Raw genomic sequence first — 72,089 nt, 5'->3', positions numbered from 1 at the left:
TGAGGATTTGATGCCATTCATTGACAAAAGCATTAGTATAGCCAGGATGTTGGATGATAACCAACATCACCACCTCATTCGCAACTCTTTTTAAAGCATTTGAACAGAACACCACTGTTTTACAGCAGGGGTTTCCATCCTTTTGCAGCTCATGTCCCACTTAACCCTCAGCGAAACTTTCCACAGCCCCAGGAATAATTTTTATGCAATTTTAAAACCAAATACAGAAAAGCCATTAAGTTAATATTTTTTTCGGTTCCTGTGCATGTGAAGCCTAGTGCTAGGTACACACTGCTGCGTTTTCTTCATTTTGCTTTATTCCTGCTTTTCTCAGTTCTCTCAAGTGGCTGCTTCACTTGTAGATGGTCCAACTATAGGGTCTTTTGTTGTTAGACTCTAATCTACTAGCTGTCTTTGCCTGTCATGTGACTGTACTGCACCAAACCAATCAACAAGCTCGACCTAAACATTTTTAGTTTCGCAAATAAATAAAAAACACTCTTCAAGAGAACACAGATCCACTGCTCTACACATATTGCTACCAAGTTAAGTCCACTTGTTCTGGTGTTTTATTGCTTATTTCATATCACGATTATTAGATTTACAGTGCTCTCCATAATGTTTGGGACAAACGCATTGATATGCATCTCTGCTCCATAGTTTAAATCCAAAATTTGAGTCCAACCAATGAGATGTCATTAAGTACACATTTCAAACCTTGTTTCAATGATATGTGTACATCAGTTTTGCCATATTGAAATCACATCACTTTTTTACACAGTGAAGCAAATGGTCAGATATATAGATATATATTTAAAACTGCATAATCTTCAACATAGTGAGTCATGTAAAATGTTTTGTAAAAACTATGACTCTTTTTAGGTCCATAGATCCACCCAAACTCTGTAAATGAATACCAGAAAAAAACATACACGAGTAAAAAATAGGACGTGACCACCTCGATTACAAGAAAACAGAGCAAGGTGTGGGTACAAGTGAGCCGCTTTGCCTTCATACCCAATAACAACGGCTGGACTTACCAAAGAAGCCCACATGTTTGATTAATGGCTGATGAATTATTAAAACGATTCCCCTTCCTTGAGTGGAACTCAGAGTGGGGGGGGGTGAGAAAGAACTTTGTCGGAGCTCGAAAAGCCAAAACAGAGGAGGGCGACCGCGGCTTAGACTTTGTGTCCCGCTCTGACCTTGTTTTTCTCACTTTGGGTGGAGAAAAAAAACAGTGGTGGTTGTTTGCTTGAAGATGCACGATGCAGTCTCGACTGTCCACTGCTGATTTGCCATCTCTTGGCAGCGGCACTGTCTGCTCGCACTGAGTCAGTATGTATTTTTGCTGTGTGTGTGTGTGTGTGTGTGTGAGCATGCCTCTTCTTATGGCCGAAGAAAGAACAAGGCAGTGACCGGGAGAAAAGGTCACAGCCACGTTTGAGCTAAAATAGAAGAGGCATACAAAGTTCTTCTCATTTGCTTGCAACAGCGAACACATGGACATTATTTCCTATTTATAGACAGGGGACATCCATAACAGCACTGAGCAGAGTAGGCAGATGTCATATGGAGAGGACAGCAGAAGAGGCCCGGTTTGGAACCACTTAAGGTATTATTCATGCCTTTTCAGAGCAAGACGTGCGGGCCTGCATTTTTGAAGAGAGAGCACAACGGCTTAAATCAGGAGCTGCCACGTTCGCTGGACGACCAATTCAGCCGAGTGCAGTCTGGAGGGTCATTTACTAGAACCCATTAGTGACCCATTCACTATAGAATAGCCTACGTATAGAGGGACAGCATTTTTTTTTTTTGGCCATACTCACTAAAGCTCAGTCCGCATTTCTCTGAAGCTCGTCCCCACAGTGTTCCCTAGAGACAATACTATGGACTTCTGTGAAGCACAACGTCTAGATCTCAACACAAGCACACACCAGCTAGTGCTGCAGGCTTTTTACTGTAGCAGAACAGAGTATAGAAAATGAGAATTTGATGCAAAAGTAGTGAGGAACTCAATCTCATACAATAAACTGACGGAACCAAAAGCAGACTATTTCTGTCTAGTTACTTTTACTCTGAAGGATAGATACAGTTCTACGCACTGACTTGATTAGGGCTGTACTTGTCAGCTATGGCTCCTCTTCCTTGTTCTATATATCTCACTATGAAGAGAAAGAGAAACCACTAAGCACGTCCAGTCCATGGCTGAGTAATGCAAAACTGCATCACACCCATGATGGCATCTTAATTGTTGTTCAGCGTGCCATAATCGGCATTTCTGGCAGTCTGGTCTATGATGCTGTCAGCTCCAGATACAACATCTTCCATCAGGTTGTTAACTGCTCCAAATGAGTCATCAACTACGAATATTATTTGAGGACTAGGATTCTTGAAAGCCGACGAGGACTCCCGGCAAAGTCCTGTTTTCTGTAGTTGATTTAAAGAGAGAGAAGCTACACGCAAGCCTATATTATGGTCTCCATCGTAAACAGCCGTGCAACTCATTAATCACCACTAGCTGAAGGCACAGATTTAGGACTGTCAGTGGGAATATGTCACCTTCATGCAAACAGAAGGGCTATCTACGAAACTGGGAGGAAGAAAAAAAAAGTTGGGAGGCATATGGGCAGCCCTATATTTTCTTGTATAGTGCACAAAAGAGGCATATCTAGATTGCAGAATTCACACAGGTTAAAAAAAAGCTCACATTTCTTGCTGTTCACTTGTATAACCCACAGAACCCACAATAGATTTTACAGAACTGTCATTCTGAACTGTAGCCCTCATTGCTACTGTTCATCTCTCTTTCTTTTGACCCTGTGAAACCCTCTCCACCATCTCACTCTGCCCATTAAAGCAGAAAGACAGGTTATGCCACAGTCTGGGATAGAGGTTCCTGACCAATTTTCAGATGCCGGGGATCGATAGATAATTTGATGGATGGTATCATGAAAAGGAAGGTCCAGATTATTACTTGCGAGAACCGTTAGCACAGCCATAAGAAGACTTGTCTCTAAATAAGACCAAGCACTGGCTCCAACTGAGGCCATAACACAATACAATGGCAAAACTGAAAGTATACCTCAATATTTTACTTGCTACCACATCATTAAACTATCATTGGAGCATGTTTGTGCAGCACTGACACTCTAGCTGAAATTTGACCCATTACCTCATGCATTACCCTAACAACAGCTAAAGCAAATACAAATAACCCCTATTTGCTCTGAACCAAACAGCATATCTTTTTAATGAGGTAGCGGATATGCTCCGGAGAGCCAAGACCAAGGTCACAGGTTGGAAGCTAATTTAGTGGTTTAGCTTACAGAGCTTTCGAGCAAATTCTCCATTCTTAAAGTCTACCGTCTATGCACTTTCTGAACTGCTGACAAAGAATAAACTGGGTCATGCAGAGCCTAGTCCACTATCTCACACACATTAGTGTGAAAATGTCAGTTAGAAATGATACATCTTTGTAAAAAAAAAAAAAAGAAAAAAAAAGGGCAGAATCTGAGATGGTCCAGACCCCCTACTTAGCTGGAGACTTTAGTTCATTTTCACTATTAATTACGTGCCGTGGCATCATGTGTGGGAACACAATGGAGGCTGGCTTCATCTGTCGGCACTAATGAACTGAAAGCGGCGTGACAGAGGTGAGGAGCAGGGTTTTGGCGGACTTGCGAGAGGAAAAGGCAGCTGCGAAAGTCGCAATTAGCCCAAGGGAGCCAAGAACTCACACAGTGCGATCAGGACTTTCGGCCGAATGTTACGTCAACGCTGGCTGATGAGACGTGGCAGTGTGATTAATGGGGTGGCAGCCACTGGAGAGTTTACAAGACAGATTGTCCAGTTTGGAATAACTTCCAGATCAGCCAGTCACAGGGACTATTGACTTGTCAAAAATAATAAATACTAAAAAATGAACTGTATGCAGTTTAATCCGTGCTACTACTTAAATAACATGCATCCTAGGTAAAAAAAAAATCCTTGTCTACATAAGTACTATAAATACTATAATATTTTACGAAATAAGAAATAAGAAAAAAACACTTTTATCTAAAATTGTTACAAATGGAAAAAAATCTATCTATCTATCTATCTATCTATCTATCTATCTATCTATCTATCTATCTATCTATCTATCTATCTATCTATCTATCTATCTATCTATCTATCTATCTATCTATCTATCTATCTATCTATCTATCTATCTAAACAATAGATTGAGGTATTGGTGTGTTGCTTTCATGATTTGAAAGTGAAACTAATGTGGCGTGCATGGATACTGCTGAACATGTTCCAGTCTGGTTATATGCTACTGTCAGTAGAATAGGTGTGTGTTAACTTGTGGTTTCCGAGAGTGGTAACTGATTAACTTATCCTGTGTAAGAGGGGGAACTCTTGCTATTCCTTTCCTGGAGCGGTCCTGATCTATCTATCTAATATTTTACTTTTAACCTGTAATGAATTTGTTTGCAGTGAAATACAGATCAATGTACTGAAAATGGAAGAAACATTTTGTTATTTGCGTTTTTCATCCTGTTCCAAATTTCTGGTTGATGTTGGATTGTATTTGATCAATCATGACATTTCAAAGTGTTTTGGGGGATTTTATGTTTGCTATTAGGCACAAAAAAGTGCACACTTTACGTATTTCACTTATTTCGATCAATTTAACAAATCATATATTAATATTTCAAAATGTATGTGATTCCTTTTAGTTTCCTTACACTTTTTTTTGTAAGCAACCGTTTACTTCCACTGTAAAAGAATCAAAGTTTAACACAGCTAGAGCACCACAGCTTTTATTTCCCTTCACAGCACTGATAATAATTTATACATTAGGTCGAATACAATCTAAAGTTATGAGTCTTTAAATGATGATCTACTGGGGTTGCCTTTGTTCGCTGATGAATGTTGCTCTTTGTTAATGAAGGCTGGTCAACAGCAACAATTTAGCACAAACAAGAACATACATTACAGGATCCAGCCTCATTAAATGCATTCAGTTCTGTCAGGTCCTAATTGCCCTATCCATAGCCCACCCACAATGGTTCTGTTTTGTAGAAACCATTGAAATTTTTATTAATCGTGACATCAAAGCAAAATCACATTAATATGGTAGTAAATTATTTGCCGCCATTTCCAATGTTTTGATTAGCTACAATAATGCAGCCGCAAAACTGGCAAATCAAAGTAACGGCTTTAAACAAAGACAGCTAACAATTCTCATTAGGCTAATGGGAATTTTGCCAGAATTCTGTAAAGCTTGTCCAGTTGCAATTATTGCTATGAAAGAATGTATTTGTGGGTGTAGCATGAATTACTTCACAGAACTACATAGAACTTCACAGTAAAGTGTAACTCATTATTTCCAATTACATGAAAGCACACAGCCAGATCCAGTCAGGGCCTGATTTCAACATTTGTAGTCTAATTACAGACATTAAAAACATGCAACATACATTTCAAGGCAATAGTGTTAACATACTTTTGATGTACATAAATGAATAAAAATGTAATTTATATTAAAACAGAGTAACAGTCATGTTTACACACTGTACACAAACACTGAATGTTACTACTAAAGCATGAGTGGACTGATAAATCACTGCTGTTGATCAGTTATTCATTTGTACCTAAGCTCTAATAAAGCATGAGTAAACTGATAAATCAATGTGCTGATCAGGTATTTATCTCTATGTTAATAAGCTCTACAAAGCATGAGTAGACTGATAAATCACTGTGCTGATCAGTTATTTATCTCAGTGTTACTAAGCTCTACTAAAGCATGAGTAGACTGATAAATCATCATGTGTATTATTAGTTATTTGTCTCAGTGTTACTGAGTTCTACTAAAACAGGAGTAGACTGATTATTCATCATGTTTATTGTCAGTTATTTATCTCAGTGTTACTAAGCTCTTATAAAGCATGGGTATAAATCACTGTGCTGTTGATCAGGTATTTATTTCAGTGTTACCAAGCTCCAATAAAGCATGAGTAGACTGATAAATCACTGTGCTGATCAGTTGTTTATCTCAGTGTTACTAAGCTCTAATAAAGCATGAGTAGACTGATAAATCACTGTGCTGTTGATCTGTTATTTATCTCAGTGTTACTAAGCTCTAATGAAGCATGAGTAGACTGATTAATCAACATGTTTATTGTCAGTTATTTATCTCAGTGTAACTAAGCTCTAATAAAGCATGGGTATAAATCACTGTGCTGTTGATCAGTTATTTATCTCAGTGTTACCAAGCTCCAATAAAGCATGAGTAGACTGATAAATCACTGTGCTGTTGATCAGTTATTTATCTCAGTGTTACTAAGCTCTAATAAAGCATGAGTAGACTGATAAATCACTCTGCTGGAGATCAGTAGCTTATATCGAAGTCAATGAGCTCTTGTAATGTGCTGATCAGTGTTACTGAACTCTTGCTTAACCTGAACAGTCTTCTTTGTAGTACAAATGATCAAAACTAGTAAAACCCATGTACTTTGTGTAATGTTATAAGGGTTGTTTATCTGGAGTTTCGTAAAATACACACTGTATCAACAAATTTTAAAGATTAATTTGTTTAGTTTGTCTATTTCAAAGGACACAAGGTAGTCCTTCTCGGGGGATTGTGTTAGCAGCACTGGGCTGGAGCAGGTGATGAGAGATAAAAAAAAGAAATGTTGAAAACTTTATTCATCTGGCACCCAGTAAAAGGGATGAATAGATTATACTAGATACCTTATGAAGATGTATTTTAAAAAGGTATTCTGACTGTATCTTGACTATATTACTGAATACATTTAGCGCACCGTATTCAGGAGACATCCATCACCATCAAAGTATTCTGCCCAACTCATCCAGTCTTCTAAAGTTTTTGACATTATAGTTCAGCTATTCATTAGATCAAATTCAGCTTCTTCCACAAAATATCTGCATGGAGTTGACTGCAGTCACATTTCTATCCCTGCCTTACAGTAAAGAGATGTCAGACTAAGCCTAATGATTCTTCAACATCCCAGCTTGTACAGTCCAGTAAGACAGTGGCATTTCCTAACCATATTCCCACAGAAGCACGGGCTTCTTACAACAGTGTATAATTCAGGATTAAAAAGTCGTCAGGGCTGAAAAAATGAATATACAAACATGGCATCCATTCATTAACAGGAGGAAGCTCCACCGAGAGCTCGTTTTAGGAGGGAAATGAGCATTCGGGTGAGGAAGGGGCTGCATTTCACTGGAGTGCATTCATCATAGCCCCACTCTACCCTCATTTTAATTACCGACAACAAACAGCATAGATGTTTCCTAATAAGATGGAGTCAGAGAGGGTCTCATTATGCTTATGAAGATGGAGGGCTGAGAGATAGCTTTCACCAGCAGAATGTGCTTCATGAAGGAAGAGGAAAGGCTGCAGAGAGGTTTACGTGCCGATTAAGCTAGGCTTAAGCAGGCTTATTTTTCAGTTATTAATCTTTAAATATTGCTCACACTTAATAATGTGTGAATTGCTTAGTAAATACTCTCTAATTAACACACACATTTACACAAGTGTAGGTCTGAGAATGAGACCTGAGAAAAATTTAAAGGAGAACTTGTAATGTAGTAAAACATGATAAAAAAAAGTACTTACCTTTGATGAATAGCACACCTCCGCTCTCCCACAGCGTTCCAAGATCCAGAAATTGTAACAGTTTGTCCAAACACCCTTCAGACTGGGTGACAAGGGGCATAATTTGCCCCGATAAATTGCCTTTTCCACCATAATATAGCTCAAAGTAGCTCCAAGCCTCCTTGCTAGAATCCAGAGAGCCCTGATATTTAAAACGAGGCTTTAATAACTTAAAAAGTGCAGAAGAATCTTATTAAAAACCTCTGTTTACATCCTATAACGCTATCTTCAGTTCCGAGCACCGCATTCTTTGTAATGATAATGTCATACACATATATATACATAGACTCCGCATAGCCTGCCTCCTAGTGCCGGCTGCTACGCTATGCACTTTTAAAGTTATTAATGGCTCGTTTTAAATGTCAGGGCTCTCCAGATTCTAGCAAGGAGGTATGAATTGTAAATAGTTCTAAATGATTTTAGTAAGTCAGATAAATATATGGTAATGTGTTGTATGTAACAGTGTTTTATGCTTGGGTCTCAGACACCCCAAGTAAAAGATGGTCAAAATCATCACAGCAGTTCTCATACAATTACTTGTAAAAGGAAAGTCTACTAAGTATACATTTTTTAAAGTACACTTAACATGGAAAAGTACAAGTAAAAGATGGTCAAAATCATGTTTTACAGCAGTTCTTATACAATCCCTTGTAAAAGAAAAAAGTATAAGTAAAAAAAAAGTAAAAAGTAAAAGTATACTTAACATGGAAAAGTATTGCTTTTTAAAATTAAAATATGAACTTAAATACATACTAAATGTACTATTTTGGAACACCTTAATGCAACTTAAGTATATTTCAGTTGTAACTAAGCTCTATTTACACATAAAATAAAAGTATTAAATTGTACATTTACGTGCTTTCTTTGTACAACTTCAATGAATGTAAGTAGAGTGTTAGTTTTTTAAACACTTTTTAAAACACCTATTTAAATATATTGTAAATATACTACTTTGTGTATTGATGCACATATTGTGTACACCTTAATGCTACTGGGAAAAAAATGCACTAAAGTGCAATTAAAGCAGTATTTAATGCCACTATATACAGGTTTTCTATCAACACAACGTATAAATGAAAGCATATTTTTTAAAAATACATTTTATGGACATACAGAGAAAGTATATTTAAAGTGTATTTTCATAAAGTATATTAAATGTACCTAATTTGAACATACTCATTTCATGCTCCTAAATATACTTCCTTTTCACAATGGATGGCATGTTAAAAGTCTTGGGTCAGGAACTAGTATCAGATCCCATGACTTTTTCTATGTACCACTTAAACTAAAGAATGCTGCTCTAAGCAGTTGGATGTGTGCGTGTGTCTCCTGCATTAAATATGAACACGATTTCTGGCAGAATCACGTCTGTTTGCACAGACAATTCTAACCAGACTTGCCAGTAATAATCATTACCACCCACCGTGCTGCCCACTGTGGGTGGATAAGCCTTTTATGATGTATTTCTGGTACACATGTGGCCCTGTTGATCGAGGAATGTTAAATGCTTTAGAAATGGAATGTCTTATCTGGGTAACACTTTATAATACTGTTCCATAGTTAATAGGTAACTAAGCAGTAACTAAGCAGTAACTAATTATTAGTGCTGCATTAAAACCTAAATATTTTCTATTAACTACCAGGGAGTACTGAATAATTACTCAGTAGATAGTACTGAACTAATGATTATAGTAGTTCACTATTAACTCCACAATAATTACTGAGACTTACATATCTCCCAGAGAAGTACTTACTAATTATGTCTCCTTTATAATAACTATTCATTAATTACTGCTCAAATCAACATTAACTACTGAAAACCCTTACATGCCACCTGGGGAACTATAGATCTAAATCAGGCATATTTGAGTTAAATGCATATTAATTGAAGGCATATTTGAATTAAGCAAGTGACACCATTTGTAGTAGTGGTAACCTTAATTACCTTATTATCCTCAGTTCCTTCCAAATATTAGCAACATATAGTAAAATACTACAGTGTGTATTACTCTGCTTAACCATCATTTTTGGAAGAAAAAAAAACAACATTATAACGTAATATTATTGCACAGAAGACATTGATGAAAGTTCTCCAGAAGGCATCTAAGACTCTAAGAATGACTGTAAGACAGTAATAATGTAACAATCATTGCTTTAATACTAGGTATCAGCCTTATAAAAGTGCATCTTCAGCCTGTGCAGTCTCACAGATATTTATTTTTCTGCGCATTATTAGGGTAATTACGGTAATTTCACAGCGGACGCAGCTCTCCTGGTCCTTCGTGTAAATTCTCTGCTGTGCTGCTGTTGCTGGAGGAGGATTAAGAGAAACTCTGCTGCTTTCATATTTCTGTATTTGATTGAAAATAAACTAGTAATCAAGATATTGAGATCTTTTCCAGCTTATTTTACCCCCGGATCAGATGAGGACTCTTTGTGGGTTGTTAAACAGCTTTAGGATGTGTGTTAGCCAGCTAAGTTAGCTAGGTTATGTGTGTGTGTTAGTTAACTGGCTAAGTTAACTAGGTTGTGTGTGTTAGTTAGCTAGTTTAAATGTGTGTTAGTTAGCTAGTTTAAATGTGTGTTAGTTAGCTAGTTTAAATGTGTGTTAGTTAGCTAGGTTATGTGTGTTCGTTTGCTAGCTAAGTTAACTTTTATGTGTGGGTTAGTTAGCTAGGTTATATGTGTGTTAGCAAGTTAAATGCGTGTGTGTTAGTTAGCTAGGTTAAATGTGTGTTAGTTAGCAAGCTAAGTTAGCTAGGGGAAATGTGTGTGTGTTAGCTAGGTTAATTGTGTTAGCTAGTTTAAATGTGTGTGTTAGTTAGCTAGGTTATTGTGTGTTATTATTATTATTATTATTATTATTATTATCATTATTAATGTATATTTCCCTTTATAATACTGTGACATGATCTGCAGTAACTCCTAAAGAAGAACACAGTAACTCCTCAGTCATTAGTAATTAGTTAACATGTTTCTCACTTTATAATACTGTGGTGTGATTTGCAGTAACTCCTAAAGAAGAACACAGTAACTCCTCAGTAATTAGTAATTAGTTAACATGTTTCTCACTTTATAATACTGTGGTGTGATTTGCAGTAACTCCTAAAGAAGAACACAGTAACTCCTCAGTAATTAGTAATTAGTTAACATGTTTCTCACTTTATAATACTGTGGTATGATCTACAGTAACTCCTAAAGAAGAACACAGTAACTCCTCAGTAATTAGTAATGGGTTACCATGTGCTGCTGTTAACTCCCGAAAAAAGAAGACAGGGACCCCTTATTAATTATCTATGAAGAACACAGGGATGCCTAGTCCGTTATCTAACACAAATATTTATTCATTTAAACATGATTTCCCCCAGAATAAGGATGTAGGACACAGCCTAGAGTAAAGCTGTATGTGAGCCATCACTTCTACTGAGCACATCTCCAGGAGGACTGAAGAAGAGCACAGGTTTAGAATAAACACCTGTAACACACTGACAGAACATTACAAAAATGGGGGTTAAGCAGATTACTGCACATTTCAGTGTGTCTAACATTTGGAAGATATTGAGCATACTAAGGTAAGTAAGGTTAATATATGATAAGTGGTGTCACTGACTTTAATATCACCACTGATAGAATAACCTGCAGCAGCAGATAAACACACTGATAGAGGCTAGCGGTCCGGCGCTGTGGAATTACCGTAATTACCCTAATAATGCGCACGTAAAGTCTGTGAGACTGCAAGGCTAAAGATGAACGTTTATAAGGTTGGTGCTGAAAATTAAACAAGTGACCATTAAAACAAAATTGAGTACAGTCAGTCTTAGAGTCTTCTGGAGAACATAAATAATGTCTACTATGTAATAATATTACGTTATTTTTTTTATTTTAAAAATGGGGTTTATGCAGATTACGACACACTGTAGTATTTTACTATATGTTGCTAATATTTGGAAGATAATGATGATAATAAGGTAATTAAGGTTACTACTACTACAAATGGTGTCACTCAAATATGCCTTTAATATCACCACTGATAGAATAATTGTGTAGACTGATTTAGATCTATAGTTCCCCAGGTGGGATGTAAGGGTTTTCAGTAATTAATGTTGATTTGAGCAGTAATTAATGAATAGTTATTATAAAGGAGACATTATTAGTAAGTAGTTCTCCAGGAGATATGTAAGTTTCAGTAATTAATGCGGAGTTAATAGTAAACTACTATAATCATTAGTTCAGTACTATATACTGAGTAATTATTTAGTACTCCCTGGTAGTTAATAGAAAATATTTAGGTGTTAATGCAGCACTATTAATTAGTTACTGCTTAGTTACTGCTTAGTTACCTATTAACTATGGAACAGTATTATAAAGTGTTACCCTTATCTGTCCTATTTATTAGAAACTCACTATCAAGCTTCCCTCAAACTCCAATGATTCAAGTTGCAGAGTCATGAGCACAACGGCCAATGTTCACTTCACAACAAAAAAAAAAGAAAACCTCAGAGCTGACCCATGATCAGTTTTCCTACTGCTATCCTATGACTTTTTAGCATGCACCAAGCAGAGATGATATCTAAGGAGATTGCTCAACACATTATTTAAAAAGTGGAAGGATAATGTGGAAACATCATCTTCGAGAAAGGAATGTGATTGGGAAAAAACCTTTTAGTTATTTTATTTCAAATTTCCTCCCCAATTTACATGTCCAAATAGCCAACCTACTCATTAGGACTCCCCCTTTCACAAGTTATGCTCCAACACCAGGAGGGTGAAGACTAGTACATGCCTCCTCCGATATTTGTGAAGTCAGACACCACCTCTTTTCAAACTGCTGCTGATGCAGCATTACCATGTAGCATCACAGCATGTTTGGAGGAAAGTGCAGCGACCCGGTTCCGATACATCAGCTCACAGACGCCCTGTGCTGAGCGACATCACCCGTTGGAGTGATGTGAAGAGAGAGCGCCATCTACCCACCCAGAGAGAGCAAGGCCAATTGTGCTCTCTCAGGGCTCCGTTAGCCGATGGCAAGCTACATGAACAGGATTCTAACCGTCGCTCTCCTGATCATAGTGGCAGTGCTTAGAATATCACTTAAATGTTTGGTGAAACCAATTCATAGAAAAACAACTAGACACTAGAACTCAGGGATATGTTTAACAGTGAAAGTAAGAGCATTTCCATGGACAAAGTGTGAAGGGAAATCATAGGTTTGGGAGCACAAAGCTTGTATAGCCTTAAGAAAACCACTATCAGTGAGGCTCTCCAGCAAAATGGCTTCAATTTGATAGGGAACATAAAGATTGGACTCTGGAGCAGTGGAGGAAGTTCATGTGGTCTGATGAATTCAGATTTATCGTGTTCCAGAGTGATGGGAGCATCATGGTAAGAAGAGAGGCAGTTGAAGTGATGAACCCATCATGTGCCTATCATAGTGCCTACTGTACAAGCCTCTGGAGGCAGTGCTATAATCTATGTTTGCTTTAGTTCGTCAGATCTAGGATCAGCAGTGTTATGTGCCCAAAGAATGAGGTCAGCTGACACCCTGAATATACTGAATATAGACCAGGTTGTTCCATCAATGGATTTGTTCTTCCCCAGTGGCACTGGCATGTTCCAAGATACAGACAATGCCAGGATTCATCAGGCTGGAATTGTGAAAGAGTGCAGAGTTCATGCAGCATAAGATCATCATTTTCACACATGGATTGTTCACCACAGACCTAAACCCCAATGAGAATTTTTGGGAGGTTCTGAAAAGACTAAAACATTGTCTGTCATATCTTTCAAAAAGTGTGAGGGGTCTATAGGACCCCAAACATAAGAAAGCCTTCTTTTAAAGAATACAAGTAAATGTTTCAAATGTTAACATATAACCATCTTAGTATTGATGGGATTTGACAGGATTGGATTTGCAAGTATTGAGTGTCTGGTTCAAAAAGCTGTCTTAAGCTTTTTTTTCTCTTCCTTAAAGAAAATTGATTACTCAACAGCCTTCCTCCTGACACTTTTCAGTTCATGGCAACATTCCTACTTAATTGTTGTCAAATACTCAAACAATCACTGATGGCATGTTATCAATGAGTAATATAATCACAAGGTCATTCTTACATTCTTGTATTGCAGCCAGCTGTGCAGCATGGAAATGAGTTTTATTGAAAGGTTTTGTCAGGCTAATACCAGCCTCATACCAAATTACTTTTCAAGCAATTTCACCATAGCAGACAAACTTCTAATGCAACTTGAGTGTTGCTAGAGTTGCAGTGCACTCCAGTAATCTAAATTGTTTTTTGTAAGGTGGTCTGAATGACATGTCCTTTTCTCATCTTGATGTTCTGATAAAACTTTAGACCTGTCCTATGGATCTTGTAGGCTGACATAAATCAGATTCACTGAGTATCTCATTGTTTGCATCACAAATAGTCTATTTTCTGGCTACAGTCTTTTGTTTTCCTCCTTTTGTTCTAATTAGAACTCATTCAGGAAACAAACAAATTGTGAACAGCAATATTGTTAAACTATACACACACTAATATTTTGTTGGACTGCCTTTAGTTTAATTGCAGGTCACATTTGCTGTGGTATTGTTTCAATAAGCTTCTACAATGTCACAATATTTATTTAAATCCAGTGCATTAATTTTTCACCAAGATCTTCCAGCATTGGTGATGGTATAGTCTGACCACTGCACACAGTCTTCTCAAGCACATCCCAAAGATTCTCAATGAGGTTAAGGTCTGGACTCTGTGGGGAACAATCCATGTGTGAAAATGATGATCTCATGCTCCCTGAATCACTATTTCACAATAAATTCACAGCCCCATGAATCCTGACATTGTCATCTTGGAATATGGCCGTGTCATCAGGTAAGAAGAAATCCATTGATGGAACAACCTGGTCTATATTCAGTATATTCAGGCAGTCAGCTGACCTCACCTCTAAACCTGACCAACTGCAGCAAACCCACATCATTTACTTAAATCCAGGTGGCGACTTTTTTTTGGCCAGGCAGTTTTTAATACACAATACTTTTGAATTCAAACATGGTTTCAATAAAAGGATAAAAAGTGTAATTTGAAACCCCAAGGGTATCCAAACTCTAAAGACTGTTAGAAATCCCATGATGTCAGCAGGTCTAGAAATACTCAAACCAGCCCCTTTAAATCTGATCTTTATCCAACTCAATGGGATTGACAAATAGAACATGCCTAAAAAATAACACACCAAAAAATATCTTCATATTAACCATGAAACTCCAAAAAGTTCACAGACCTTTTCTTGCCTTTGAGTAAAACAAGGGTTGCAAATGGATAAATAGTTACAAAATATATCACAGGTTCACACTGTCTGCAATGAAGTCAACATAAATTAAAAAAAATTATAATAAAGAAATGTATTTTTCATACTTATTTTGTAGTCTACAAACTGGTGAGAAGGAGGTTTAGAAGTTTAGATCTTTCTGCCCACTAATTATTTCAACTTCTATGCAACTATGTGCTTTATAACAAGATGAATTTGGCCATGACTGATTTGACCTCCACTTTCTACGGTGGCCGAGAAAGCCCAGCGCAGTGCAAATTGAAAAGCGCTGCAAAAGCACAAAACACATCCATCAAAATTACAACACAGGCAAATAGAACCACAACACAACGGAAGTGAGTCACAACACAACGGAATTTTCCCGGGGGACCTTAAAAGATGCTGTACCAGCTGTATACAAAGGACAGTAAGTGGCAAACAAGCTTCTGAAAAGTTAGTTATGTTTATTACCTGTGATTACCACGGTTGTGTGCATATTATTAAAAGTTCTGCTTCACAAAACGCCTTGTTTGCCACTTATTGTCCTTTGTACACATTGTGAAGTCCGAGACGTTACTGAAGACGCAGCTGGTACAGTATCTTTTGAGGTCCCCCGGGAAAATTCCGTTGTGTTGTGACTCACTTCCGTTGTGTTGTGGTTCTATTTGCAGCGCGTTTTTCTATTTGCAGCGCGTTTTTCTTTTTGCAGCGCGTTTTTCTATTTGCAGCGCGTTTTTCTTTTTGCAGCGCGTTTTTCTATTTGCTGCGCCTGTGTTGTAATTTTGATGGATGTGTTTTGTGCTTTTGCAGCGCTTTTCAATTTGCACTGCGTTGGGCTTTCTCGGCCACCGTAACTTTCACATGTAAGAGAAGAAGACAATGACTGTGTGCGCAAATGACTCCATTCTATTCAACTCAACTTCACCATTACCATTGATTCACTCTCACTCTCCCCGACACAGGTTAGGTTGCTAAGAACCTGGGGGTTATGGTTGATGACCAGTTATCTTTTACAAACTATGTGGTCTTAGTTGCTCAGTCCTTTCAGTTTGCACTATATAACATCAGATAAATGTTACCATTTCTAACACAACAGGCCACCCAACTGTTGGTACAAGCAGTGGCCATCTCTTACACCTCAACTACTGCATTGCCATTCTAATGGTCCTCCAGGCATGTGTAGTTAAGCTACTACAGATGGTTCAAAACACAGCAGCATGCCTGGTCTTCAACCAGCCAAAATGAGGCGGCGAGGTCGTCTAACTGCCCAAATGTCTGAGACCCCCTCCACCCGTATCAGTGACGCACACAGCCAGCAGACCCGCTGTTCATCAAACTGCAGAGAACTTTTCCTCGTTAGTTTGTTACAGCAATTTACTGACAATTTAATTTAATACTGACAATTTAATTTAATAACAATTTAATGACTTTGCTTTACTTCAGCAATGTGTAAAGAGTAAAACTGATGGCAAAAAACATCCCCACTTGTGAGCTCCCCTCCGACTTAGCCACATACAGTCTATAGTACACAGCGGTGAGCGTTCACGCTGTCAGGCGACCTGTCAATCAACTTGCCCATAGCTGTCAATCACCACACCACTTCACAAAGTAACTCCAATAAAAAGGATTAACTGTAAATACTAAAACACTGGGGTTTATTAACATACAAGGTTGGCTTGCAGAATGTACATAACTCAACTTCCAAAAAAAATTATTGGATGTGTAATATTAGATTAAAAATTATATTATTTCCCATTTAAATGCATAGAAATAGGTGGGGTTACTAAAAGTTGTACTGGAGCCAGCCACCAGAGGGCGTGAGAGATGTAGTAGCTTCACTTTTCATACTTATTTACAGTCTATGGTTCACACAAACCAATTCAGACTGTTCTCCTACATTATTTCCCCAAAAGTGGAAAATCAAGCTACCTACCGCTACCAGAGCTGGAGCGTCTCTCACTCCCTTCAAGGAACTCCTGAAGACCAAGCTCTTTAAAGAGCACTTACTCTCCTAACACCCCTAACAAACTAACCACCTACCTCTAACCTCATTTCCTTCTTCCCCTCCTCTCCTTCTCTATCCCACTATTTCCTTTGGCCTCCTTCAGACCCTGCCTAAAAATGTTTTTGTCTCCCATGTCCTCTATTGCTAATGTACATCCTTATTTGTAAGTTGCTGTGGATAAAAGCATCCGCTAAATACTGTTCAATGTAATGTAATGATTCTCACACCTTCCACCTTTTTCATATACTGTTATGCTACTTCAAAGTAAAGAAACAACACAACATAGCTCAGTCACACTAGAGAAGCTTCAAGCTATCAGCTTCTGCAGCAGATACCATATGTTCTCCAGGGAAACATCATTTCACAGGTAAAACGTCATTACACAGGCCTAAGCAAATGAAGTGGACCGCTATTCTGTAGTTGTCACGGACGCTGCTTATTTAAATATGACAGATAGGTGCAACAACTTGCTGTGAGACATTATCACGATTGTGACAGCGTTTACAGCTGAGAAAACATGGGTCTCCTCAACCAAGGGGAAAAAATACAACACAAGGCTATTTCTGAGCAGAGAGGAGCAGAGAGTTCTCTGAACTGGAGCAAATCTTGCAGTACAACACTGCCCTCTGCAGGAAGGCAGTGGAAACTGCCCACCAATTCTCAAGAGAAAAAGTAGTACCAATGGCCCTGATCATTGTCTCTGGCTGCATGTATGTTAAGGAAGGCATGCTAAAGAAGGTAACTAAATACTGGAATTTACAAAGCAGCTTAAGTGTAATAAGCCTAAAAATAAGATTTTAGATTCCATTCCTCCTATGAATATGATATATGGTCATAAAAACAAACCCAAATTGTATCCAGACATTTCATTTAGGGCATTCATCTTAATCACATTATGTGGATGAGAGAATAAAAAAAAATATTACTTTAATTTTAATCAGGAAAAATGTAAACATTTTAATGTCAAATTTTGTAACTGTTTTAAACCATCTACAATGAAAAATTCTTCATTTAAGTTTCAAAATCATTGTGATGTACCTACATTCCTCATGAGAACTGTATGAAGACGTGTAACCCACATATTAAGTCATATTAGAGGAAAAACCTGAACATTACTTCTCAACATGCTTCTTTAACTTTCAGATGCTGCTTCTGTATCTCTCAGCTTGTCCAGAAATGCATGTGTAAAGTGTACCCTTTTTTGGTAGCTCAAGGAAAGAACCAAACTTCTTGACTGTAGGGAGAAGCCATCATTCTCACATACTGTTGCTTTAAACCACAGAATAAAAAGGTAAAGTAGCAGTCTATATTATTTTGTTTCTAAACTGGAGTCGGATTTATACGCCATCACACCCGCCCAGTTTAAAATGATTCTTCTGTACGATTTGTGTTATTACCCATTCTCACCAGAGAGGGCCCTAATTCCCAAAACTTACAGACACCAGCTTTAAATAAACTGTAATTTAAGTAAACAGTAATAAGTTATGACTTCAAAATGTGTCAACTGTAACTAGGTTTGAGTAATAGGTTTCACCATGATAAGCACAAGATAACAACAGGCTGCTACTCTAACTGGTGTCCTATTTTACCATGTAACCTAGGTCATGAGAATTGTCTAAGGAATGCCTGGTTCGTACCTCAGGGTTTGAAAGCTACCGCACAATATGAACACTATACAGCAGGATTTTCCAAACCAGCCGCCTGTGGACCCTCCAATCTCTCTACTTTGTTCCATCAACTGACTCAGGTGTGTTTGAAGCAAGAAATACATTGTTCATCTAGGAGACCCTAAAAACTAGACTGGGCACAGAAATAGTTCTACACTCCTAGACCACCTTTATCTCCAAAATAAGCTCTAGCTCTAGTAAAACTACAAAAAGGTGTGATGTAACAAATTAATTTACTATTAAATTAACAAAATTAATGATTTGAAGTATGTAGTGTTTCCACAGCCCGGTAGATGAGCATCACTGAACTAGAGAAAGATGATGCTCCTCCTTTATAAACACATCTTGCACCGAGTACCTGTTTTGAAGCAGCCACAAACCCACCAGTCACAGTGAGAACACTCAGCTGGAGTTCTGAGTGGGTAGACATGCTCTGCAAAGAAACAAACATCTTATGAACTACAAGACTTGTGCTACAAGATGCTACAACATTCACTTTAAGGCTACAGGGTCTATACATAGCATTACACAATGTCTGTTTCCCCCTGGCTCCACATTGCTGGAATAAATTACCTAGCTTTTAACAGTAACTGGGCTTAATGACCCTGTTATTGTTTGCGTCAAGGGTTACCACTGATTAATAAGGCACAAATTAAAAGGCATTATGAGAATTACCTTTCAGGCAAGGAACAGGCATAGTAAATGCATGTGTGTGAAACACGAACACAGTGTTTCTTATATTTATTTAACTTTTCATTGCAGACAGTATATACCTGCATTTGAGGCCTAAACATTCCACATTCCAAAATATTCATATTTTTAGAAAGACATGGATGCCATGAACTCTTAACTAAGGAGACAAAGGACCATCCAGACTGTTATCAGCAACAAGTCCAAAAAACAGGGTCTGTCCAAGGTATGGGGTTCTGTGTATGAAGGTCTGTCATGCAGTATTAATACAGAAATGCACATTGGGATCTTCAAGCTTAATATGAGGTGGCTATGTAAGAAGAAGCAGCAAGTTCTGTTCTGGCCTGCCATCAGTCCTTTTCCCAGTAGAGAACATGAGGAATGTATGGTTATTTCAAAATATGAAATTTCTTGGGTTCATACTGTCTGCAATGACCTTAAAGTCATTAAAGAAATATACACAAGATTGCAATTATGTATTAGCATTTTTCACACTGCCCTAACTTTGACTGGTTTAGGGTTGTACATTGTATGTAAATCTTGCTGCATTGTTTTAATCAATTTAGTCAGCCCTCCTTTCCCACAGGGGATTCACTGTGTGTGCCAACTTACCACTCAAAAGCATCGTCTCATCCCATTTGCTGGAGCCGCTCTGATGAACTTTCTTTACTGCTTGTGTCCAGGGCGGCTATAAAAATACCAAATGGGCCTTTCCTGATCCAGACCTCTAAAAACCCTCCAAGAGAACATAGTAACTCTTCATTAGGTAGGAAGCAGATCGGCATGCACTGCATAGCTACAGCAGAAACAGATGACCTTATATTGCAGGACTTAATGTTTATTGCTGATGTTATGCATGTGTGTATTTATATGTTAACACACACACATACATACATACTGTTGCATACATTTGATTACCCAACCAAACCTCACAGATGGACAGTAAGTATGAAGGATGAATCGAAAGCCAAGGCAAGCGTTGTGTATGATTGCATCATGTGCTGTGACTCCCCAGCAACGCTGATTTTCACTGTGGCATCTTGTTAAAAGTAGCAAGTAGTGTTACAGCAACCTTTCCAGTATAGCTTAAAAGGAAGGCTCAGTATAGTATTAGAATTGGCACATTTGTACTGTATCAGTGAGCTTTTAAGTACTGTTGAAAGTGATTTATACCAGGGACAAAACAATCATAAGCAAAAAAAAAAATGCTATCAGTACAAATATAAAGGATTTACTAACAAAATAATTAATTCCCTTGTGCTTTCAGTTATAAAACATTGTAGCAGCAAGTGAACCCAGAACTGAAAAACACTAGAACTCAAACTGTAAAAAAGCTGTTCAAAAATCATAAATTAAAATAGCTGCAATTTTTAAACAGTGCCTTTAATTTGTAATACAATTCGTATAGTACTTGTAAAAACTATTTGCATTGATGTGCAATAATTACAGAGTATACTGTACTATCATCTTTTTTCCCCCACAATGCTAAGTGGCTTCTAAAAGGAGTCATCAATTCTAGTACTGGAGGTTCACACTTGACAGCAGTGCCACATTAGAGAGCTCCATTGCAGAGGGATTCTTAAGTTGGATTGGAAGCAGTAGTTTCAGGATGTACTTGTTAACTTGTGAATAAAATGCATGCCATGCCTGGATTGGACACAGAGAGGTCCTTCCAGCCTCGACCGAGGCAACTTCTTTCATCAAATACTTGTTTAACGACAACCACCTGTCCCAAAGTCTGCAGCTGAAGGTGACGTCAGAAGTCCCTTTTATGATTAACTGGATCGCAAATGCTAAAGTGCTACCATAAAATTGCATGGTCAAAGCCCAAACCTCTAGCTGCCTCTCATAACAGTAAATATGAGGAATGCAACACATCCTTTTCCCAAATGCAGATCGCTTCCGAGTTGGAGTTGGAAAAAAACGTGGAAGTTGGATGGAAGTTGGATAAATCCCCCCCACCCCCACCCTTCAGCACATCGGCCACACTCACACACATTTACAAAGACTACAACTTCGTACTGTATAGCACATTAGGAATGGGTCCCTTTTTTCACCTTTAAGAGATGTACCAAGCAAGGCGTAGTGCAGATTTTGAGCACTTAGAAACATTTGGGTTACCAGAATTAATGAAGAGATGATGATGTGTCCATGCTCTGACTGCAAATCTGTTCCTTTGTAGAATATTCCACAAGACATCTAATGGAGAACTGGTGCAATTATAGTTAGAAGAAGTTATATAGTGAAATATCTTCTATGCTAAAGACTCTCTTAGAATTTCACTTAGTCATTTCAGTACCACATTTTCATACCAAGGCAGTCAACCTTATCAGTATCTATGGGCCAATCACCTTGCCTGTTTTAAGATGTTTAAGCTTCTTACGCATACCCCAATAAATCAGCCAAGACATATTAGATATCACAAGTTTGCCTTTTAGTTTGAGACAGAGAATGCTGCTAAAATCACTAGATTCAGATCATCAATCATTAGCCTCAGTAAATACATGTCCAAATTGGTCATGAACATAGCTTATTTGAACTTTTAACTTTTTTAAATGGAACTATATTTATCCCCATAATGTTCTGTTTTGTGGTGCTACACAACATTTAAACATGAGATGAATAGTATCACATTGTGGTTCCAGTTACTCAAATGGCTTCCCACCATTTATCTATTTTTTGTCCATATGTTTACAAAGGTAAGACCATAGCAACATAAGTGTATCATCTCATGTTCCAAAATAATTAAACAAACTTCAGATTTCAAACATTTTTGGCTGAAGCAAGTAATAAATAATGTTTATTTGATTTTGGGACAAATTATTACTTTTAAGTGCTCTAATACCTTGGCTGGACTATTGTTATAAATAAGTGAAACAAGGGAAGTTGGAAAAAAATATAGAATTTTTGTGACTGACCCTTGATCCAGCATAAAAACCTTAATACCATAACCTAATAATGCACCTTAAATTTAGATATTTTCCCAAATGCACTTTGCATGCATTCGTATCACACTAAATAGAAATATAATTTTTGCCAGTATTATGTAAAACAACAGTTGCTATAAAACAATATGATTGTAAAGGAGCGCAACTGACAAAAGAGGTCCACCATGAAAACCCTGTTTCTGCATATTATATGTGCATAGTCACTGTATGACAAAGATCTTGTATTTCCATTTTTACAGTTTTTGACGTTTTGTTAATGTGAATCTGGCAGTTGTTCTTTACCTAGTGTTAAAATTTTGTCAAATAGACAAACAGAATTGCTGCAGAATCAACTTTTACATTGACTTAATTCGGAAGTTAAGAAGGTTTTATCCTTCTCCTGTAACGTTGCTGTTTTGGAGATACAAGACTTGAACTAACAGCAGCAACATAGTAGGATTAGTACTCTGATGACAGTTCTGATGTTTAACCCACATGGACACTTCTGATGGATTCTAAATCGTTGTAAAATATAGATACACTAATATAGATATGCCAGAGATTACTTCATGCTCTTCTCTCCATTTATGCTAAAACCAAACATTTCCACATGCTCAAAATCGCACCCCTGCCTTACATAGTATGACTTCAATGTCAAGTTAGGTTTATGATTGCGTAGATTTTGCAGCTAGAGCTGCATTGTCCAGCCACTTGGTCAGGCTCACATGGCCGAGCCTGGTGGCACCTGGCTCGCCGTATCTCGCTTTAGGCAGTCCTCAGACACGCCCTGCGCAGCCAGCTCAGAGAGCACATTGTCCAGGTAGTTAGGGTCAGGGTATCCGTGGCCCGACACGTTGGACATCATCTCGGTCTTGTGGTGGATCTCATTCCACACCACTGTGTCCGGCTCCCCCGTGGTGCTGGACGTGCCCACGGTGAAGATCAGCCGCCGCGTCCACGCCACCTTCAGCAGCTCCAGCACCTGTAGACGGTAACCATAGAAACGGTCAGTGCCCACTCGCCGCGGCTGGCAAGCCAGGAGCATGAAATAGAGCAAATGCACAAACAGCAACAAAATATGATACACCTATTGTCTCATGAAACAAAACGTGTAAATCCATCTTTACAGCTCTGTATTTTATGATGGATGCAGCAGCAGAAATGGTCCTGCATTACTTGCTTTCAGATCTTTATTTCTTCTCCTATTGAGTTTTTATTCAGAAAAGAAATATTAACTGTTCTCACAACAGCTCAAAAGAATACATACTGAGTGGAGAGCTTAATTAAGCTAAAGTTTTGCTTTGTTACATAATTTTTCAAAAGCTATGGTGTCCTGGTAACTTGCACCTCTGTAATCATTGTAATTCCGCATGCAATTAGCTAAAGAAGGAAACTGATTAGCTAATTAACTCAGCAGACCTTGGAGGAGAGTCTTGATTTGACTAAAAGATACAGCCCTTATTCACACACCCTTTAGCTGATTGGACCTTAGCAAATAAACGCTCACTCTATTACACTGCTCTAAAGCAGCATTTCAATACCCTCATCTCTTTTCTCAGTATGTTATATTTAGGGCTGGGTATAGTTTTAAAACTTTCAATACCGGTACCAAAATGATACTTTGAATTCGGTAGCGATACTATTTTTCAATACCTTTTCCTAAGTAGTAACCCAAAAATACAAAAACGATAGATAATTGTGTTTATTAAACATATTTGTATTGTATTCTCATACTGTCATCATGAGAGAGTGCATCTTTTTGGATCTTGTTGGAACAAACAGCGAGCATGTTTGTGACGATTTATTGAACATAGTACAAAAGTACAAAAGTTATTGCTTGTGCTTAAATGAAAAATATTTTTCCAATGCATTTTGCTTTATGCATTTCAGTTTTAAGAATTCTTTACATGTCAATCACTTAAAATGAATTATAATTATCAATTATAAGCATGATTCTTTATTTTTATGCTGCTAGTTCCCTGTATTATTCTGAGGGGACAGTAATAATAGTGTAGTGTGGTTTAGGTCAGACAGATCAGAGCTTTTTTACTGTATTATAATATCTTAGGGTGCGGGGGAGGGAGGGGGAGATGTGTAAACAGAGTGAGTGAGAGGGAGAGACATTGCGAGAGCGAGCGAGCGGCTGAGATTTTGGCACAGCGGTGGTGTGTTGACAATTTAAATGATCACGTAAACATGCTCACTGCACGTGCTCTCCACTTGTGTGCACCAGGGCTCTGTCGCGTTTTTTAAGCATGCTGTGCACACTTGTTTATGTATGTTTCACGCAAAGTATTGAAAAGAGGAACCCATTTTTTTTTTTACCTTTCGGTACTCGGTAGTACTGAGGCGCTTTGGTCTGTGCATTTTTGGTATCAAATTTAAATACCCAGCCCTAATTATATAGCTATCAGAGTAAGAATCTAAAATATGGCCTCACTAAAGAAGGTAAACGAAAAAGTTTATTTTTTTGTTTCCTCCAGTACATACCTTTCTGCCCTTGTCATTGTCAGGCAAGAAGCCAAAGCGCGGGAAGCCACGACAGGTGTATGGCTGGCCAGGGTTCGGGTGCTCGGGACCCTGACAAGAGAACAAAGAAACCCAGACATGATTGAGCATACATATTTCACCCAAGGTCATGAAGATCACTACATGGATGAATCATATCTGGGCGATGTGGACATGCTTTGATCTATGGACTTCAACATAAGTCAGCAGCCGTGAACAGAAAATGCCGTGATAGACATAACGGAACATGTTCACAATTCTACGAGGTGAAAACTGATAAGCTATAAAAAACTGTTTGAACTGAATAAACAGGTATTAAATTAACTACAAACCTGTATTCCAGGTGGAATACTGTAGATTATCTGTATGGTGCCACAGTCTGGATGGCCAGGTAGTGACTGGGGGATGCTATAGATTTCCATCTTGCCCTTTGGTTGCGTTCCAGTCTTTTCGCCATAGATTGTCTTGCAAGAGGGGCATTGCAGACTGCCGTCCTTTGATTAAAAGGGAAAAGAGATGGCACGTGGAATTATTTAAGACCTTAATTTGCCTTAAAATACACTTAACTTTACAAAGCATTCATATGCAGACAAACATACATTTATTAAACCAGGTATTTGATCCCTTTTTTGCAAGGCAATCACTACAACAGAATTGTCAAATACTTTCTAAATATAATATACATCACGTTATGTTTTCAATGTATGTTTGTTTCCTTTATTGCACTATTCTGGTAGAAGCATTTGTGCTGAAAATCTTGATAAATCATCAGTTCCAGAAAAGCTCAAATCAGCCCATCTGGTACCAGCAATCATGACACACAAAAAAAAACAGAGAACACAATTTCTGGTGGTTGATTAAACATTACCTGAAACTGATTAACCATATTTGTATGATTTTCTCTGAATGATAAGTGCGCATAAGTGTTCCTAAAACAGTGCTTTGTCAGTGTAAAATCAGAAGAAAACCCATATGCTGCATCTTCATGTATGTTTAGTTTCTATTAGCTCCTTGTCCTGCACCAATTACAAACTCCCGATCTGAGACACATATGATTATATGACTTTGATTACCGTTAAGATTGCAGACACATACGACATTAACCAACAACACCACTTCTCAATTAAAATGAATGGTGATGTACAAAACCACATGTTCCCATACAAAAAGCTTAAATTTGTTATTTTATACTTATAAGGGAAACACTACAAATAACAGTATAGTGGCACAAATATCAGATTTCTAACTGAAAGGGACCTACCTTGTTGCCGTTGTTGTACATGGCCAGCATGCAGAGCATGTGCAAGGTGTGTCCACATTTGGTGAACTTGCCCACTGTGTTGGGCTGCAGGGACTGGCTGCCCTCTGCTGGGCTGTCATAACCGGAGGGACACGACAGGCGCTCCATACAAATGATGCAGTCCTGAAAAGACAGTTGAACAGAATTTGTGTCTTAGTTTTCTCAGAAATGGCTCTTTAAAGTAAGATCAAGTTATAATAATCCTTCTTTCAAGACACAGAAGGACACAGATGTGAATTGACAACATAACACAAGATTTGCACAATTGCATTGGAGGACAAACTCTAAATAAAACTTGCAGATTAAATATTTCTATTAATAGTGAACAAGAGGCTTTGAAAAATGGGTGGAAATAAAACACGTGTTCAGACAGATAAGCGCTATATCTCATACCTCATCAGGAACAACAGGCACTTCCTCCATGTATTTCTTAATGACCTCTTCAGGTTTCTGCACGCCGCCTGAGGACACACAACAAAAATACTTTACTGAATCATTACTTCCTGTACCAAAAGCGAAGTATCCCCACACCACCTCTTAATCTGCATTAAGTCACCTAATTATCACTGCACTGAAATATTAACACAAAATAAGTGTATGGAACACACACAGATCAAATTAAAAAACAAACAAAAATAAAACTTACCGTGCATAAACAGAACATGTCCCTGTGTAGTAAACAGAGCTATGCCACTGACAGGGCAATATTATTCAAGACAGAAATTAGCTCAGCAGGCTGTACTCTGGGAAAATGCTTTGCTCGCCCAATGCCAATTGTTGCCGGGTTTCTAATTGTGCCAGATCTGGTTTCTGCACGCATAATTGGCTCCAAAGAAAATGTGATTACTACTGAAAATTGTCTGGTATCACTTTCCCAGAGTATTAGTCAAGCTATAGCGAGGACCTGATACATAATAAGCTCTGATTCAGGTCCCCTGGGGCCTTAATCGGGTTCACCATCTCCAGTGCAATTTCTGGGACAGCTCAAGTACTGTCAGCAACCAACACAGAGACTGTGTTAAGAGTGAAATGCACTTGACAGGTTATTCATGTTAGCTTACATTAAAAGTAGCAGTAGGTTAGGCTTGCTTGCAAGTGTCAGTCTTGTGTGAACCTCAAGCGTCTCTGCCCCATCCCTAAACAGCTTTAGAAAGTAAGTCAGGTGCGCTAGAATGCAGTTCTCACATGACAGCTAATGCAAAATCCAATGTGAAGTTTAGTCCCAGAGACTAGACAATTAAGTGACAGACATGAACCACGTGTAGTGAGCAGCACACCGAGACAAGAACCCACAGTGATGATGCAAGCATGAGATGGCAATGGAATTGTGATAATGCAAACATAGTGTGCAATGAAAGTATTATGAAGTGACAGTGATGGTACAAGCCAGCAACCCAGTACACAAACCCAGGACTAAGCACACATAAAATAACAGACACATAAAAAGGTAATAACTTGAAAATTTTAAGGAAAATGAGAGTTGCACAAATCCTGCAACCTATAAACTCTCAATGGTGCAAAAAAAAAAACGAACGCAGCATTTAGAGCAAGCAGCAGAATTGTTTTGAGGAGAGAGGGAAAGGGGAGGGCAGCAGGGACAGTTGGCGTGAGGGGGGGGGAAGACGGGTTTGAGTTGGGTTTTGGCACGGTTTTAGCTACCTGTCCTGGGCTGTCTCTTTGCCCTCTTAACGGAGCTGGCCTGGGGCTTGCTGGGCCTGCCGGAGGCGCGCTGGGGAGAGGAGGGGGCGGTCATGAAGCGAACTCCCAGTCCTGCTGCTGACATCAAAATGGAAGCCATGCCTGGACAGCCAGCCCCGTAGGCCCAGGCAGACGACATGCGGGGAGGAGGGGGGGAGGGAAGAGGGAAGGGAGGGGAGGAAGAGGAGGAGTGGAGGAGAGGAAGAGTGATGAGCCAAAAAAGTGCCAACCACAAGTGAGGGGGGCATGCTCTGATGAAAGCGCGAGATGGGGATTTATTTTGGTGCCAGTCACTGAATACTAGTCAATTCTATTCCAAGTTTTGATTTGTATAGTGCTACTTACAACTGATACTATTCAGTTTCTTTATATTTGAGATCCAGTAAGCATTTGTGGGGGTTTGTTTACTTTCAAACAACTACTGTCCAACCCTCTTAGAGGTTTAACTTAAATTAATACTGAATGTTGGTCAACAAAAACACTAAAAAGGAAGAAACAGTGATTATGCGCCTCTCCTCCACATCACACAGAAACACAGTGACAACAGGATTGAAACTTTGGTAGGAACCAAGCTGAATGAAGTTGTGGACCTCAGACTGCCATATCCACATATAACTGAAGAATTTCTTGGGTCAACTGGTTTAGTTATGTTGCTTGTTACTTTTCTTGTATTGGACTTTTATTCAAATTCTTTTTTTTTTAAATAGATGATGAAAACCATTACCCATTGTCGGCATAAGAGGAAAAATATTCATGATAAATTCCTTCTCCACTTTGCATTTCGCTGTGTTTTTATACTGCTTTTCTCAGGTGAAAGACTCCTATACTCTGTTGGGTTCTTCCATCTTCTGTGTGACAAGTAACTACTCTTTTTATGGTGTAGAAAAAAGAGAAGCAAGGTCTTCCCCAGCTCTTACTTTTAGTGTACTGCAATCTGTCTAAATTAATTTTGCAAAAAATAGTTTTGCTAAAGATTATATTTAAACATTTAGTTTAAAAAAAGTTTCTCCCTTCCTTAGCATATAAAACTGATGTTTACCTCTTTTACAAAAACTGAAAAATAATTCTGATCACTCAGGAGCCTTTCCTGTAATGTTTTAGGAAATTATACTAAGCCTCATGCAGATAGAGTTGTATACTGGCATGAACTGGGCATTACAATATACAACATAATACATGGTTTACAATTCAATATAATGTAATATTCTGTGATACTGCAATAAGATGATATACTGCTTTAGTTTAAATTAAATTTTGGGAAAACTGTATTAAAATGTGTGCATTACAATCTGAATAAATGAAAACTACTTTTTATCCAATAATTATCCAAAGTGGGATCTAAGAACAGAATAAAACAATGCTACCTATTGGTCCATGTTCATTTCTTGTAGGTTTTACTAGAATTTTAGCTCTTATTAGCACTTGCAATTGACCCTTTTTGCATTTAAATGAAGGTTAAAAAAAAAAAAAAAAAAACATTTGTAGCGAATCTGACTTCACTCAAGTGGGCCTCAGATAAAAAGTCTAGGTCTTAATTCAAGTACATCACAGAGAGTTGCAAACGGCTGTCTGTCTCAGTGCTCCTGCCTCCTTTATGGAGCTGCATTTTTAACTTTCTGGTAGTTCAGCTGCATATATAATATATGCTCAAATGTTTTTGGACACCCCTTCTAATAAACACATTCAGCTATTTTAAGCTGCATTCATTGATGCTGACACAGATGTACAACAACACACACACTGCTTGTCTGCTCCCTGTAAAGAAGTACTGCCGAAAGAACAGTAAATACGATTTTGCCATGAGTTGTGGGGTTGGGGATGAGGTGGAGTGGTGATTGTCTGGATTCCTATTCTCACTAATGCTCTTGTCTGTAAATGCAATCCTCACAGCAATTCTCCCAAAAAAATTGATGAAAGTCTGGCCTGGACAGTAGTGACAATAACTCCAATTGAAGAGGAAAAAACCTTTTTAATACCCTTAATACTGGAAGAAACAATGAATGAATGGACCCTTTATTTCCATGTGGTGCATCTCAACCTCCTTTAGGCTAATTTCATAGTACACATATAACACTGCGGAGACGTGCATCTGAAATCCCCAGTACAGACACAATAAAAAAACTGCATCACTACCATCATAGTATGTTATCACTCTGTTGTCTAGAACCAAAAGACATAACATACAGGTCATTAGATATGGGTTGATAATCTATGAGTATGTAATAGAGTAACACCTACATAAGATGAAGGAAACTCATTTCACTTTTCCTTTTTTCGTATAGTAATATCTGAACCAAGCCTATTACACAGTACGATTGATTACTTTTTAAGGAACATCTGGGCCAGCCTGGTTCACTCGCTGACTGACACCCACAAGAAACCTTTCTACTGCTTAAAGTTAATACATCAAAACACAAATACTGAGGATCTAAAATCAAATGCACACATTTGAAAGCTGTTTTGCAAAGGTGGGTGTACTGTACCTGCCAAGGCTGTGCTCACACTGCTGGAGCCGTTTAACTGTAACGGAATAGTTGGAATGCTGTGAAAAGAAAAAAAATCACAAGTCAACGCATGCCAGAGTTAAATCAGATCACCAAAACTAACTGAGATTACACACACAGGATACATTTTCTGTTGGTCTCATCAGGTTGCAATGATTTTACTTCGCTTCACTCAAATCATCACTCTTCACAGAGCTCATATAACCATCTTTACTCCAGCTAAAATTGTTATGGAATGTTCCTTATGATTATTTCTGGCAAATAGAGATAGTCAGAAGACAAAATTAAATAAAATCAGTTTTTAAACTCAGTGTAGCAACATACGTACATCCATGCCTTTATGGAAAAAAATGAGGTTGGGGGAAACTTCACAGTAAAATCCTGGGCTGGCATTTCTCTGACATACTCCATTATGAAAAAAATGTTACTGTCCAGTGTTTGTTTTTTGCTTGTGTATTTTGAACTAAGTGATGACACTGTAGTCGTCTAAAATAGCTAGCTCTAAAAAAAGATTCTTCCTGGTTATCAGTTTACCCTGCCTTGAGGAAGACAAACAATGGATGCGTAAATCAGGGGCTTCCCTTTCCCACCCCAAACAATGACTACAGCCCTGCTTTTCTCCACATTTCCTGAGCTTGGCTTTTGTTCCAGACCTCAGTTACTGGCAGGAATTGAACAGACATTATCAGCGCTTCTACACACATCACATGGTCTGATGGAGAATGAAGTGGATAAATAAAGAAGTAGGAAGAAGCAAAGGAATGGTTTAATTGATTAACTCTTGTTTCAGTATGGGCTTGAGTCTCTGTATAATGACATCAGAAAAGGGGATTTCTTATTTATCTTTTGGAATTCTTTGTTAACTTTGTAATTTCCCATTGATAAAGTGAAAGCACTGCTGCAAAGTAAAGTGTAATCTTCCCACCTTGTCTCATTCTTTGACAACAATTATTACTACAAAATTACTACAATTTACCCACTTTAGCTGAGTATAACAAGAGGAAATGAACACAGGATGCACTAAACCTAAAAGCCCTGACAAGTCACAAAAAGCCTAATTTCCTCCTTGTGTGTGTTTTTAACCGCTCTCCGCAGGGGAACTTCCACAGTGACAATTACAAAAAAAAATCCATGGACACAAGGTATGTCCTCAGAAAACAAGTTCAAAGCAAGAAGCTGAATAAGGGAAAATCAGCACATCAAATGTCACTTAAGAGTAGGAGTGGAAATTTGGCACATTAAGTCAAATACAACTGCCTGAGCTAAAATTTAAAAGCTGAACTGTACAGTCAATAAGCTTTCTACTTTTGCTAAATACTATATTCCAGTCATCCCCATACTTGAAATCCATTTCAGCTCTTCCAGCAAAGCTTAACCCAGGTCATTAGCAAGTGAAGTACCAGGTAAAAGTACAAGCTGGAGCAAAAAACAAAACAAACTAAAACATTGCCTGGCTTGAGCAAGGCTTTATTTTTTGGTTCTTAGTCACTGCTTATTTTTATTCTGTTCCAGCTCCAACCACACCTCAGCTAGACAATCAAATGAGGTACAATGCTAATTACCTGGCATAGATGTATAAGCAAACAAAAAGCAACCCCAAAAAAGCAAGTGTGAATAGGGTGCAAAAAACTGAACTAAAACCCCCATGCATTTCTCAACCCTGGTCCTGAAGACCCATTGCTCTGCACATTTTAGTGCTTTTCCTGCATTAACATGCAGACTAGCTCAGTCATGAGCTGTTAACAAGCCGACTAGTCTGATCAGTTGCGTTGGGAGTCCCGTAGGAACAGGGCTGAGCAAAGCTGGAATAAGTTAAGTCTATTTTGGGCTAAAAATATAATGAATAACATCTTGCATTTTTGAATACATTTTTGCTAAGTTTAAGAATTAAGGATCTACTCATATAGGAAGTACGGGGCCAATCTGTCACGCATCCCCTGATACCAATGCCATGACATAACATCTACAAAATGTAGAAATTAAAATATTTTAAATAATCTTTTATTTAAGGTTGCAGTAAGAAAATCTTTTTAAAAAATGCAAAATGTTATTCATTACATTAAGTATAAAGACAATGGCTTAATATAAAACAATGACAACTCAAAGATTCAATTGAATATTTGATTCATCAATCATAGTTAAATGGCTCTTAGATGCCTCTCAGAAAATGTTAGTAATAATGTTTAAGTTCTTCAGTGAACTTAAAACTTAAAAAAAAATGTTTAGATATAGCACCTAACCTAACCTAAAATAAAGAGAACAAAGAGACTGTCATCATACAAGTAGCAAACATTGTTTCAGAGTTGACCAGAGCCTCACCTCAAGCCATTCGCAGTAGAGGGGAAGTGTGCAGAGGATGAGAAGTTTGCAGAAGGTGAGAAGTTTGCAGCAGACGAAAAGTTTGCAGAGGACGAAAAGTTTGCAGAGGACGAAAAGTTTGCAGCAGATGAGAAGGGCGGTGGTGGTCCTGGAGGCTGCGCCATGGAAGAAGCAGCTGGGCTCCAGGGGCCTCCCCATGACATGTTTCCCATGGACAAAGGCCTTCTGGGATAGGGTGAGTACACAGACGATGGGCTGGCTCCGACCGCCCTGCCATGCGGGGTCTGAAGGCTGGGTCGGGTGGCCTGGCCAGCAGAGAATGAGTGTCGGGAGCGGCTGGGCATGGGTCCGGCTGTACTGCTGTGGCTCAGGCACTGTTGACAGGTGCAGGCCGGACCTGTGTGGATGACAGAGCCCGAGGCAAGTGGATAGGGGGCACCTCCCTGTCTGCGGACGTGCCGGCGGAAGCTGGAGGTCTTATTAACCTGTTCTAGAGCTGTGAGGTCCACAATGTAGTTGTAGCCATGTGGGCCTAGGTCGGCTGTGGCCTGTCCTGCTTGGTAGCTATGCTCCAGCAGGATGGAGGTGCGCGTCTCGTAAGCTGTCCAGGTACCCTCATCATTAGCCCATTCCCAGTAGACGCCACTGCCCAGAGCTGAAGACTGGGGGAACAGGGTTCTGCGTACGGAGCGAATCTTTCCTGTTGGAAATGAAATGTTTGACCTTAATTAGATGATCCAATACTGAGACCAAAATTATAGAGCAGACTACATAACATCACAATTTACTTAGTTATGGTTATTCTAAACTTGAAATATCCCATAGAACAAAACATTTGTGTATGGCTGTCTCAGCTTTGGCATGCTGGCCTCACAACAAGTGTCCAACTAGAGCTTTTAGCATAGTATTAGCTTGGCACTATGCAATCACTCAGATTTCACATATCTATAATTGCATTTTATCAGAAGACAGAATTTTGGATTTATGCATCTTAATTTAATTATGTGCTGGCAAAAACACAATCTACTCTAAGTAGAGAAAACATTAATCTGTGCAAAATAGTGAACATACATGATTGGACCTAATACACGTTGACACAAGCAATTTTTTGTTACAAGACCAGAACTTGTGACTCTGATAATGCCCTTTGTTTGCTCAGATACAGTATGTATGACATCTACTAAATACCCTAATCTTCCTGTTTGAATCTGAAACCTATTTCCTGGTATTATTTTCCTTTCTCTCATCCTGTTCAGTCTGCACAATACACAGGTGTCAAAAGCCCCCACCATTCCACACCCAGAATAAAAACAGCAAAAAGAGAACTGTAAAACATGACTGGGGCACCAGACTCACAGATTTAATGGAAAGGAAAATTATTAAAGACTTCATGGAAAATTCAGCATTGTGATTTCTGATGTGTATTAGCTCAGTTTCTTTTTGAGGGTCTTAACGGTCACTATAATAATATTAATATCAGGGAAAAGAAGACATAAGTACTGACATAATATCAATGTTTGTGAAATAATAACTAAAGTACATATGTTTTTTTTTTATAATTCTTTGAGCTGGAATGTAATAGTTACAAGTCAGAAAAAACAGAGATATCACAAATAAACTAAATAAGATTAAGCATTAGACATTTATTTAAGTGAATGGAAATTACAACACACTCCCTAATTTAACTGAGTTGAAGTAATGGTATCGTTTGAAAATACCTAACAATAACCTCAGCTGAGATTGAACTTTACATTACATTTCAATGCATTAGCATTTTTTATGTTTAAAAACTTGACACTTAGCAACATATAATTTGCTCATTATTACTTTAAATAGACTAAATTGGACTAATTTTACTAGACAATAACAATTGTCACCTGCCATACATGCTGCATCCAATAAACAAACTTGAAACAAACTTCTTAAGTCTTGAGAGAGTTATGAAGCACTACTTATAGATTTTTGTTAAACATTCAGTGGTGTACAAGAAACAGTGATGAGCCAACAGATAAATGTATCAACCCTGTTAGTCAGCAAATTCTTGATGGCAGTGGAAACAATATGGATAAAAGACAAGGAAAAATGTAACCGTTACTAATAGTCTATGTTACAGTGTTTAATGAACAGCATAGTCTTTTGCATGATGTATGTGTGATTATATGAGGTAGTGGTTAACACACTCCCCACAAGGGTAAATAACTAAAATGTGCAGAACAGCGGTCCCATGACCAAGCCTGAGAACCATCATCAATAATGATTTTAAGCCCTTTAACCTTCATCTTACCACAACTTTAATATTGATTTTGTTATACAGCTCTGGAAAGAAATTAAGAGACCACTTCATTTTCTGAATAAGTTTCTCAGTTTGCTATTTATAGGTATATGTTTGAGTAAAATGAACATTGTTGTTTTATTCTATAAACTACGGACAATATTTCTCCCAAATTCCAAATAAAAATATTGTCATTTAGAGCATTTATTTGCAGACATGGGACATGAGACATGGCTGAAATAACAAAAAAAGATACCTCAAACAATGCAAAGAAACCAGTTTTAAGAGTTCAAAAATCTATATTTGATGGAATTTATTTTTTTTATTTGCAGTTTGATGCATCTTGGTATGTTCTCCTAGACCTGTCTTACACACTGCTTTTGGATAACCTTATGCCACTGGTGCAAAAATACAAGCAGTTCAGCTTGGTTTGATGGCTTGTGATCATCCATCTTCCTCTTGATTATATTTCAGAGGTTTTCAATTTGGTAAAATCAAAGAACTTGTCATTTTAAGTGGTCTCTTATTTGTCCAGAGCTGTAGTTTGCAAGACAGGGGAAAAATAGTCTTTAGCCACCCAACACCTGATCCAACAAGTGAGCTTAGTAGAAACCTATTATTGAGTTAAACGTGGCTTGTTAAAGCCGATGAACCAGTGAACCAGTAAAATAAACAGGGCAGTGGGTCTCAAGGACCAGTGGTAAAGAAACACTGCTTTAGACGTTCTCCAAAGTCTTAGAGTTGGGGACCACTAGTTTAAATTAACAAACATGACAACACAAACACACAGAACCACATTGTATGTTTGCGAGCTCCTGACTTACCAGTGTCTTGCCGAAACTGTTTTAGGCTCGGGATGTCGATGATATAGGCTGCCAGGCTGGGGTCGGTCTGGCCTAGGGAGATGCTAGTGGCGGCGGGCCCACCTGCCCTGGCCCCCCGCTGCTGCTGAAGGCATTGCTCGATGTAGCAGCTCACCTGGCCACTGTAAGGCCGCCAATAACCTAGGTCGTCCTGCCATTCCCACACCACCACCATGGGCTGCGCCTGGCCGGGTATACCAGAGGCCGAGGCGGTGGAGGAGGAGGAGAAGAGCGACGGCCCGTTCCTGGAGCCATTCACGCCGGAGGCAGAAAAGCCAGAAGCCGTGGCCATCCTAGTTAGTTAGTTAGTTAGTTAGCTAACCTGGCTTGCTAGGAGGACCTCGGCGTACTTATTTATTTAGTTAACTTAATAGCTAGGTTAGCTGAAACACACACACATACACAAATGGTGGTGTCACTTGCTAGCTAGATAACTAACCCCAGCGACAGCGAGCTAGCCTAAACTGCACTAGGGTAACCTAGCTAGCCAGCTAACTAACTAAGCTAAGCTACATAGACTGCTGCCTCTGAGCTAACTAGCTAGGTTAGCTAGTTAGTTAACTGAAAACACACACACAAATGTTAGTGTCACTTGCTAGCTAATCCCTGCGATAGCAAGCTAGCATAAACTACAGCTAAGCAGTACATTGACTAACTGTTAAACTAGGTTAACTAACTAATTACATAAACTGCTGCTGCTGTTGGTTAGGTAGCTAGTAAATACTTGTCAACCAAACGTATTAAGTCTCTCCATAGGGGCTGACTGGCGTACAAGCTAAGCTAACTAGCTAGCTAGCTACCAAGTTCGACGAATTGAACTGATAACCTAGCTACCGCTAACTGCCTAACTAAAACCGGGCTCGTTCGTCCGGTTGCTAAGCAAAACCAACAACTAGCTTAGCGAGCTACAAACAAATAACTTAAATTAACCCTAGCTATTTAACTTAAGCTGAAACGAGTCGTGCGAGTCTGCATCTTCATCCGCCAGCTGATAGCTAGCTACTTAGCTAGCATAGCTATCTGTCTAGCTTCGGCTGTCTAGCTTACAGCTCGTTACTACGGCTCCGATGTTGTGAAGCTAACGCTAAGCCATTTTTAAAGCTCCAGGAGGCCGAACAGCGAATAAACGGTTAAAACTAAGCTAAGCCAGGATGCAGTAAAACAAACCACGTCCTTGTCTCTGGTAGTGTCGTCTTTATCGTCTTCTAAAACGCCTTAATTCTTCCACTGAACGAAGCCCCCCTCTCACCCATCCGGCTGCTCGCCCTGCCGTCTCTGTGCAGAGTCCAGCGACCAAACACAACAAACCAACGGAAACCAAAACCACCAGCCAACCGCAGGGTCCCCTCCACTGCTCTCATCACAGAAAACGACACAGTAAACTGGATGGAATTCAGCTTAACCCGTAAAACAGTTACCTGTTACTACGTGTCCAGTATTTGTTTGATGCATTGAGCTATTTAGTGTAAAGCTGTATGAATGAGTATAAATGTATGAGTCCGTTATTTGAGCTTTGAAAAATATTGTAGCTAAGAAAGTAGAGCGTTAATACAATTAAGAGTCAGTTTGTTTATATAATATTTTTAAAGGCACTCATGTTCAGCTTCTATTAAAGCTATAAATAAATCAAGATTAAATAAATGTATCAAAATATCTATTAATAACAAAAACTATCAGATTTTTACATTTTGGTTTCTCAATTCAAACGCTGCAAGACTTTTATTTTGAAACATTATCCTGACAGTTTTTGTGTCTGACAAAAAAATACTCATCACATTTGCATTTATTAAATGTAAAATAAATTAAATCGAATCAAATAATGGTCCTACAAATCTAGAAACAGTGTTATTTAAAAAAGAAAAAAAAATCCAACATATAGCTATATAACTTATGTTAACTTTATCTCAGATGTACAGCAGCTTGGAGTGTTTTGCTACCAAGTCTGTTTTCTAGATGACAGATAATTCTACAGATAGATGATAAACATTTGTAAACTATATCTTTTTTTATGTCTTTTTAGCTGAAGTAGTCTCTAGTTTGATACAGTACTTTGTGTAGAGAATGTACAGAATGTTCTTTCATGTGTTTCTTAGTCTTAACCAGCAGGTGGAGACAGATGAATGATTTTAATGGACAGGATGCAAATACAAATGCATGAGTATATCTGCAGTTTACCATAATCCTTAAAATGACCTTAAATTAAAGTAAATATTTTAAGCACTGAGAGGCAAAAACAAATCTGTTAAATAAATAAAGCGTAGCTTGTATTATACCATCGAACCATGAAAGCACTACAACACTCAAAAGTAATGAACGCAAGGCAACACATTTTATTTGAAAGGCCTAAATGGCATTAAGGTACAGCATATAAATACTGGTAATTCCAGAGACAGTCCTTACAGAATAACATTATACCATTCTTTCCTTTACATACAATACATTCATGATGTTGTCTCCATCAAATTTTATCTTACTTGTCCTCCACGTTCTATGAACGTCGGAGCGACTTACACCACTACAATAATGATAAAGTCTTTCATTGGAATATAAGTTAGTGCTATTGTGTTAGGATGCTCCACTGTAGGACCATGAACCCCTGAAGCGAAAAGAAGAAGAAGAAGAAGAAGAAAAAAAATAAAATAAAAAACGGAATATATCAGTAGCTAACTGTTTTAGTGTTATCAGTCATGGCATTCAGCACTTGATGCATTGTGCCGATTTGTTTACATTCCCTGCATATACATGTTTCTTTACTTTTATTTAAATAAATAAATAAATAATAATACAAACATTTAGCTAGGCATAAGAACCAGTTACTACGAGAGTAGTACGCATGTGTACGTCCTCAGCACCAGTCGAGGTTTTGCATCCTATGGATAATGAATCTTGTCTGGGAATAATGTTTCCCAACAGAATCCATCACTTGTGTCCTCAGTGTGGGTGTCAGTCAACCATTATTGTTTCAAAGGCCTTTAAAAAGAAGGCAACCCTACACTGGCAGTCACTTTGAATAGCTCAAATGAGCTTGATAATGGTTTTTGATGTGTTTCCATGTGTTTCAGGGGATCTATCACTTCTCTCACTTAAAGTAATACTTAAACAAAAAATCTCCTTTACAACTGATCTGAATCTTGTTAAACCACAAAATGCTTGGTAGCCCAGTTGTGCTTCTTTAGTTTAGAACTGGAACTATGAGGTTTACATTGCTAACCTAAAACAGGGAAAATCAATATTCACCCACAATTTTCCAATAAAAATGCACGCTCACACACGTCGCTCAACCCCACATATAAATGGAATTTCCTGCCAGCAAGTTATTCACCTTATTCAAGCGTTAAAACGATATGTTCCTCATATATAGAAATGTTTTAGAATTTCTTTTTTCCAGATTTTTTAAATGTGTTGTAACAGACAAATATTATAAGCTCTTATGTGTAACTGAGCATTTGCTTATGACTGCCAGTGTATGATGCAAAGCATTGTTCACCAAACATAAAAAAATAAAATAAAAATAAAACAAAATGAAAACACTCCTTTTACAAGCAGCCTCTCCAGAAAAATAAAGCACTGACAAACTGGGAAGTAACGATTCCAGGTTACTGCACAGCAAATTCACGTCTCAGCACTTGCCGTCCTGAAACTGTAATGAGAAACTCCTTGTACTGTTTGTCGTCACGCTCAAAGAGTTTGTGATTGCCAGCATACACAAAGGTCCCCCGTCACACTGCGAGATCAACCACAGCACTCCAAAAACAGCTGATTTTTATAACGGATATCAGTCTGACCACGTCCTCCCCGCAGGATTCCTCTTCCTCTTCTGAGGGGCTTTGAGGTGGTCCACTAGTATTTTACCTTTCCTGGAACTTGGACATTCACTCCGCTGTAGTCCACCATGTACATGGGCCATTGCTACAGGAAGAGAACAACAGAGTATCAGACACTTAAACAAAAATCTAACTAGTTTCATATAATTAATGAATAAATAAATCCATATACATCAACATTTTATGTTAAACATTTTATTTAGAGGGCTGAAATTAGCCAGCACAATGATCTTACCTGTGCCATTGTACTCAAGCCAAGCTTACTTGTTAATTCTGTCCATATACAGAAGTAGCTAGCTGCTTTGCAATAAATAGCACTAAATGCTATGCATATTTTTGATCCAATCATGTAGTTTCACCTATAAGGTGTTATACTGATTGTGTGGAACTACAGGTACAATAATAATAATAATATAAAAAATAAAATGTTACTGATACTTAGAGCATGTAACTCTTTGAAGGAAGGTGATGGAGAAAATCTGGTGGGTGAACTACTAACATCACTGACTTATAATGTAGAATTAAATATTCTGGTACAAGCAGGGCTGTTTACTGGCTGTTTTCCATACCATCACTGGAATCTGGTTGGCTGGAGCAGCAGGGTCGGCTCCTGAGGGAGCGGTCGCTTGACTGCTTTCCAGGACCCGCTTGCGTTTACGTCTATTGACTGACACTTCCTTCCCTTCTGCAGGAAAATGAGCAAAATAACATAGCATGAATTTAAAGTTTTGTGCAATGGTTTGTTGATTTTTGAAGTGAAAACAAAAAGGATAGAGATATAAATAGGATCTATAGAGAATCTGTTAAGTGAACAATTACATTTGTAAAGAAAAATAATAATTACATGCAATTTGACTAGGTGCATCCAAAAACAAACAAGGCTGTATACAGGAGGGATTCCAATATTTGATAAATAATCAAATCAAGTAAGGTAAACCTACCTGTATTGCTGGTCTGGGGACAAAGCTGTACAAAAGGCCTAAACAGAAAAAAGTTTTTTTTTAGATGTATGAAATGTATCAAATGTACTACACACATGCTTTCACCTAAACAAGACATTAAAGCAGCTTAGTCCAATAAGTACTGTATAGTGTAGTAGCAAAAACAGATGATTTTCCCAAATGTTTGGCAACTGTTTAAAATGAACGACAAAAACATAATTAAGGACACCTTTCAATACACTTTTAATAATAATAAAAAAAAAAACAATCAATAAAAAACAAATATAACCATTGTTGATAAAGTTATTCCTTTAATTTATTTTTTAGAAATTAACCTATTCATAAAACATAATATGTAGAGTATTTCTGTTCAAACTACTGGCCAAACCAAAACCAATTGAATTAAATGTAAATGTAGTTGTTTTTATGTTATATTTGTATATTTATTGTTTTTATACAAAGTGATCATGATCATATGGCAAAACATTAGTATGAAACTTTATAGCAGTGTGGAGGACTTGTTACCCAACCCAGTCCCTTCTAGCTGTCTCTCAGTCAGAAGTCTGAATTAGGGACGATATCATTATGATATAATTATTTTAATATTAACTGTATAAATAATAAATTTTTTGGTATATTGCATCTTTACATACAAACACTGAAAAACTACATATTGCACTATGAAGATCACATGAAATGCAGCACATTTAGAATAAAAATCTTAAATTGAATTGTGCATCAGAATTTTTTTTGTATGGATCATGATATAATATTGCTATTGCCCACATAATCCTTGCTTCTAAACATTATCCAAATAGCTTAAACAATTGCTGACTTACTGTAATGGGGTTTTGATATTGATGGTGATGTCATCTCGAGCCTGAAGGATCTTCTCTAATCGAACTATGTCATAGGTGTTGGGGTTCCTGAAGTGGATATCATCTGGAAGTCCACAAACCTCCAGTGATTCCGGACTGGCCCGAATCAGCTTGTATGGAACAACAACAGATCGATCCAGGCCTAGAGCTTCTCCTGAATACAAGATGATGGAAGTAATGGAATAAATGGGACAGGAACTTGCAACTTTCTGATGAAAAGGCCAATGCTTAGACAGTTGCATCATACTAGAGGTCATAATAAAGATTAGGGGTACACTGGGCACTTCACAATATGTTGCCCACGATAACGATGATATCACAATACTGTGCGATTCTGCAATATTTGGTATATAGTAACACAATTCCCTACGATACCTTTCAGCAAGAGGATAAAATACTCTTAAATAAGTAAATACCACAAAATTATGGAGTTGTTTCAGTTTTAAACAATTTGACAACCACTCTGAATTAATGTACAACAAAGTGGCCAGCTTAGCTTGCTTGTGTCTCTTTAACACACATAGACACACACATACACTTTCAAGTGTAGCATTATTCCGAACTTGTAAAACTGTTTTTTTGCTACACTAAAATCTTTTTGAACTGTGTAACATAAGCTTACTGAAAAATAAAAAAATAAAACTGAAATACCAAATCAAAAATCGATATTTGACACCATGTATCAATAACACATCTCAGATGGAACCAATAAGATATACTTCCATAAGGCAAATATTACTTCTAAGTTATAAGAGCATATACTGTGTAAAAAAGATGAATAATAGAATCTCCACTGACCGTATTTCTTGTTAAACAGTTCTTTCACTTGTTCCCGTAAAATGACTTTCTCTCCCATGCGACTGACCTCTTCTTCATCTATTAAAAAATGAATAAAAGACGCTATCAGTGCTTCACAATACTGAGCTATAGAATTTCTATACAGAATGAAAAGAGAATGAGGTCATGAATCAGAGGTCAGATAAAAATCTCACCAGTTATTGAGGCATATGCCTTCTTTAATAAGGTGATTCTTCGTGGTGCTAACAAAGAGAACAAATGTAGAAAACCATATTCATTATATTCTTAACAGTGAACTGTTATAATACACATAGAAAAGAGATCATGGTACATACCTGGTTTGGGGATAAGTCCTTGGAAAGGCCTGTAAAGAGAAAAAAGGCAGTGAAGCTATATTCATTCTGTGTGGTGAGAACACAATTCCCTCAGTAGGTGTTGTTCATTATGTCTGGGTCAAGATTCATAATGTGAGACATTAAGTGGAATCGGATGAGGTAATTATCCCACAACTCACTTCTCATTTATAATGTTTAATATATTCGAACAGCAGTTAAGATTTACGGTCCAAAGTCCCTTATATATTTCATGCTGGAGAGACTCTCTGCTTGCTTTTACAGCTAAAGCTTAGGGATTTGATTTTCTCTCCAGTGTTTTCTACAAGGAAGTATCTGTACAGTGGTTGAGATGCATTCAGAGACTGTGGCTTTATCTACAGTAAATCTGCCACCAGGGTAGCTGAACATCACACATGCCCATGCTGGCTATAGAAAAAAAAATCAGCATTTGAAAACTGGAGCTTTCTGTTCGTTACTATATTTTTGTAGGGTCAAAAACAAATAGTTGCACCCAGAAAATATATTTTGTGTGAATGGTCATGTTCAGTGATGAGTTCCACTTTTGTCTTAGTTTAGACCAGAGACTGTAAAAAAGATGGACGCCGTGTCGTCGTTCCCATTCATTCAATGAAAATGAAGCCAAAATCTTCCTCCATGTTGGCGATCCTGATACCCGAGTCTGCGCAGTAGAGACCAGAGGAGGGAGAAAGACTGTGGAGAGACAGCCTACTCATTTAAATAACCCCGCCCCTGAGGGCTGCCTCCACAGAGCTCACACAGTCTATGGTCCCACACCTACAGTCATTGGTCCCACCCCGGCTAGGTGTAACCCAGCCCTTTTACAATAACCACACCTTTTTGAATAGAGCTGAATAATGTTTTAAAAAACGAATTCTGTGGGGATATAAACAATTAACAATATAAGCAGAGGTTACACTAGCTGTTACATTTTAATAATGGAGGTAGAATTACAGTATATTGGAAAAAAAAACGTGATTGAAATTTGTCTGTTTTGCCATTGAAACCTATGGGGATGGGTGGAGTTACACAGCTTTCTGCAACCGAACAGCAGGGGGCGCCCGACCTGTGGTGGCTTCACTTTTGAGAGACCATGCTCTGTCCAGCTATACACAGCCTATGGTTTAGACAACTAATGAACCCATGTGTTGGTGCACCACAGTCAGCACAAAGATCCACTATTTGTTATGTTAGCCCAACCAGTGAACCTACTTTTTATAAACTAATAATGATAAACTATTTCAACAAGACAATGCTTGTCTGGATACTGGTGCCTGAAAGACACAGCTGCATTGCTAGACCTATTCCAGATTTTATCCACATTTATCCACATTTTACCATCCACCCACCTCAAAAATATGCAGGGATATTCAAGCTGCATGGGACAGATTATCGCAGGTGAACAAAAGCAACATCTATAACTCTACAAGAAGACAATCGCCACAACTTTCACACTATTTCAGTATGTGTAGCTCAATAAATAAGACCAAAAGCTGTGCATACTGCATACCAGTCTAAATTTGTAATCATTTATTGTTCCTCGTAACTTTTACCCTCCTTCCAAATAGAATTGTAATCCATAATTGCTTTTGGGTGCCAAATTTTTTTTAAACCATTTCTTTGATGATAATTGTAAATCACAAAATATAATGTTTCGATAATGGTGATATAATTTTTAAACATATTTCTAATATTTTACTGAACAATATTTTCAGCATCTGTAACTGACTGACATTCTATACATTCAATTCAATACTCTATAGTCTGTAAGCACAGATAGCCATTTGGGTGTCCTTGGCAGTTTTTCTGTGTCTTTTAATTGTAAACTGATATCAGTATTATTTTATGTTGACTTGATTATTACGTATATGCTGCCTTTATCAAAACATGTTGCATGTATTGTTGGATGTACTGTGAGATTTTTTTTTTATTTAACATGAGCACACATTAAGAATAAGATTCTGACAAAAAAGCTTATTACAGATTAATCAAATAAACAATTTTTAAAAGCCAATTTTAAAGCCATATTATTTATAAAATATATTTCTATGCAATTTCGTCAAGTTTGTGTTTGAGTTTGTGACATAATAAATTATAAACCAAGTTCTACAGGCAGAAAATATATACATTTAAAACATGACAATATGATTGCAAAATCACATTTTTCCCAAATTATTTATTTTAAAAAACACTGCATAGTTTAGTGCTTTACCTCGTAATGGTGAAGGAGATTTTATCAGCCACTGCCAGTATCCTCTCTAGGTTTTGTGAGCCAAAGGTACAGGGTTTCCGGAAGGGGATGCCAGGAGGTAAGCCCTCGATTATCACTGAGCCGGGGTTACTCTTGATCCTCTTGTAAGGCACTTGCACAGGATACTTAATGCCCAGTGCCTCACCATACTTCCTGTTGAACAGATCCTGGACCTGCTCCCTCAGAGTGTTCGCCAAGTCGATTCGGGAAAGCTTAGCTTCTAAGCTATCTGTGAAAAGAGCAACAGCACACAGATTACTATTCATCCAGGAATGAAACATTGCTCGTTAGCCATTGCTGCAATATTTTTCATATTGATCTTATAGAAGCTGCATTGTGTAAATGTTTTTTTTACTGTGTGTCTATAAACATATTCTCTAAATACAGCTTTCTGTGGATGTTTTGATAAAATAAAAAGTTATTCAAGTTATTAATATAATGCAATTAAAGTGAATTATTAACCAACAATGCATATACCATATATTGCGAAGTATCCATTATTAACACATTTTGCAGAGCTAGGTTTGCACTATAACACTATAACTGGAATAAGTTGTTACCTGAGAAACCAGGCCTTTTGGATGCAGGTCCAGCGTCTTCTGCCAGGTTGTCTTTGCAGTCTGACTCTACTGAAATTAGAAGAAAATGATCATCTCTCAACCAACTGGCTCAGTGGCAGGAAAACCGGTCAAAAGCAAGTGTGATACTGTACTACCTGTGTCACAAGCTGGTTGAGGAGGAACCTCGTGCTTCAGTTGAGTTTCTGTTAACAATTCTGGTCTGGAATACAAACAAAAAGTCATTATTTTCTCTTTGATTTAAGCTTTATTTGTTCCCTAGAGCTGACCGTCTGATACATACCTATTGATAACAAACTGGATCTGGCTACTGACACTAAGTATCTTCCGAAGTTTAGCTGCTCCGAAGCAGTTTGGTCTTCGAAATGTAATCCCTTCCGGTAGTCCTGTGATGTAAAGGTCCTCTGGATACATCTGGAACTTGGAGTAGGGCACTTTAACAGGCTCAGGCAGGCCTAGAGCTTCAGCTAAAGAAGGATACATTACGGAAATGTTACAATTCAATTCTCTCAGCTAGATGTTTTTAATAAGTGAAAATTACTTCACATATGCTTTGTATTGTGAGGATGTGATGCTGGATTATTTCCATTAATTAACCTTTTTTTATTTCTATCCTATAACTTCTTATTCCAAACATTTTTATTTCTTATATATGTTATATATATTATATATTAAGAGACGTTTGGCTTTGGGAGCTTCAAGCCCTGAACACACACATGCAGAAAAGTTTAAAAGCAGAGGACTGCTTTTTTACTTTGTTTTTGGCCTTCTGTCCACACAAAAGCAACAGGTTTGATCCCTGAAAACAAACTTTCAAAAACATCACAGCACATGAATGTTTCTGGATGAATCTCAAAAACTACCTTACTCCTTATATAGCAAACCATTTAAGGTAGAGAACTACAATGTCACTACAATGTCACTACAATGTCACTACAATGTCACTACAATGTCACTACAATGTACACTCAGATAACACTAGATTTCAGATTTCGACATATAACTAAATGTAAATACAGGATTATTGCAGATATTTAATGCTCTGTTTAGGTTTAGCATCTGTAATCATAACAATTCATGAATTTTATAGTACACTACATAGGGTATATAGCAGTGGTCAGCAATTAAGTTTGGCCGTGTGCCAGATATTTTTCAAGCCATTGCGTGGGCGGGCCACAAAAAAATTCTGTTTTAGAAAATGAAGTGTAATGGGGATGGAGTGCTACAGACTAGTTGCTCTCCAGCCCAGAGGGTTATTGAACCCAACTGCAGAACAGTTGAATTTGAAGCAGGTAAACCCAAAAAGAAAGGAAAAAATAAATAAATAAACACACCGCTCCTTACGCGGGATCAAACCCGTGTCGTCAGGGTCGCGATCCAATACACTACCACTGCCCTGGCTAGTGAATTGGGACACGGCTGGGGAAAAAACGCCCTTATAAAGGAAATAGGGAGCCAAAAATAGGCAGAAAAATCAAGAACCGGTGGAAACTAAAGTCAGGCCCAGCACGAAAGTGAGACAGGGGAGGAATGTAAACAAAAGCTTGACAGAGAAGCTTTTTATTTTATTCATTATCGTTCATTATAGTTCAAACAACCTCACGCAGGACGCATATTGCCGACCCCTGGTATAGAGTGTAATCTGGGGTTTAACCTCAGGGTTTAACCCTTCTTCTTTGTGGTGTTTTAATGTCTCTCTTTTTAAGGATTGTTCACCTAATACAGGGAATGCTAGAAAGCTCATGCAAGTTTTTTTGTCTCTGTGTTGAAGGAAATAGATGAAAGAAAATCTGTGTTTTAAAAAATATATGGATATGTGTGGGCGGAGAGTGATGCAGGCAGCTGATGCAACAAAACTGGAGGTTAGTGTGCTCCTCCAAGCGTGTACAAGTGGTCATTGCATTAGTGATTAGCTGGATCCATGTGAATCAGTTAGCGCAAATGCTAGCTTGCCTTCACACTCCCAACACAGCAGCACAGTAGCAAGTTAAAACCAGTGGGTGGGAATTGGAAATGACTAAACTGGAGAAAAATGAGGTTCATGGTTTCTCACCATATTTTGTACTGAAGAGACTTTCTACTTGCTTTCGCAGCTGAAGAATCATCTCTCCAATGTCTTCTAGAAAGAAGGAGACGCAATCACACAAACTGGCTGCAACATTTAGGAAAACGGTCTTTTTTTGACTTTACAAAATGTGGTTTACCTTCAACAACTCTCTTCAGCCCCTGGGGCGTCGTCTTCTGTGCCAACACTTCAGCTGAAAGACGAAGAATGCATTAGTTATGTAAAATAGTAATTCGGTATGTGGATGACTAGAATGAATACAGTGCTATTCTCAACAATCTAACAGTCTTTAACTTGTTATTCACTCACCTGTCGCTCACTCCAATGACCATGTGTGTAAAGCAGACTTCAAAATAACATATTGAATGAAATTAATCAAAAGAGTTAATGACCTGCGAGTTAATAGGAACACTTCAACTGCAAGACTGCAATCTTGAATTAGATAATACTGTGATTATTAAACGCTATAATCAGTTATGCTACTAATTATACTATTTGAGTTAACTATATGGTTGAGTTGAGTAGTCTTATTAACTCGCATTGCAGTTCTGTTCACTGGGATCCAGGAAGGGGGCAGCTATGGTAGGAAAGATCTACTGTTAGGTTTGGGTTGTTGGGAATGGGAATCTACAACTTTGGAACAAAAGACCACAAAAATAGGGACAATCTACCAGAGTACCGGACCACGCACAGCTATGACTAATGCTTGAAGGGCAGCTGGGTTTGATACTGGGTTCCTCATTTTGCTTCCACTGTTTTGGCAATTCTTGTGGACGTTCAACAAACATACTACACACAGGCTAATCCCTGAGCATGAGCTCTTGAAAAGGCAAACCATCCAGCACATTTCTTTATTTCAGACACAATGTTCATCTTGAGATACTACAGGTAAGACCACTTTCACACCTAAGTTGTTTGACTTGTTGAAGTTTTTCTTTATGCGGGTTTGTCTGGACAGGTTAAAGCACCACACCTGTATCAGGGAGCCTTCAAAATAAGGCGGACCACACTCCTTACGCTACGTTCACACGGCAGTAATGCGGCTTCACAGCCAATCGCTTTCTCTGCCATTCGCTCTCCACAGAAAACAGTGCCATCGCTACAGTGTAAACTTAACAATATACTCATACTGTTTTTGTACCAAGAATTGATATTAAGAAGAGAATTCACACTGCGTAAAGAACTTTTATTATGTCCCATGATGTCTGCCATGTCTCATGAAACCTAAATAACATGAATGGATTGAGGAATATTCAAAGTCTGCACACTTTAGTAATCTGGCACCCACTCTTAGGCCACAAAATGTCATAATAAGAAAAAACTCTTCATCCAACAAACCAGGTGTGAAAATGGCCTTAGCCTGAAGTATTCCAAGACTAAACTTACTCTGCATCTTGTTGTATGAATCAGGTTTTAAAGCAGCTGTCTTCTTGCCACAAACTGTTTCTGGATACTGCCTTTTCAGAATGCACAGGTTATGGCTTTACCAGGCCTTCCCCTCTATTTATAAGTTTTCATTAAAGTATTTAATGAAAGAATGAAGTAGGGGTGTAAAAGGCATCAATCTGATGGGTGTGATTCGACTGCTTTAATATAAGATATAAGGTATATAATCTTTTATAATGGGCGATAACAACTTAACAGATCAGATCCAATTAGACATTATTAATAAACTGTATTACCGTACTTCTATGTATATTTATATTTGATCACTTATTGGTTTGGACTAGAGCTATAAAACAGAGAGTGAAAAACCTGGTTGAGGGCCGACATGGTCTAGGAAGGTGACAGGGGAACACAGCTCTACTAACTGGGTAGAGAAATCTGGAGGTAATTCTCTAGGAAAGGTTTAGGTTTAATATGTATAATTTGTTGATTGGGGGTAATCTACCTCCCCCTAACTGACGGCCAGAGAGCTCCAATGCCAGAGGGTGCTGTGTCCGAGCTCCAGCTGGGAGGAGGAAAGGCTGCAGTTACCTGCTAGTGGCTCCAGGGGGCGTCGGAGTTCAGGGGTCACTAGATCAGCCGGAGGTTCACTTGGCTCCTCTGAAGGTGCAGTGGACTCTGAAGAAGCAGAGGATAGATATATATTTAACTCTAATAAGTTAAAGTTATTTTTTTTTAGATAATTGATCACTAGTAGTTAATTAAATTCTATATAAATTCAGCATTCAATTTCAATCAGCACTATTATATCAACTATACTGTTTTCTATACTGTACACTTTGTTTGGCAAAAAATAAGTAACATTTATTTTTCATGACACAAAAACAAAAGGAAAACAAAATGAAGTACATTTAGAATTAAAATATTAGACTATTTTTTAAATTTAGTTTTTTTTTTTTACCCTCCTGTCCTCACAAAAATGCCACTTTTGTCACTGAAAATTGAGTGCTTTGAAAACGCCACAGTGGCACAACACATTTAAATTCTGGGGAGGTAATGGCACAACCTACAACACAGGTTATGCAGCTACACATAGAATATATGTAAGCTAGAGCATAGATTGGATACAGACGCATGACTTTCAGAAGCCTGTTCTCTCTATATAGTGAAATATATAATCATATATCATATATATGTCATATAGCTACAATGTCAGCACACAGATAGATTTCATATTTTAACATAATTTTTGAATAACTGTAAATACGGTTCTTTTACAAATATATGTAAAGGTCTCATTTCATGTTTTTTTTTCCAGAAATTTTGCATTAGTATCTAGAAGGAATGAATGCCTTGTGAGACGTTTTTCGTGAGAAATTGTATTGGTGCTTCTGTTGCAGGCTGTTTTGGTTCAGTGGAGGAGTGGGCAACAAGATTCCGGTTCTTACTCATGAATATTCATGACATATCGCCTCTGATTGGCTAAGAGCACTGTGGCACTCCCTAGGTTTACTAAGATGACAAGGCCATGAATACTAATTTACGGGCTGAGGTCAGTCCGGGGGCTTTTCCTGATTCACTCCTTTTTTCTGTCTAGTTTACTTTTATTGGTTAATGCAGGCAATGGGAATAGAAGAACAGTTTACCTGCAGCAATAATACACAACTCGAAGTGACCTACTGTAGTTCAAAAAAAGAACAAGTAATTGTTTTTTTAGTGAAATTACACATTTAATATTCTTTACACTTAGAAGCCGTAATTTTGAGACTTGCAACACTACTAATAGAGCATTGTGTAATTTGGGAGGCATTATCTGTGTTACATTACATTTAATTACATAGCATTTAGTGGATGCTTTTATCCAAAGTGATTTAGAAATATCATCATATTAATAAACATAAGCAATAAAGGACATAGAAAAGAGGAAATGAGTTTAGAAGTAGTTAGTTTGTTAGAGGTGCTAGGAGAGTAGGTGCTCTTTTTTAAAGAGCTTTGTCTTTAGGAGTTTCTTAAAGATAGTGAGAGAAGATCTGGTAGTGGAAGGTAGTTTGTTCCACCATTAACCATGAACTCTGTATTAAAACAGTCTGCTTTGTGTTGTGTTCCCTTCCTGCTGATGTCTGTCTTTATGAGGCAGCATCTCCCCATACAGGGCTAGCTAGCATGCTTTTGCAACTGTTTTAGTCTCTGTTTGGATAGAACGTTTAGAAAAAAAAACAGAAGGAGTGAAATCTCCTTTTTTTTAAATACCGTATTTTTCGGACTATAAGGCGCACCGTATTATAAGACGCACTATCAAAGAACGCCTATTTTCTGCTATTTTTCCATACATAGGGCGCATCGCATTATAAGGCGTGTTAAGTGACACTAGAAAGGGTGCCTATATCAAAGTGAACAGGGGTGGCGCCATGTTTCCCTTCCCCCACCGGGGGTGGTCGCTTGCCGGTGGAGCGTCTCAGTATACAAATCTAGCTCTTTCAAAGTCAAACGAGTGCTGGATATTAATCTACACAGATTCCTCTCCTGAAAACTGTTTATTTGGGTGAGTAACGTGCTTCAGTTTATTTACAGTAAGCTTAGATTTCCAGATGTCCACTAAGGCTTGCTGCACCAGCGTTAGCATAGCTATCCGCTAGCACGCTAGCTAGTCACCTAAACTAGTAAAGTTAACCCAAACTTAAACGACAGCGTTACACTGAGTAATCCTGCGTGTTCTGGTAAGACAGTGAGATATTAGCTAGCGATTCGTCCCCCGTAGCTTGTTTTAACACGGTAAACAAGCAGATTACAGGCTGATAAAACTCACCTCTGAGAGAGTTAGCGCTTAGCATCTAGCTAATGCTAGCCAGGCAAAGCAGCACAGACTTACAGGCCGATAACTCACCTCTGAACGGTGAACGCTTAGCGATTAGCATCTAACTCTAATAATACTGCTCCAGCAGTATTAAAAGTGCTAAATTTAGAAAATACTGATCTCTGAACAGTGAAAAAGCTAGCTAGCTAAGCGGTTAGCATCTAGCTAATGCTATTGCTGCTCTGCACGGAGTGTGTGTTTACTGCTCCTTACACCTGACGGGTAAAATTTAGATAATACTGATCTCTGAACAGTGAATAAGCTAGCTAATGCTATTTGCTGCTCCAGCCTCGGAGCTGCACGGCTCTGGACTCTGTATAGCACTGAAACTCTGTATAACGCTGCACGGAGTGTGTGTTTACTGCTCCTTACAACCTGACGAGTAAAATTTAGATAATACTGATCTCAGTGAATAAGCTAGCTAGCTTAGCGGTTAGCATCTAGCTAATGCTATTGCTGCTCAGCCTCGGAGCTGCACGGCTCTGGACTCTGTATAGCACTGAAACTCTCTATAACGCTGCACGGAGTGTGTGTTTACTGCTCCTTACAACCTGACGAGTAAAATCCATACAAAAGGCGCACCGTATTATAAGACGCACTGTCAATTTTTGTGAAAATTAAAAGTTTTTAAGTGCGCCTTATAGTCCGAAAAATACGGTATATGGATGTGGGAAGTAATATAGAAGCAATTCACAATTTAGTAAAACACTATTCACTAGGCATGACACATTTCATTTTGTTTTTTTAACTTGACTAAATTTTAGCTGATATTTTTCCATGTGTGCGTAATGTTTATCTGCTTCAATTGTGTAGTACTACACAATATCATACAATAGAACGAAAGACAAACAAGCTCAGGGAGTGCTCCGTGCTAAATCTAATTTAAAACACATCATATACTCCATTCATTGCAAAACTACAGAAATCCTGCTCTCTGACTTATTTAACCAAGAGGTCACATCTGTCACTACCGCCATTACACAGCATGGGGGGAAAGAGAGCGCATACCTGGCACAGTCACCTGAATAATTTCACCGTCTGGCGGTTCTGTTTTGATCTTTTTTAAAGGTACACAGTCTCCCGAAGGCCCTGGAAAAAAAATACTGCTTATTTTTTGTTTACCCAAAGCAAAATGTGTCACATAGAAAAAAGACAAGGTAGAAAAACAGTGTGGGTCATTATTTACAGTGGAGGTTTTTAATAAATTATTAAACAATTCTGAAGATTACCAGAGAGTGTGAAAATAGTCTCACCTGCTTCACACTCTGCCAAGGGACTAACACAGGAGCTGGTGGATCTTTTAGAGAGAAAGAGAGATAAAGACATTCAAACAAAACATTAAAAAAAGAAAGATAAGCATAAGCAATTTAGGCTAAGGACTGGGTAAACACTGCTTACCCTGACTGGCAGGGAAATATTTCTAGCGGAGATTTTCTAAGGCGGTTAGTATTAGTGAAAAGTTTCAGGCTCTGTAAATCCAATTTAACAGCGCCACCAGACTGGAGTTTCTTATACTTGTATCAACAATTGGCTGTTTACTTTGGCTGAGCACACAAACTCGGGCATGTTTAAAACCAATTAGCCTGGCTGCCAGTCTCAGTGCTAGCGGGGACGGAGGCTTACCTGCTGCTGTGGGGGTTACTGACCAGCTCCAGCACCGAGCTCGGTACCCTGAGGCCTTCTGGGAAGCCGTCTTCAGATAAGGAACCATCCTGCTTGCCCTCCTCCTTTGCAAGCTTACCAGCAGCTGCAAAAAGAAACAACAGAACTGACCACAATGCAGATACACTGTTTAACATAATTTTTATCCTGTTTTCTCCCTAATTTACAAAGATCAATTACCCAACCCACTAATTAGGACTTTATCCCAACACCAGAGGATAAAGACTAGCACATGCCTCCTCTGATGCACGTGAAGTCAGCCAAAGCCTCTTTTCAAATTTCTGCTGATGTAGCATTGCTGAGTAGCATCACAGCGACTCGGTTCTGATACATCAGCTCACAGACGCCTTGTGCTGAGCGACATCACCCTTTGGAGTGATGTGGGGAGAGAGCGCCATCTACCCACCCAGAGAAACAAAGCCAGTTGTGCTCTCGGGGCTCCGGCAGCTGATGGCAAGCTACAAGAACAGGATTTGAACCAGTGATCTCCCGTTCATAGTGGCAGCACTATTTTGTTTTTACACACTGATAAATTTATATTATAGCACAAATATATGTGTAGACATTAAATATAAATATTCAATTTAGCAAACAGACAGAGAAACCTGAAATCCCATGATATTTATTATAGTAAAAAGTGTGTTCGTATCTAGACTAGAATTTTTTTTTTTACAAATGAAACATCTCTATGTAAACTTTTGAAAATAGTATTTATTTATTTTTTAATTCTAGCCATAACAGCAAATACATACATACGTACATTTAACAATTTGTAAGATAGAGCTTCAAGTTGTGCTGCTTTGTTTTTAGATCCCACTGCTCTGACTGCATAAAACTTTTCTATTGGATTCTTTGGGTTAAATAGATAGTGTTCAAATGTAATAAAAAAGTTCTTTCTAGCAATAAAGATGCTTCTGCTACTTTTAAGACTGGCTGCATTTTGGCTCCAGTGGAAACAATAAACAGTAACAGAGTGACCAACAAGACACAAACCATATGTAAATACTGTAAGTAAATCCTACATGTGACTGTTTCATAGGCAGTTGTACTAATCCCTTAGCTCTGTACTGTATTAAAAAAATGTTCTGTCTCTGTTTGCACTTCAAGCATAGGCTTAATATGACTGGTTATGGTTATGCATAGTTCAATTACAAAAGATTTAGGAGAAAAAAACACAAACCATAGGCTTAATATGACTCGTTATGCTTTGCACTAATTGTTTGCACTATATAAGACCTAGAAAAGTTTTATTTTTATTTTTTATTCTTATTCTTATTCCTATTTCTTATAGAATCAATGTGTGAGAGAAACCAGTCTGTTAGGTTGGCTTATATGATTTTGTCAAATAAAACTCTAGTTTTTATGCCATTTTTCATTCTTTAAAATTTTATTTTTAAATCTCGTCTCGTCTCGTTCTCGTGAACCCAGTATCGTGTCTCGTCACGTCTCGTGATATTAGTCTCGTCACACCCCTATATATATATATATATTTTTTTTTTTTTTTATTGAACATAGAATTGAACACAACAGTCTCTGTCCCTCTTCCGGTTTCCCCCCATAGTTCAAACATATTTGAGAAGAATCAGTTCCATTTCACATTTTAGCTAAATTCTGACTCTGGAAGGTGAATGAGTTTGGGGATGTGGGGTTCAAAAAGGAGAGAATCACTGAGCAACAAAACGAAACCTCAAAGCGAACAGGATTTCTAGCGTGATAAGAGATTCAACAAAACCTCTCACTGACCTGTGAAGATCCGCTCATCAAACATTCTGAAAAGGAATGAAAAAAGTTTGTTAATAAACATGGAAAAGAAGAGGGCTTGTGCATAAACATATTGAGCTGATTAATCTGCATGCATGGGGCTGGTGACTAGCAGCGGGAGATTTCCTCATTAAGCCAAATCGTCGGGTGCATGCTGGCTGGTAGATGGCAGTGGTTACCACACCCAGCGGGGTGCAGAGCCTTGGCTGGCCAGTACCAGTCTGCCAGATGGCACAAAGAGTCCCGGTGCTTTCTTCACAAGACCAATTTCAAAATTCAGTGTGTGGCCACTACAAATGGCTGAATGTTGTTCATATTCAGTCACTGACTGCTAAACGTGATGACTGAGAAAACCGGCTGGAATCAAATCACTGTAAGGTGGACTTGCACCTAAAACACTAAAAGCAATCCTTAGAATCCGTTGTTGTTGTGCATCATAAAATAATGCTCTAAAACCTAACACTTTCTTTATCTTTGCACAGGTAAATAATGAGAGTTTGGTACATGGAAGTGACAAATTGATAACCTCAAACACTGTTGTGGCATCCTTCAGAAAAAATAAGATATAACCAAAAGTAATGAAGCACAAATACTTCGTAATCTTTTTTAAGTAGAAATGTTGTTTATCCATACTTTACTATAGTAAATATTTTTACATTTTCACACAATTATCTGAACTTTCTACTCCTTACATTTAAAAAAAAATATTTATAATTTATAATATAGTTTACATTCTGGCTTCTCATCGTTTAAAAATACACATAAATCTCTCCATCAGGATAGAGTAAATTTGCTTGGTTGGATTAGACGTATAAACATATTCTATTCCGACACCCTATTGGTTTATACACGATCCACCACACGTCACGCCCCTCACACTCCAGCAGGAACATATCAGATGTATGTAGTCTAGTATGAAGATGATTCGTGGCAGAGACTCAAGAACTCGAGCCAAATGTCCCAACTAAGGTTCTTTAATATATTTACATTGTAATAAAATGCATTCATTTTCAATGGCTATATATGCAGCTGATTTCCACTCTGTCTCTAAATTCACATCAGAGGAACTGGCCTTTTCATCTATGGAAATTCACATATTTTTACAATGTTAAACGACATGGCGGCTCCTGCGATCTATCACAAGACATAAGTCAGCAACAACTCCACACATTTTTTTACTCCAACCAGTGTAACAAGCATACTATTTCTAGATCCAAAAACTATTTTAAATACCCAACAAATGCCTTCTGAGCACTTAAACTTGAAATTGCTATAAGAATAAACAAATATAAAAAATTCTCAAAATCCACAAAAAAACAGATTAACAAAAAGAACATTATGGATTGCAGAAACTCTTTTCCATGGGAAATCTGGCCAAAATAAACGGCCTCACCTTCTGACCACAAAGCGAACACTGTGCCTCTCCTCCAAGATTCTCTTTAGTTTGGGCACTCCGTAGGTGCACGGCCTCTTAAAGGGAATCTTGTCTGGAATTCCAATGATCTCCACCGCTTCAGGATCACAGGCAATCTTACGATACGGCACAGGAACCATGTGATCCAAGCCCAAAGCTTCAGCTGGTAATAAAAAAGCAGTAAAGTTAATAACATTGGAATAACATATATAGTAACATACAGTATACAGTAACTATATTCTTTTACATTTAGTTTCAACATATAACTGATAATAATAATAACTCAAATGAATCAATTATTTATGTTACAATATGTGAAGAGTTAATCCGCAAAAACAGATAAAGGCATGTTTAAAGAACAGCATCTGTTTTTCACACTTCATATCATTAAAAAAAAAAGTTATCAGGACAGGTCATGTGTAAATATAAAGGTATACTATAGGAAGTGGCTTCGGTTTGTATCAGTAAATAAAATAGTGGTTAGCACCCTGGAACTGGCTCACCATAGCGGCTGTTAAAGAGGATCTGTACGCATTCTCGAAGTGTGTTAATATCCTCTGTTTCCCTGATGAATGCATCCCATTTTTCTGTACAAGAGAGAAAGAACACACAGACTTAGACAGTTTCCAGCAGCATTACACAGCTCACAATCATGCAACTGCTTAACCAGTCACAGTGATCTGGCGAGCATCGGAGGTTTGTTTTGTCCTCTGGGTTTGTTTGCACTAGTCAGAGGAGACAATTAACACAGGTCCTGACTCCCGGCAGTGTCTGAGGGGCTCCTGTCGCTCTTTTGAGGTGAACAGAAGTCAAAGGCCCGGGTGTCCTGGCTAAACTCCCAGCTTTAGTCTTCTTCCACCCACCCACTCAGTGCTTTCTGGCACGTTCAGTCTTTTTTTTGTGTGTCATCCACCACTAATCACGGTTACAATAGCTGATCTACATCTCTTATGATAGCTATGGTAACCAGTGAAACACAGATGGCCCTTTCTTTGTAGGTGTGTCATTTATTTTTTTTAATAATGATTCATAAATAATAAAACATTTCACAGTGACTCTGTGTGAGTGTCTGTTACGTGATTGATAGATAATAACTGTTTTCTTATATTACATTAAAACAGACTATATTACTGGCCATTCTACATGTTAGGGATGTAAGAATGATGTAAACACTATAAAAGCTTTAGTCTAGGTTTGGGACAAATGACATTCTCTATTTTGTCCCAATTTTACTGCACCCTAGGGACCTTAAAAAGGTTACCTAAATTAAGCAGCAAAAGAAAGATTCAGTCTTCTTGGGCTGATGCTATTTGTGTGTGTGTGTGTGTGTCTGTGTTTGCTGCACACCTGATTTTTCATGGACTATGGAAAACAGAAGGCGCTTGGAGACGTGGATGCTGGGAGGGCTCTGGGTAAGATCTCCTGCCAGTGCTATCCGCTCACCTGCAAAAAGACCCACACTACAAACTCAGATATGACAAATACACATACACACTCTGCAGTCTCTAAAGTCCAGGTCAGCAAAAATGTATTTTAAGCATATTTCAACCTATTTTTTAAATAAAGTAGTTTGATCTTTATGTAAACATGCAGATGTTTTGAAATGCACAGGTCAAAATGGTCCAAACAGAGAAAATTACAAAAAAAACTTAGCCTAAAGCAATTGATCTCCACCTATTAAAACTGATCAGCATGGACTAAATGAGGCAGAATTTAGGACAGCCAATAAAAACAAAGATCATGAATGCACAATAAGAATAAAGACTGTTTTATATAAGAGACATTTTAAGAGAGGTTAACTATACGATAATTGATAAGCATATGTAAACCTTAAAGAATAAATTAAATGTAACAAAAATATAGGACATAGGTTATTTAGAAGAATAATCGGGGGAAATTCTATGCCACATGTTGATCAGCCAGCATTGCCAAGCTTTGACATTGTGTGATAATGTTTTCTAGAGAAATAGAGAGATATACATGATATATATAAAAAAGGGAATATTAATTGTTGTCTTCTTTTTTTCTACTAAAACTGACAAATATACAACAAAAACTGTACTAGCAGCCTTATTTGTGTTTGTTTATATATATATATATATATATATATATATATATATATATATATATATATATATATATATATATATATATATATATATATATTAATATATATATATATATATATATATTATACAGGGTTCAAAACTGCCTAAGCAATACTGAAGATTACTTAACTTAACATGGATTGAGTCTAAGGATGCATTTTGAAGTTCTATGGGTACCGGAGTATCTAGTCTCTTTATAAGATAAAAATGTTTATATCCACAACATCAGATATGTACATGTGTAACGTTGGATATTGGCATCTGCCCATAATTTCAACATTGGTGCATCCCTAGTTGAGGCAAGCATGGATTTAGACATTCAGTTGCATGACGATAATTAAAAGGTAGAAAAAAAAGGGCAATGTGGTATAATGAAAGAATTATGAGTATCATGTTTGGCTGGCACTAATCAATTACCTTGTGGCTAAAGATCTATTTGAAAAAGCCATAAATCACAGCTTTAATTTCAAAATAATGCTGAATAATAACATGTTAACACTAACACTACATTCTGGTTCATCAGCTACATTTGGAAAGAGTGTAAACATAGCATTTTTTATTTCTTTAAAGCTATCTTTTGTCATTATCCCTGTGCCCGTTGACTTACTACTGAACGTAAAGACAGTGTAATAACACTAAATGAACAACACACAGAATAAATTCTGGCTAGGTGGTCTAAATTTGCTTTCCCTATGGCTGAAAGAGGGAAACCTCTCACCGCTTTCGGAGCCATCTTTGGCCGTCACCCCTTTTTCATTGCCCAGTGGCCACATGGGAAGCTGATCCTTGCTGAGGCCATGCAGGGCCGAGGGCTTCAGCTCCAGCTTGCCGTCTGGGTGGGGTTGGGAGGACATGGGCATGCCATACAGGAAGCTGGAGAGCATGGAACTGCTGGCAGGCACTTCCTGTGCGGGGGGTTTAACGGGAGCATGGTTACTGGCGCCCTTGGCCGAGGAGGAGTGGTGGTTCACTTCCGGACAGGATTTGCCATCACGCACAGGGTCGTCTGGTGACCTGGGATCGGGAGCACAAGTGTAGATCTGATTAGATAAAACTGGACAAGTCAAAGGGTTCACTTCTTTATTTTTACAATAGAGAAAAAAAGTAATAGAGGTGAATTCCCACCAATTACCACTGTGTTTTCTACATGCCTACTTGTTAAATAATCTCAAACAGACTCTCCTATGTGGTTAAATTGTCCATTTTGTGTATACCTGTATAACACACAGTATCAAAAAACACAAATGTAGTTCTGTTAGTGGCTTTCACTACTTGTTAACACGATCAGCAGTTGTGCAGTAGGCACTTGTGGCATGGAGCTAATGGCCTTGGTTAACCAGCCCATGCGACTGGTTTTTAAAGACAATACACAATACATTAAAAGAAATCCCACAAATGAAGGGATTCCCAAACCGCACTCTACTACACTACATATAAAATGTATATAAAATGTTGTGGGCCACCATTAGAAGTGAATTAATTCATTTAAAGTATTTAGAGTACAGAACAGTACAGTGTGGTTAGCAGTGCTGGCATAGACAGCAGACAGGGGTGGTGGAGATATGGTCAGACAACCATTAAGACGCAAGAAATTCAAGTAATTAACTCTTGACAAGTTTAGCACAGCTGTTAACTGAAAGCTATTCCAGGTGACTCTTCCTTATAAAGCTGACTAAGAAAATCTAGCCAAAATGTGCAAAGCTGTCTCTATCTAAGAAAGAGGTGCTTCTTTGAAGAATCTAAAATATATGTATGTAATATATGTAATATATATGTGTAATATATATGGGTTTTTAACACTTTTTTGTATACTAAATAATTCCATATATCTTTCTTCATAGTTTGGATGACTTTAGTGTTAAACTACAATGCAGCAAACAAATTAAATAACACTGAATTTATTTTTGACTGGTACTATATATATATATATATATATATATATATATATATATATATATTGTGAATGGATTATATTCTACTTTTATGTGTATTTTTCAGCCAGTGTTAAACAGAAGTACCTTAGCTATGATTACTGTGTATGCTGTATGTGTATGTATCTCTCTCTCTGCTGTACTCTATTACTCTAGTACTTTATTTCAGATCTTTACTCACCGTTTGACTATAAAGCGGATGCGGTTGCTCTGCTCCAGGATCTTCATTAAGGTCTTGGTGTCATACTCAGCTGGCTTCCTTAAGATCACCCCCTCCGGCAGGCCGTGGATGACCACAGCACCAGGCTCCTTTTGAATGAACTCATAAGGCACAGGAACCAGGCTGCTCTTCCCAACAGCCTCACCTGAAAACACATTACACTACTATGCTCAACAAATGTGGCTTACTGGGGGATAATTGGGGATAAAGGAGGATAGTTAAAACCAGTTGGCATGATCTAGCAATGATCAAAACTTCATCTAAGACTTCAGAAACTACATTTATTCATATTGTAGATGAATCATTATAGTAAAAGAGACATTTCTCCTGTGGTCTGATCTTACACTGACATGCCACATGTGGTGGAACAGGAACTAGTATGTCTCTGAACATTTGACACCTTGGATCTTTGGATAAGTGATTTCTGCTAGTAACAGTGATTTCTGAGTAGATAGTCTGTTTGCAATGGACAATCTAGTCAGATGCTGCCGGTCACGATCATTACCACCTTGTCAGCTGCAAGGAATGCTAAATGTGCAATCAACATCCCACTCTCAGGCCTTGCTTGAATTGAAGTCTGATCATTCATACTGTCTTGAAATGAGTATGATGGCACTCACAAGATAACAACTCAACTTATAGAGGTGTGGGTGTTTTTAAGCTGTCCCCTGAGGCAAAACTTTACAGTCAATATACAAACTGCTCATGATGTTTGGCATGGTTTAGTGTGTAATTCAAAGTTCAATGAAAACACTGGACACTCTCTAATCTCACCAAAGAGATTGAGTTTAGATTAGATTTTTGTTGTATTCTTACTATAAAGCACACTGAAGACTTCCTCCACCATCTTCCTCAGAACAAAGATATTGGACTGAGTGTCGGTTAAGGCTCGCTGCTTCCCCGGCTGTCCAGTGTCTTTGCCAGTCCGGCTGCATTCTGCATCAGGAACTTTGGCGTGGGAGTTGACTGAATTTAATGCTTGCAGACAGGACACCCCTGTGGAACATCAATCAAAAACATACATAGGAAAACAGTTTGGTGCCGCTGCCAAACACTTCTTTTCATATCATGCTCTGCAGGGCCTTCACTTGCTGAAGAAGCGAGCTCCCGCTCACTGTAAAAATCCTAACGTGGCTAATAATGACTGACATTCAGAGGTCTAGCTGATCTTATTAGCGTGAAGTTAATTAGTAGCAGCTGATTTTCATTCATTATCTGCAATGTTGGCATTTTTGTTCAAATTATTCCTTTACTGGTTAAATGAGATAAAGAACTGCGAATGATCAAAAGTCAGTACTCACTGCAGAATTTGTGAAAGTCTGTCTGTATTTCCTTCCTGGAATTGAGGAAAATTCTTCCCTTTTCTGTTCCCACAGCGATCACGCTATCCTCGTGCACGGTGACACAGGCCACCTCTGCGTTCAGCTTAGACATAGCAGAGCACTGCAGAAAAGTGAAGATCACAGAGTTAATACTGCCCTCTGCTTCAGAAGTAATATTATCTTATTTAAGTACAGTATTAATAATAAATGTCTTGTTGTAAAATCAACAGACTGTAATTTTAGAAGTATTTTTTGAGATACAAAAACTTCAGATTAGTTTACACCTTTTATTCTGTATCAAATATTGTTGATCAACTGAGACATATTTGGTTGCTAATGTAGCTAACAAGTAAAGGAGGTGTATAAATCTGTAACTAGCCTGTTGGCAAATGTGCATCAGAATGGACAGTATTATGCTTTTTAGCATATTGTATTATTGTGTACGTTTATTTTCTGTACATTTATCCACAGTGCCCACGATACTGTATTTTTTTTTCTATAAGGCACACTTTAAATCCTTTAATTTTCCCTAAACAAACTGACAGTGTGCCTTGTAATCTGGTGTGCCTTATTTATGAATTTTATCAGTCAGGCTGAACTCAGAATTTCTTTTTTTCACTAAACCACCTCTTTATAAAGGCTGATTAAAACAGGAGTAAGAGGGCCATACCACAGAGTCCAGTGCTGATACCAAGCTGGTAAGGATCTCCTGCCTGGCAGAGACCTGCGGCCCTCTGAGTTCACCCCGAGAGTTCACCCTCAGCCCGTCACAGCTGAGTTTCCGCAGCTGGGCCATCCCTCTAAATGGTCAGAAACAACAGTTTAGAAATTTCATACAATACTGAATCACAGAGAAGAAAACTGTATTTCAGTAAGTTATTTCAGAGCATTTCTGTTGGTCTATTGTAAAAGTGAATATCAAAAAGGGAAAAATGTCAAAATGTATAATACAAACTTTTTATTATTAATACATATTACACTATTATATAATTACCTTACTATATAACATCATAGATAATACAGCTCACTATAGTGTTTTTGGTTCTAAACTTTGATTTGTGGAATGTTCTCACAACACCAGGTTAACCTTTTGAATCACGATGGTAACGTTTTTTTTGTCTCAGTTCTCACTTTGCAACTGTTTTATAAAAAGAAATCTAGCAGACAGGAAGAACTGTAGACTGCTGATGTTTTGAGCAGCCCAGTGGACGAACATTTTATGAGCTTATTTTGATTATCTTTTGAGTGCGTAAACAAAACTCAAAGCCTGCTACCAGTATTAAATTAAAAACACAAATATCATAAATAACATGGGCAACACCACTTAGTGTACTTAGTCATTACTCAGGAAAACCACTTCAGAAAATACCTTTCCAAAAATAAAAAAATCACAACCCAAATCTGGTTTAGTTTCATTATTCTATTAAATCAGTAAATCTAATTGTGAAAAGAATTCTCTGTATGTGCCTGAAAAGGTTAAGCCCATTTGTAAACCAGTTCTTGTCAGTATCAGTGAAACTGACTAAAGAAATGTACGGATTATCCTGTCAAATTTAATCCCATGCAGGTACTGGCCTGTAACTGCGTTCACTTTATTCACTTCAGTGTGAACTATATGGTGGCACATATGAACAACCTTACACAGCAATGCTAAATCACGCTTTTGGATTTTTGTGAAGAGATCTGGTGTGTGGACTTCCACACCAACTCTTCTAAACATCTCTGTGGTTAAGAAACGCATTCGAGGATATGAAAACCCTTTAAGGAGCTTTAAAAAAGTGATAGTAATACCCTCTTCCATGCTAATGCAGCGAAATCCGTCACACACATGTGAAAGTAGCTAATTACGATAAGCCTTTGTCAACCAATTAAAGCTGGCTCAGATTATTGCTTTAAAACCCTTCATCCTTAATTTGTTCTCCTTGGAAGCGACACAGGGGCTGGGAACATCGGGCCTAGGAACTGAACCGAAACGGGAAGGCCCCCCCGCACCTCAATCCCGGCGTCCTGTTGTTATTCGGGGGGAGTGGGGGGTTGGCTTCATTCGCTACCTTGTCCAAGAGAGAAAGACAAGTAACATTCACCAAGCAAGGTCTTGGTTTGCTGCATTAGTCCAATTCATACCTAATGAGGAGTCAACTGGAACCAACAAACACACTTTCAGTAAATGGCAATCTATAAACACATAAAGATAAAAGAGATCTGGGGGGTGAAAAAACACAATCCTAATTCCGGGCCCTGCGTTCTCATGGCAACGGCAATCCGTCTCCTTGGAAACTAATCTCGAGGCATGTGAACAATGCGGCTGTGGCCTTTAATCTCTGCAGACACTGGGAGCCATTATCCCAGCCTCCAGGCAAAAGCCGAAAAAACGGCACGCCAGCTACCCAGCCAGGCCCGATTCCTGCTACTACTGCCGCTTCCCTCAGAGTGAGGAGCCCCTCTGAAACCCATTACAGCTCACAGACGGAGAGCTCTGTCTGACTGCCACTGCTAGAGGCACTATCCCTGATTTGCACGTGAGGAAGTGAAGGAGTTGTGTGCATTTGCGTGTGTTCTCACATAATCAAACAGAGGAGTAGAGTTCCGCTGTCACATTGTCTTCACTTCCAGTATCATAGCGGACATGGATAAGCTCATTTCAGAACTTGCCGTATTAGAGATGGGTGAAATGACCGTAAAATAATATCACAATTTACAAGTAAATACAGTAAAAACACAAACAAAATAGACCGCTTTCAAGAATATCGCGATATCACGAATTAACACACAATATTACTGTAGTGTACAATACAGTATGGCACATCTCTACATTGTATATGCAATTGACTTTGGACTACGGCTGCAAAATATATTGTCTCAGTATTACTATTACTACAATGTGCACATGTGCAACAGTCGCTATATAGATTACAATCAGATTTGTACAGATGCCTTTCAGTCTGGACCCTCTGGCCACTCAAATCACATTACAACCTGTCTTCTGTGACGCTTGCAACCTATTTTTCCACAGATATTGGCTGCTTTAAGTGAGCGTCCTTATAGACCAGACTTCCAGGTCCTAGAGAGGGTTAGGGAGAGACAATGCATCTCTGCCTCACCTAGTGCTGGACGATATGGCCAAAATTTATATCACGATATATTCCTTAAATTTCGGTCGATACGATATAATTTCGATATCGATAAATACTTTGAAGGCCTCAGAAAAAGAATCCCTGCAATCTCTGCAGCTTGCACTGCAAATTTAAATTATTATTTAACTGTGTATTTGCACTTTTTGTATCAATCTATCTAATGGAAATCTGTACCTACTACTGTATGAAAATGTTTAAGTCTTTGAAACCTCCTTTCACAAAAAAAAAAAAAGTAGTCAAAATAAATCAATGCTCAATTTTATTTGCATATAGCAAAATAATAACATGACATCCCTGTCAAACATAAGCCTATATAACTATTACAAATAAAAATAACTTTAAATGACAACAGAGGCAGAGCTTCTTATTCATTGTAAACAAATTTAACAGATTAAAACAAAAGTGTTTTAACTAGGATATATAATACAAGAAGCCTTTATATACATAAAAGCAACAAGATTTTCCCGTCAAATAAACAAACCTATAGGATTTTTCAACTATAAATAACTTAGTGACAACATAATCTATTAAAGTGCTTCAGCCAGAATACAAGAGGTATTCAACATGATATCCACGTCAAATAAACAAACCTAAAGGATTCATAAACTTTAAATAACTTAGTTTCAACATAATCTATTAAAGTGCTTCAGTCAGTATAAGGAAAATATTGTATGTAGTGAAGATGCTTGAGGTGGTGGAACAGATTAGATGTATTAACGTTACGCTGCTTGTCGGCTCCACTCACCGGCACAATTTGCAGCAAAGCGGCTGGGCGAGCGGACCCGCGGCTGGGCGAGCGGACCCGCGGCTGGGCGAGCGGAGGCGCGGATGAGCGAGCGGAAGCGCGGATGAGCGAGCGGACCCGCGGCTGGGCCAGCGGAGCCGCGGATGAGCGAGCGGACGAGCGAGCGGAGCCGCGGATGAGCGAGCGGACGAGCGAGCGGACGCGCGAATGGGCGAGCGAAACAGCGGCTGACCGAACCGAGTCTACCCTAGCCTTGGATCCGCTCGTCCCGGCTCCGTTTCGAGACATTTTAGATGCGTAGCGGAGCGGACCTGAACCTAACCTAGCCTAGCCATTTTAACCTAGCCTAGCCTAGCCTATCTGGCTACGTGCCTGTGTGATTGCGTCATCACGCACTGAGGTAGCACAGCTATGGGGGCTGAATGTGTTTGGCTCTGCGGCGAGCTGACGCCAGTAAAAAACGCCTGTCCGTGACAGATTCTGTACATAATACATATCGATATACCACAAAAGTGATATCACCGTTATTGAAACATTTCTTATCGCGATAAATACCGATATCGAATTATTGTCCAGGCCTAGCCTCACCACTACCTTCCACGTATGAAACACCACCAGTGAAGCATCTGACACAATGCAAATAAGTTTGTGATGTCCAGACATGCAAATTCGATCTGATAATTTCCAAATAACAGTGCAGTGCTCAAATCTCAATTTTTACCTTTTTTGATCTCAAATCTGATTTTAGCGATGCTAATCACTTGGGAAAACAACAATTGTAACGCCTTTACTCCATATGTTCACTATAGACTGCTGCACGTGCAACTGAAAATGCCCAAACAGTGTGCTCGTACAATAGGTTACCCTGGCGCTCTACATTACACTGGCAGGAGACATATCCCGAATATCGGATCGGCACTCTGTATTGCAGATAGTCAAAATTAGGACATCCTTACTGTACTTCAAGTTCCTTTTTGGAGAGCATTTTTAAAAAGCAGGTTACACTTGGAGTCTGGAGAAGGAGAAACTGCAAAAATGATTTTGGGCAAAGCTATCACTTTAAGCTTGTACTGATCCCTCTAACATGAAGAAACCATACTCATCACAACTGCATTTTTTTAACATTGGAAAAAGCCTTGTCTCCTTTTTCTCAGTGTTTTATCGTAGATCAAATCCTCTAGAAGCATAATATCAGCTTTTATGAAGGTTTCCAAACTTTGCGAGAATGAGCCAGAAACCCACGCTTTACCGCTCAGATTAATGACTTCCGTTTCATTAGGAGCCTCTATGTCCGGACGCTGTTATTTTATTCACGCTATTCAAGCCTCTCCACCCTGGCAGAGACATACTGGTGCTGATCCTTTCCTTGTTGAAATACTGCCCGTATGGTGCTTAGAGATATTATCACAACCTCAAAGAGGGTCTATCACAGATTTGTGAGCGGGTTTGCCCTAAGAGGCTTGCGGCCCTCCCTGCCGTGGTACACAATACTCTTGCTAATGCCCTTAACGACCGCTTCCAGTCATAGATCCCTTGAATAATACTACTGCGTCTAAATCAATCAGCTCAATGCCGATCATTGGCTATTAATTGGCCTTAACGCTGCTCACACTTGCTATTGGCCCAAAGGCTGTGCAAACACAGGGCAGGTCTTTCAGTCTGCCAAGAAATGTGGGAGTCTTCACAAACTTGTTACACAAAAACTAAGATGGGTATACAAAGACAAGTACAGTGGTTGGTGTAGTGGGCAACAGCTCTTTGGACAAGCCCACCACACTACACCAATAGTAGTACCAAGGCATGACCCCTACACTACAATCACCTATCTGTGTAACATGATTTAACTGTAAGTTGTTCTAAATAAAAGTTATTTTATATTCAACATCTGTGCAGATTCTCTGAAATGTTATGTATATGGACGGAACAGTACCTCTGGAAATCATGGAGGAGATATAGCCAATAGTTCAAGAACAGCACTACCATATGGGTACAACAATAAATAAATATATATGGTGTAACTTTCCTACACTATTTACAGACGTTTACACCTCTGCCTTTTGTTTTACACTTTCTCACAACCTCCTTCATCTCCATGTTTGTTAAAATAGACCTTTTCTTTTCAATTGCCCTGTATTGGCTGTATCGTTTAAAATTTAATGTGTGTGTGAATGTTAGCTGAACCATTTCCAAAGCTCTGTTCAAAAAAAGCCCAGTACTTCCAGTTTCTTTGCTGTTGCAACTGAAGACAAACCACAGATGTGTTCTTTTAATTTACTTCTTTTAACCTTTATATTAATAACTTTACTGACCAGCAGCACATTCTGAGGACTGACTTTATGTTTATTTGTGTTTATTCTAATGTCTAATGCTGTATGACGTGTTTATCAGCAAAAACACATTCACTGATAAGATATATAGTTCCAAGCACTTCTTGTGGGGATATGCAGACAGGACTGTAAACACAGCTTATTATTTTTTATTAATCAGTTAACTAGAATTACTTTTTTTCCAGAGCTGTATAAAATACATGAAGGAGTTCATTTTGCTGGTTGATGAATGTGTTGTCAGTACTACTAAGGTTTTGTTTAACTTTTTGGTTGTATGTTGTAATTATCTACATTTTTTAATTAGCTTCATGTTCAGATCTAATTTAGCTAACGCTAGCTAGGTGAGCTAGTAAGTCAGTTGTGCTAAACTCTCAACCAAAGAAAGTTGGGTAGTTAGCTTAGCTAACCTAGGTAACTAGCTAACATAACAAGCTAACAAATATTGGGGCTGGTTCTCCTGGTCACAAACACGGGACACTCGATTTTTAGATATTGTAACATAAATCTGATGGTATATTTGCAAAATGCAAAAATTGAACAGTCAGAAAATATTCTTTTTTTTCCCCCATTGTTCCTGAAATTGCACTTGTAAGGGGCAGAGAGGAAAAAACTGGAAAACTGGAAATTAGTTGTCACCCTTTTTTTTCGTTTTTCCTTATCTGCCCCTCACAATCGGAATTTTTTTCAACAAACATTTTTTTTTATTTTTGCATCTTGTAACAGAAGTATACCAACAGATTTATGTTACAAGATACAAAATGGGAAAAAAAAACTGAAAATCCTGAAATTCTGTTTACAAAAGGTTTAAATGAAAAACTGGAAAATTTAAAAACTTTCTTTATACTCTTCTATTCTTACTTCATGGAAAAATAAAGGAAATACTTAAGTTTTACACTCAATTTTTTCATTTTGAATTTAGCTTGGAAGGTTCAGAAACTGCTAAATGTTGACTGAACTGACCGAGAAGCCCGAGAAGTTAAAGACAGAGAGGTAAAGCTGCTGAAACACCCTCGGTTTAGTGTAACACATCCGTCTCTGTTCAATTTACAGCTTTTATCTACATTATATACATTAAATATCCTCAGACCCGCTGAGGGACAGGGGTCGGTTAGCGTTAGGTTAGTTAACGCTAGCTCTGTTAATATCTGCGTTTGACATTGTCAACAGCGACCTTTTCACAGGGCTCTGTTCAGCCAAAAGCACTGATATTAATCAGGGCGAGAGACAGAGACCCTTTTTAGGGGTGAAACCGCTAAAATGCGGGCGAACTCTGTGGTTTCTGGCGTCCAGCTTTTCACACTAAAAGCAACAACAATGGAAGTGCTCAGTTTCTGCAACTTACAGCTATAGCACAAGGAAAAACATGGCAGGAGCGGAGGATACAGTCAGATACCTACAAAACACCCTGGGATAAAGATTAATAAACACATATATATATTTAATAGGCTCCAGTGCAGTACTGGCCATGACGGGTGGTAATGAGCTAGATTTAGCTATATGTTACACAGAATCCCGTCCTTTATAGTGGGTAAAACCTTATCTAGCTCGGTATTTAGTAGAGGTGAGTAACCCAGGTCCAGAAAGTAAAAATACATTCCAGGGTTTTGTACCAACTGCCTGGGCGGCTGTGTGTATCCGCTGCAGCGCAGCCGCCCAGGCAGTTGGTACAAAACCCTGGGTGGATTTTTACTTTCTGGACCTGGGTTGCCCATCTCTATGCTAACCTTCTAAACACACAGGCTAGCTAGCCATCCTCCTCCCCCCAGAATTATAATCTGTAATTTCACCCTTTGAATAACCATAAAAAGTCACGTGCTCGAGAAAGATAAACGCTGTTATGTAGTTATAAGTAAATCGGGCGAGTTTCTTACCAAAATCCCTCCGTTTTAATTACCTTTAATGCTGTCAATCCCGGAATAGGTTTATTCTCCGTTTAATCCAATAGTGGAGGGCGGAATTCCCATCTAAAGAAAAAGCACGGCGAGTTTAGGAAAATCTCATAATCTGCACCATGCCCCTTTCCTCTTTCCCTCGTTTTTCAGAGGGGCGAGATTATTTAGTGTTGTTTTTATCGCGTCCCCCTTTTTTTCTTTCTGTTTTTCTTTAACGGAGCAGAGTGTCCCCTTTCCCCTTTCTTTGTTCTGTAATCCAGTAAAATTGAAACTCATTCGCCTCCGCTAATCCCAGCCCAACTCAACAACAGCATCCATTGGCTGGGATTTACATACAGGATTAAAGGAGCGTTTTTGGAAGCTGGGGGTGAGGGAAAAAAAACTTGCTGAGGAAGAGACATGGACAATGATTTAGTAAATGCTTAAAAAAAGCAAACAAACCAAAAAAAGAAAGATACTGTAGTTGACATTGTCACGGTCAGACCTTTCTCCCACTGGATCCCACTTCACTCTTTAGCTTTGTTAAACTAACCCATTTCTCTAAAAGTGTTGCCAGAGATTTTTCTCATTTAAGAATTTACCATTTCGATTAGCAACTTTTTACATTCGATATGAATATCTTAGAAATGTATGTTTTTGTTATCCTTCTATTGTATGTTTGGGTTATTACACCAGTCCACACCATACATTACTATTATTGTTATTGTTTTTTACATATTTATGTATTTATTTATTTTTTATTTTAATAATGCTACAAAGCATTCCCCAAATAGTGGTGTCTCCCCAAAAATATAATTCATGCCATACAGGGTTAAATAGACCTTATTATACAGATTGATAGAGATTTATAAATGTATGCTGATAGACCTATATGCATATGACCTACTTTTTTATATCATAGTCTACTTTCATATTTAATGATCAGTCTGGTCTGTATAGTTAGGATATAGAAAAACACTTGTATACAACAAAATGGTACAAAAGCATAAATATATCGGCACTCATGACTTCCACTGATCTTCCTATATATATATATATATATATATATATATATATATATATATATATATATATATATATATATATATATACACAAATATAAAAGCACCCCCTCCTATTTATAATAGAGTTGTTATGCTATTTCGCTAGCTAAATGATTTATTTCCATTCCATTATGAAAAATATAAATATGCAGTGAGGTCTCCCCCTGCTGTAGTGAACATGAATCGCCGCTGCCAGATGTTCTCTATTGCAGAAACCTCTGTGGCCTAGATGTGAATGGAAGGAATAATTTTTGCCATCTCTGCACTGTGACCTACCTTAATACCTGTGAGGTGATGGAGACTATAATTAACATACTGAAATATAATTTAATTAGACGTGAAGGTGATTTCCAGACATAAAAAAAAAAAAAATTGCATGCATTTGTTCTTCTGTTTAAATTATAGATGATCTGTATATTAATGGTTTAATATGTGCAAAAGTCTTCAACGTTTCTCCTATTGTCCCCAAATGCTCACAGTACTTCAACATACATTTGTTGAGTATTCACAAAGAAAAAGTCCGGCATTAAAATTATTAGATTGACTCGATAAAACAATACAACAACCATATTTGAATTTACTCGCTTTATGGTAGCTTGTACTTGGCACTTTTCTGACATTAAAATATCACTACGTTGACTTTTAGAAGAATGATACACTGAGGCTGCAATCAAAGTAAATTATACTTCATATACAGATGAGAAACACAGCTGACAATTTAAGTGATTTGAATGACACAAATGATGTATCCTTCGCAGCCCAAAATTACCCACAATTCACTGCTCATGTTCAATGTGAAAGAAAAACACAACCACAAAAAAAGAGACCATGGCAGAAAACAAAGCCTTCATAATGTATGTAATTTATGTATTTATTCATGT

At 38.1% G+C, this 72,089-nt stretch overlaps 2 protein-coding genes across 6 annotated transcripts; both read right to left on the bottom strand.

Moving 5' to 3' along the window:
* Positions 1–20,694: 20,694 nt before the first annotated feature.
* Positions 20,695–37,231, bottom strand: dtx2 (deltex 2, E3 ubiquitin ligase). Of its 2 annotated transcripts, XM_007245249.4 has the most exons (9): positions 35,683–37,231; positions 32,587–33,286; positions 30,247–30,305; positions 27,725–27,865; positions 26,459–26,526; positions 26,027–26,188; positions 25,098–25,259; positions 24,748–24,837; positions 20,695–23,239 (listed from the first exon to the last, which is right to left on the bottom strand). In XM_007245249.4, the coding sequence occupies exons 1-9, from the start codon at positions 36,011–36,013 to the stop codon at positions 22,979–22,981; spliced, it is 1,974 nt and encodes a 657-aa protein (XP_007245311.3). In that variant the 5' UTR covers positions 36,014–37,231; the 3' UTR covers positions 20,695–22,978. The 2 variants fall into 2 exon arrangements, with proteins under 2 accessions (XP_007245311.3, XP_007245312.3); XM_007245250.4 differs by lacking the exon at positions 27,725–27,865 and having other exon boundaries at positions 35,683–37,229.
* Positions 37,232–38,028: 797 nt separating this feature from the next.
* On the bottom strand, positions 38,029–70,480 carry gtf2ird1 (GTF2I repeat domain containing 1). Of its 4 annotated transcripts, none has more exons than XM_007245254.4 (27): positions 70,168–70,480; positions 62,738–62,867; positions 62,047–62,188; positions 61,562–61,741; positions 60,707–60,890; positions 59,313–59,608; positions 57,834–57,929; positions 56,990–57,073; positions 56,466–56,649; positions 55,055–55,080; positions 53,273–53,396; positions 52,903–52,946; positions 52,658–52,738; positions 49,387–49,473; positions 47,549–47,602; positions 47,398–47,463; positions 45,628–45,811; positions 45,482–45,546; positions 45,327–45,392; positions 44,728–44,995; positions 42,498–42,526; positions 42,357–42,404; positions 42,163–42,240; positions 41,326–41,518; positions 40,487–40,524; positions 40,115–40,230; positions 38,029–39,630 (listed from the first exon to the last, which is right to left on the bottom strand). In XM_007245254.4, the coding sequence occupies exons 2-27, from the start codon at positions 62,861–62,863 to the stop codon at positions 39,562–39,564; spliced, it is 2,928 nt and encodes a 975-aa protein (XP_007245316.3). In that variant the 5' UTR covers positions 62,864–62,867; positions 70,168–70,480; the 3' UTR covers positions 38,029–39,561. The 4 variants fall into 4 exon arrangements, with proteins under 4 accessions (XP_007245316.3, XP_007245314.3, XP_007245313.3 ...); XM_007245252.4 differs by having other exon boundaries at positions 45,327–45,395; positions 70,145–70,479; XM_007245251.4 differs by having other exon boundaries at positions 45,327–45,395; positions 70,168–70,479.
* Positions 70,481–72,089: the final 1,609 nt, after the last annotated feature.

The sequence above is a fragment of the Astyanax mexicanus genome, chromosome 1, assembly GCF_023375975.1.
Source record: "Astyanax mexicanus isolate ESR-SI-001 chromosome 1, AstMex3_surface, whole genome shotgun sequence".
In the NCBI taxonomy this organism is placed as follows: Eukaryota; Metazoa; Chordata; class Actinopteri; order Characiformes; family Acestrorhamphidae; genus Astyanax; species Astyanax mexicanus.
Note: the sequence above shows the minus strand (reverse complement) of the source record. Positions and strands in the feature narration are given on the sequence as shown.

Coding starts and splice junctions, on each gene's coding strand:
- dtx2 (XM_007245249.4), bottom strand. CDS start 36,013: ATGGCCACGGCTTCTGGCTTTTCTGCCTCCGGCGTGAATGGCTCCAGG. Junction 30,306..32,586: donor TCTACTGCGAATGGCTTGAG/GTGAGGCTCTGG, acceptor TTCTTTTCACAG/CATTCCAACTATTCCGTTAC. Junction 25,260..26,026: donor TGTACAACAACGGCAACAAG/GTAGGTCCCTTT, acceptor TTTTAATCAAAG/GACGGCAGTCTGCAATGCCC.
- gtf2ird1 (XM_007245252.4), bottom strand. CDS start 62,863: ATGGCCCAGCTGCGGAAACTCAGCTGTGACGGGCTGAGGGTGAACTCT. Junction 57,930..59,312: donor CAAAGATGGCTCCGAAAGCG/GTGAGAGGTTTC, acceptor GTCTTTTTGCAG/GTGAGCGGATAGCACTGGCA. Junction 47,464..47,548: donor GCTGAAGAGAGTTGTTGAAG/GTAAACCACATT, acceptor CCTTCTTTCTAG/AAGACATTGGAGAGATGATT.